Below are 72,089 nucleotides of genomic sequence, written 5' to 3'. Positions count from 1 at the left end.
GTATGGATGGTCCATGGTATGTTTATCAGTTCACATTTTCAAAACTTCTGGGTTTTCTGTTTTAGGCTGTTAGGGAGAAGGTACTAAAAGTACTTATTTATCTGGGTATTCATCTGACTTGTGGCATTCATCAGTAGTTCCTTCATTTTTGTTGTTGAGGATATTCCATAGTATGGATCTACCATATTTTGTGGATTGGTTCACTGTTGAAGAACATCATGAATTTTTAATCTTGCTTCAATTTTTTCATTTCGCACCATTGACCCAGTGATCCCACTTCTAGGAATATATCCCAAGAAACTAGAAGCACCCTTATTTTTTTTATATAAGATTCCGAGAAATTGTTTTCCAGTGTGGCTTTCCCACTTTCCTTTTCCATCCGCAACGTCTGAGTGGACCTGTGTCTCTGCGTCCATATTTGTTTTCTTTCATTTGTTCTTTGTCCTTCTTGATGCTCAAGAGTTTTATCTATGTTATCTTTTCTGTTGAAGATTTTCCTTTAGCCATTCTAAAACATGAATCAGTTAGTGACAAATACTTTCAGTTTTCTTTTGTCTGTAAATATATTTAATTTGGCTTTATTACTAAAGGATAGTGTCACTGGATATAGACTATGAGGTTGGGAGTCTTACAGCATTTGAAAAATATTTTTCTTATAGTAGGAGGCATGGCACAGACCAACCAGGAACAAAACACTCAGACGATGAATAGCCCACCGTTTTCGGGAAATAACCGTTGTGGTGTAAATATTCCACGTGTCCTCGTCCTTTCTGATGTTGGTGAGTTTGAAATGATACATATTACAAATATCACTGTTTAGTGTAGATTTATTAATACCCTTAATGTGAGCTAGAGGTAACTTTTCCTATTTAAAAATGAATTAAAATTAACTAATTATAAAGTAAAAGTTTTATTTTGAGTAAATTTTAACTGCACATACAATTTTAAGAAACAATACAGAGAGATCTTGTGTACAGTTGATCCAGTTTCCCCCAGTGACAACATCTTGCAAAACTATAGCACAATACCACAACTAGGATGTTGACATTGATGCAACCTACAAATTGTCTTCGGATTTCTCCATTTTAATTGGATTGATTTGTGTGTAGGTGTTGAGTTGTGTTTGATTTTGTCACATGAGTAGGTTTGATTTCCACTACCACAGTCAAGATACAGAACATTTCTATTCCCATGTGGATAACTACATGTTCCTTAACCTAAGTCCCTGGATGTTCATCTGACTTGTGGCATGCATCAGTAGTTCCCTGTTTTTAGTGCTGAGGACTATTCCATGGTATGGATGTACCACAGTTTGTGTGTTGTCTCACTGTTGAAAAACATCTGGATTGTTTCCAGTGTTCAGTATTACAACTAAAGCTGTGATGACCATTCCAGTAGAGGTTTTGTGTAGCCATAAGTTTTGATTTTTCATAGATAAATACTCAAGAGTACAGATGCTTGATGGTATGGTAATAACATGTTTAGTGTTATAAGAAACTGCTAACAGTTTGTTATCAAAACTGTGCCATGTTACATTCCTGCCAGTGATGGGTGACTCAAGCCAGTTTCTAGATATCCATGTTCCTCCTTTTCTTATTCTTTCTTAGTCTATGGTGTTCTAAGATTTGTTCTTTCATTATTCTTTTCGGTTAGGAAATATTTCTCTAGCCAGTCTCAAGTGTAAACTGCGTAGTGATATATATGTTTAGGTTTTCTTCATGTGAGAATGTCATTATTTTGCCTTTATTATTTTTAATAGTTTGAATGCTTATTTCTTTTTTAGCTTTATTAAGGTATAATCCTAGCTAATTAAAATTAAATGGTTTATTTTGGGGAATTTTAGTTGCACATGCAATTGTAAGACATGATACAAAGAGATCTTGTGTACAGTTGACCTATTTGCTCCAATGATAACATCTTGCAAAACTGTGGTATGCAAATTGACCGTCACTCCAAGACACAAGATGGCTGCCCTCATGTGGTCAAAGATGGCTGCCCCCATGTGGACACTAGATGGCCGCCACAAGATGGCCTGCAGGGGAGGGCAGTTGTGGGTAACCAGGCCAGCAGGGAGGGCAGTTAGGGGTGACTGAGCCAGCAGGGGAGGGCAGTTCGTGGGGAGGAACCCAGGCATGCAGGGGAGGGCCATTGGGGAGGGACCCAGGCATGCAAGGGAGGGCAGTTGTGGGGGACTAGGCCTGAAGGGGAGGGCAGTTGTGGGGGATCAGGCCTGCAGGGGAGGGCAGTTATTGGTGATCAATCCAGCAGGGAGTGCAGTTAGGGGTGACCAGGCCAGCAGAGGAGGGCAGTTGGGGGGGACCAGGCCTGCAGGGGAGGGCAGTTGAGGGGGGACCAGGCCTGCAAGGGAGGACAGTTGGGGGGACCAGGACAGCAGGGGAGGGAAATTGGGGGGCAGGTCCTGCAGGGGAGGGCAGTTGGGGCAGGGACCCAGGCCTGCAGGGGAGAACAATTAGGGGTGACCAGGCCAGCAGGGGAGGGCAGGTATGGGCAATCAGGCAGGCCGGGGAGAAGTTTTCCGTTGATCAGGCTGGCAGGAGAGTGGTTAGGGGGTGATCAGGCTGGCTAGGGGGTGATCAGGCTGGCAGGCAGAAGCAGTTCGGGGCAATCAGGCAGAGGCAGGTGAGCGGTTGGGAGCCAGCAGTCCTGGATTGTGAGAGGGATGTCCAACCGCCCGTTTAACGGGTGATTGGACATCCCTCAAGGGGTCTCAGATTGGAGAGGGTTCAGCCTGGGCTGAGGGACAACCCCCTGCCCCGGTGCAAATTTCATGCACCGGGCCTCTAGTTGACAAATAAAATTATAACATATTAATAGTGTACAATATGATAACTTGATACACACATACATTGTGAAAGAATTCTCACCATGGTGTTAATTAACACATCCATCATTTCCCCTATTTACTTCTTTATGTTTTGTGGTGAGAATTCTGAAGTTGTACATTCTTAGCAAATTTCCATTAAATAAGACAGCATTATCAACTATAATCATAATTTTATACATCCTCAGATGTTAGTTTTCATTTTAATTCATAGTTTGTACCCCGTTACCAGCCTTTCTCTATTTTTCTCATTTCCCAGCCCCTCACAGACACCATTCTACTCTGTGATTTTATGAGTGTGACTTTTTTCTTTTTAGAGTGTTCATATGTGATCCCACACAGTATTAGGATTTTTCCCTGTCTGCCTTATCTCACTTAGCATAAAACTCACAAGGTCTGTCCAGGTTGTCACAAATCTGCTTGGTCTTTGAAGGTTAGTTTCACCTGGTATGGAATTCATGGTTGAGATTTCTTGTGTTTTCATACTTGGAAATATGTTCTTTATAGAAATGTTGGTAAAAGCTGAAACCAGTTTGGAAAAGAGTCCTGGGACAACAATTGATCTACTTTTATTGGGAAACAACAATAGCTAAACCATTTCCTCAGTTTGTTGCTATATTCGTTCAAGTTTTTGTGGGTTTGAAATGAACCTTAATAAGAGGTAGCATGTTTAATGTAGATTTATCAATTTCCTTAGTGAAAAGATTGTGGCAACATTTTCAAATTAAATTTGTTATTTTCAGATATATTTAGCTGCATTTGCCATTGTAATGAACAATACAGAAAAGTTCTGTGTTCCCATTACCCAAATTTCCCCAATGTTGTGAACTTGCAAATTGGTAGAAATTTATCACCACTAAGATAAGTGACCTGACATCCTCCAGATATTATTGAGATGTCTCCAGTTTCATTTGTATTAACGTGTGTGTTTCCTTGTATATGGTTTTATCACATGTCCCCTACCACAGGCAAGCCCCAAACAGTTCTATCACCACCATGACCCCTCATATTGCTCATTTATAAACACAACCACCTCCCTCTAGTTAACATTTCCCCCATCCAACTCCCACCCCCTGCCTTGTCTATAGCTTCTGGTAACAACAAATCTGTTTCCCAGATTTATAATTTTTCCTGTCACCCTTGTTACATAAATGGAGTCCTGTGGTGTTTGAGAGGGGCTTCTTTCCCTCAGTGTAATTCCCTGGAAACTCATGTCCTTGTGTGTATCACTTGTTCCTTCTTTTTTATTGCTGAGTAGAATTTCATGGTATGGATGGTCCATGGTATGTTTATCAGTTCACATTTTCAAAACTTCTGGGTTTTCTGTTTTAGGCTGTTAGGGAGAAGGTACTAAAAGTACTTATTTATCTGGGTATTCATCTGACTTGTGGCATTCATCAGTAGTTCCTTCATTTTTGTTGTTGAGGATATTCCATAGTATGGATCTACCATATTTTGTGGATTGGTTCACTGTTGAAGAACATCATGAATTTTTAATCTTGCTTCAATTTTTTCATTTCGCACCATTGACCCAGTGATCCCACTTCTAGGAATATATCCCAAGAAACTAGAAGCACCCTTATTTTTTTTATATAAGATTCCGAGAAATTGTTTTCCAGTGTGGCTTTCCCACTTTCCTTTTCCATCCGCAACGTCTGAGTGGACCTGTGTCTCTGCGTCCATATTTGTTTTCTTTCATTTGTTCTTTGTCCTTCTTGATGCTCAAGAGTTTTATCTATGTTATCTTTTCTGTTGAAGATTTTCCTTTAGCCATTCTAAAACATGAATCAGTTAGTGACAAATACTTTCAATTTTCTTTTGTCTCTAAGTATATTTAATTTGGCTTTATTACTAAAGGATAGTGTCACTGGATATAGAATATGAGGTTGGGAGTCTTACAGCATTTGAAAAATATTTTTCTTATAGTAGGAGGCATGGCACAGACCAACCAGGAACAAAACACTCAGACGATGAATAGCCCACCGTTCTCGGGAAATAACCGTTGTGGTGTAAATATTCCACGTGTCCTCGTCCTTTCTGATGTTGGTGAGTTTGAAATGATACATATTACAAATATCACTGTTTAGTGTAGATTTATTAATACCCTTAATGTGAGCTAGAGGTAACTTTTCCTATTTAAAAATGAATTAAAATTAACTAATTATAAAGTAAAAGTTTTAATTTGAGTAAATTTTAACTGCACATACAATTTTAAGAAACAATACAGAGAGATCTTGTGTACAGTTGATCCAGTTTCCCCCAGTGACAACATCTTGCAAAACTATAGCACAATACCACAACTAGGATGTTGACATTGATGCAACCTACAAATTGTCTTCGGATTTCTCCATTTTAATTGGATTGATTTGTGTGTAGGTGTTGAGTTGTGTTTGATTTTGTCACATGAATAGGTTTGATTTCCACTACCACAGTCAAGATACAGAACATTTCTATTCCCATGTGGATAACTACATGTTCCTTAACCTAAGTCCCTGGATGTTCATCTGACTTGTGGCATGCATCAGTAGTTCCCTGTTTTTAGTGTTGAGGACTATTCCATGGTATGGATGTACCACAGTTTGTGTGTTGTCTCACTGTTGAAAAACATCTGGATTGTTTCCAGTGTTCAGTATTACAACTAAAGCTGTGATGACCATTCCAGTAGAGGTTTTGTGTAGCCATAAGTTTTGATTTTTCATAGATAAATACTCAAGAGTACAGATGCTTGATGGTATGGTAATAACATGTTTAGTGTTATAAGAAACTGCTAACAGTTTGTTATCAAAACTGTGCCATGTTACATTCCTGCCAGTGATGGGTGACTCAAGCCAGTTTCTAGATATCCATGTTCCTCCTTTTCTTATTCTTTCTTAGTCTATGGTGTTCTAAGATTTGTTCTTTCATTATTCTTTTCGGTTAGGAAATATTTCTCTAGCCACTCTCAAGTGTGAACTGCGTAGTGATATATATGTTTAGGTTTTCTTCATGTGAGAATGTCATTATTTTGCGTTTATTATTTTTAATAGTTTGAATGCTTATTTCTTTTTTAGCTTTATTAAGGTATAATCCTAGCTAATTAAAATTAAATGGTTTATTTTGGGGAATTTTAGTTGCACATGCAATTGTAAGACATGATACAAAGAGATCTTGTGTACAGTTGACCTATTTGCTCCAATGATAACATTTTGCAAAACTGTGGTATGCAAATTGACCGTCACTCCAAGACACAAGATGGCTGCCCTCATGTGGTCAAAGATGGCTGCCCCCATGTGGACACTAGATGGCCGCCACAAGATGGCCTGCAGGGGAGGGCAGTTGTGGGTAACCAGGCCAGCAGGGAGGGCAGTTAGGGGTGACTGAGCCAGCAGGGGAGGGCAGTTCGTGGGGAGGAACCCAGGCATGCAGGGGAGAGCCATTGGGGAGAGACCCAGGCATGCAAGGGAGGGCAGTTGTGGGGGACTAGGCCTGAAGGGGAGGGCAGTTGTGGGGGATCAGGCCTGCAGGGGAGGGCAATTATTGGTGATCAATCCAGCAGGGAGTGCAGTTAGGGGTGACCAGGCCAGCAGAGGAGGGCAGTTGGGGGGGACCAGGCCTGCAGGGGAGGGCAGTTGAGGGGGGACCAGGCCTGCAAGGGAGGACAGTTGGGGGGACCAGGACAGCAGGGGAGGGAAATTGGGGGGGCAGGTCCTGCAGGGGAGGGCAGTTGGGGCAGGGACCCAGGCCTGCAGGGGAGAGCAATTAGGGGTGACCAGGCCAGCAGGGGAGGGCAGTTATGGGCAATCAGGCCGGCCGGGGAGAAGTTAGCCGTTGATCAGGCTGGCAGGGGAGTGGTTAGGGGGTGATCATGCTGGCAGGCAGAAGCAATTAGGGGCAATCAGGCAGAGGCAGGTGAGCGGTTGGGAGCCAGCAGTCCTGGATTGTGAGAGGGATGTCCAACCGCCCGTTTAACGGGTGATTGGACATCCCTCAAGGGGTCTCAGATTGGAGAGGGTTCAGGCTGGGCTGAGGGACAACCCCCTGCCTCTGTGTGCAAATTTCATGCACCGGGCCTCTAGTTGACAAATAAAATTATAACCTATTAATAGTGTACAATATGATAATTTGATGCACACATACATTGTGAAAGAATTCTCACCATGGTGTTAATTAACACATCCATCATTTCCCCTATTTACTTCTTTATGTTTTGTGGTGAGAATGCTGAAGTTGTACTTTGTAAGCAAATTTCAGTTATACAATACAGCATTATCAACTATAATCATAATTTTATACATCCTCAGATGTTACTTTACATTTTAATTCATAGTTTGTACTTCGTTACCAGCCTTTCTCTATTTTTCTCATTTCCCAGCCCCTCACAGACACCATTCTACTCTGTGATTTTATGAGTGTGACTTTTTTCTTTTTAGAGTGTTCATATGTGATCCCACACAGTATTAGGATTTTTCCCTGTCTGCCTTATCTCACTTAGCATAAAACTCTCAAGGTCTGTCCAGGTTGTCACAAATCTGCTTGGTCTTTGAAGGTTAGTTTCACCTGGTATGGAATTCATGGTTGAGATTTCTTGTGTTTTCATACTTGGAAATATGTTCTTTATAGAAATGTTGGTAAAAGCTGAAACCAGTTTGGCAAAGAGTCCTGGGACAACAATTGATCCACTTTTATTGGGAAACAACAATAGCTAAACCATTTCCTCAGTTTGTTGCTGTATTCGTTCAAGTTTTTGTGGGTTTGAAATGAACCTTAATAAGAGGTAGCATGTTTAATGTAGATTTATCAATTTCCTTAGTGAAAAGATTGTGGCAACATTTTCAAATTAAATTTGTTATTTTCAGATATATTTAGCTGCATTTGCCATTGTAATAGATAATACAGAAAAGTTCTGTGTTCCCATTACCCAAATTTCCCCAATGTTGTGAACTTGCAAATTGGTAGAAATTTATCACCACTAAGATAAGTGACCTGACATCCTCCAGATATTATTGAGATGTCTCCAGTTTCATTTGTATTAACGTGTGTGTTTCCTTGTATATAGTTTTATCACATGTCCCTACCACAGGCAAGCCCCAAACAGTTCTATCACCACCATGACCCCTCATTTTGCTCATTTATAAACACAACCACCTCCCTCCCGTTAACATTACCCCATCCAACTCCCACCCCCTGCCTTGTCTATAGCTTCTGGTAACAACAAATCTGTTTCCCAGATTTATAATTTTTCCTGTCACCCTTGTTACATAAATGGAGTCCTGTGGTGTTTGAGAGGGGCTTCTTTCCCTCAGTGTAATTCCCTGGAAACTCATGTCATTGTGTGTATCACTTGTTCCTTCTTTTTTATTGCTGAGTAGAATTTCATGGTATGGATGGTCCATGGTATGTTTATCAGTTCACATTTTCAAAACTTCTGGGTTTTCTGTTTTAGGCTGTTAGGGAGAAGGTACTAATCGTACTTATTTATCTGGGTATTCATCTGACTTGTGGCATTCATCAGTAGTTCCTTCATTTTTGTTGTTGAGGATATTCCATAGTATGGATCTAGCATAGTTTGTGTATTGGTTCACTGTTGAAGAACATCATGAATTTTTAATCTTGCTTTAATTTTTTCATTTTGCACCATTGACCCAGTGATTCCACTTCTAGGAATATATCCCAAGAAACTAGAAGCAGCCTTTTTTTTTTTTTTATAAGAACCCGAGAAATTGCTTTCCAGTGTGGCTTTCCCACTTTCCTTTTCCATCCGCAACTTCTGAGTGGACCTGTGTCTCTGCGTCCATATTTGTTTTCTTTCATTTGTTCTTTGTCCTTCTTGATGCTCAAGAGTTTTATCTATCTTATCTTTTCTGTTGAAGATTTTCCTTTAGCCGTTCTAAAACATGAATCAGTTAGTGACAAATACTTTGTTTTCTTTTGTCTGTAAATATATTTATTTTGGCTTCATTACTGAAGGATAGTGGCATTGGATATAGAATATGAGGTTGGAAGTCTTTTCTTACAGCATTTGAAAAATATTTTCCTTATAGTAGGAGACATAGCACAGACCAACCAGGAACAAAACACTCAGATGATGAATAATCCACTGTTCTTGGGAAATAACCGTTTTGGTGAAAATATTCCTCGTGTCGTCATCCTTTCTGATGTTGGTAAGTTTGAAATGATACATATTACAAATATCACTATTTAATGTAGATTTATTAATACCCTTAATGTGAGCTAGAGGTAGCTTTTCCTATTTAAAAATAAATTAAAATTAACCAATTCAAAAGTAAAAGTTTTATTTTGAATATATTTTAGCTGCACATTCAATTTTATGAAACAACACAGAGAGATCTTGTGTACAGTTGATCCAGTTTCCCCTAGTGACAACATCTTGCAAAACTATAGCACAATACCACAACTAGGATGATGACATTGATGCAACCTACAAATTGTCTTCGGATTTCTCCATTTTAATTGGATTGATTTGTGTGTAGGTGTTGAGTTGTGTTTGATCTTGTCACATGAGTAGGTTTGATTTCCACTACCACAGTCAAGATACAGAACATTTCTATTCCCATGTGGATAACTACATGTTCCTTAGCCTAAGTCCCTGGATGTTCATCTGACTTGTGGCATGCATCAGTAGTTCCTTGTTTTTAGTGTTGAGGACTATTCCATGGTATGGATGTACCACATTTTGTGTGTTGTCTCACTGTTGAAAAACATCTGGATTGTTTCCAGTGTTCAGTATTACAACTAAAGCTGTGATGACCATTCCAGTAGAGGTTTTGTGTAGCCATAAGTTTTGATTTTTCATAGATAAATACTCAAGAGTACAGATGCTTGATGGTATGGTAATAACATGTTTAGTGTTATAAGAAACTGCTAACAGTTTGTTATCAAAACTGTGCCATGTTACATTCCTGCCAGTGATGGGTGACTCAAGCCAGTTTCTAGATATCCATGTTCCTTCTTTTCTTATTCTTTCTTAGTCTATGGAGCTCTAAGATTTGTTCTTTTATCATTCTTTTCTGATGGGAAATATTTCTCTAGCTATTCTCAAGTGTAAACAATATTGTCAACTATAGTCACCATGTATATATATCCTCAGATGTTAGTTCACTTTTTTACTGATAGTTTGTACCCATTTACCAGGCTTTCCCTATTTTTCTCACTTCCCAACCCCAGGTTGCTACCATTCTACTCTGCTTTGGTATGGGTTTGATTTTTTTTTCTTCATAGATTCCACATATGTGATATCATACAGTCTTTTTTTGTCTGGCTTATCTCCCTTAGCAAACACACTCCAGGTCCATCCATGTTGCCATGATCTGCTTGGCCTTGAATGTTAGTTTCACCTGGTATGGAATTCATGGTTGACATTTCTTGTCATTCCATACCTGAAAGTATTTTCTTTATAGAAATGTGGATAGAAGTTCAAACCAGCTTGGCAAAGAGCCCTGAGACAACAAATGATCCAGTTGTCTTGAAAAAGTGCACTAGCTAAACAATTCCTCAGTATGTTGGTGTATTCATACCAGTTTCGTAGGATTTGAAATGATGATAGGTAGCAGCTTTAATCTAGATTTATCAACATTCTTAGTGAAAAAGATAGTGGCAGCATTTTCTAATTAAGGTTTTCATTCTCAGATATATTTAGCAGCATCTGCAGTTGTAAGAAATGATACAAAAAAATTCTGTGTTTCCCATACACAAATTACCCCAATGGTATGAACTTAGTTAAATGACCTGATACCCTCCAAATATTATTGAGATACCCCCAGTTTCACATCTGTTAATGTGGGTGTTTACTTCTATACAATGTTATCACATATACTCTATCACTGGCAAGCCCTCAAACAGTTTGACCACCACTAAAAATGCTCTTTTATAAGCACACATACCTCCCTTAGGTTGACATTACCATTCCCAATTCCCATCCCCTGTCTGTCTTCAGCTGCTATTTTTTTTCTAGTTGCTCTAAACAATAAATCTATTCCCCAGATCTGTAATTTTTCCCTTCAGCATCCTCTCTAATAAAATCGTAATATGCAAATTAACCATCACTCTGCTACATAAGCCATGCCCACCAGCCAAGCCACACCCACCAGCCAATCAGGGCAAGTATGCAAATTAACCCCACCCAAGATGACTTAACAGAAGGGAAGCTTGGGTTTCCCTGGCAACAGAGGAAGCCAAGCTTTCCACACACTCTGGCTGGCCCAGGCCTCCACTCAAGGATACAATGTATCACTTCTAGAAGGTACATCAATCCCAAGAGAAATGGCTGCCAGCCACGGAGCGAGCAGGAGGCTTGGCTCCACTCCAGGATACCAAGTTTCAGTAGTAAAAGGTAAATAAATTCCAGATACCAGGGCCTCTGCTTGGGTCACCAGGGGCATGGCTGGCATGCAAACCATCCCAGGCCCCTCGCCCAGGCCTCTCCACACCCCAAGGGAACCCCACCCTGATCCAGGACACCCTTCAGGGCAAACCAGCTGGTCCCCACCCATGAATCAGGCCTCTGTCCTATCTAATAAAAGAGTAATATGCAGATTGACCATCACTCCAACACACAAGATCAAGATAGCTGCTCCTATGTGGTCAAAGATCCTGCCCCCATGTGGACACAAGATGGCCACCACAAGATGGCCAACAGGGGAGGGCAGTTGGGAGGGACCAGGCCTGCAAGAGAGGGCAGTTGGAGGCGATCAACCCTTCAGAGGACGGCAGTTAGGGGTGACCAGGCCAGCAGAGGAGGGAAGTTGGGGGCAAACAGGCTGGCAGGGGAGCAGTTAGACATCAACCAGGCTGGCATGGGAGTGGTTAGGGGGTGATCAGGCTGGCAGGCAGAAGCGGTTAGGGGAAATCAGGAAGGCAGGCAGGCGAGCAGTTGGGAGCCAGCAGTCCTGTATTGTGAGAGGGATGTCCGACTGCCCATTTAGGCCTGATCCCAGTGGTAATTTTGGGATCATGAGTAGGGATCATGATTTTGTCACATGAATAGGTTTGATAGTTTTATTGAATATAGAATATGAGTTTGGGAGCTTTTTATTACAGCATTTGAAATATGTTTCCCTTATAGGAAGGAACAAAGTGCTGACCAACCAGGGACAAAACACTCAGATGATGAATAACCCACCATTCTTGGGAAATAACCGTTGTGGTCAAAATATTTCACATGTCCTCATCCTTTCTGATGTTGGTGAGTTTGAAATGATACATATTACAAACACCACTGTTTAATGTAGATTCATTAATACCCTTAATATGAGTTGTACATAGCTTTTTCTAATTAAAAATCAATTAAAATTAAGTAAAAAGTAAAAGTTTTATTTTGAGTAAATTTTAACTACACGTGCAATTGTAAGAAACAATATAGAGACATCTTAAGTACAGTTGACCTAGTTTCCCCCAATGATAGCAACTTGCAAAACTATCACACCACCACAACTAGGATATTGATAGTGATGCAATCACAGACTTTTTGAGATTTCTCTGGTTTAATTATATTGATTTGTGTGTATGGTTTAGTTCTGTTTGATTTTGTCATATAAGTAGGTTTGATTTCCACCACCACAGTCAAGATACAGAACATTTCCATCCCCACTCGAATATGTTACTTTACCTTTTTACAACTATGCCTGCCTCAGCCTAAGTCTCGTGATATGCAGTTGACTTGTGTCATGCACTGGTTCTTCCTCCTTATTTGTTAATTGAGGACTTTTCCATGGTATATGGATGTACCACACTTTGTGTTGTGGTTCACTGTTGAAGAACATATGGAATGTTTCCAGTGTTCAGTATTGCAGGTACATTTTTGATGACCCTTCATGTGCCAGTTTTTGGGTAAACATAAGTTTGGTTTTCCCAAGAGTTCAGATGCTTAGTTGCATGGTAATGGCATGTTTAGAAACTGCAAACAGTTTTCCAGAGATTCTGTGCCCTTTTACTGTTCTGCTAGCAATCTGTGAGTTAGCCAGTTTCTAGACCTCCTCCATTTTCTTGATGTTTTCATTATTCTTTCTTCCTCTTTGATGCTCCAAGATTTCTTCTTTCATCATTCTTTTCTGATAGGAGGTATTTCCCTGTCCATTCTCAAGTGTAAACTGCCAATTGAGATATTTAGCTTTCCTTCATGTGAGATTGTATTTATTTCATCTTTATTCTTTTTTTAAGTGTTGGAACACTCATTTTTTAGCTTTATTGAGGTATAATTGAAAAATAAAATTGTAATATATTCATATTGAACAATGTGATGATTTGATACACACATACATTTGAAAGTATTCTTAATGGAGTTAATTAGCACATCCATCATTTACCTCTTTATGTTTTGTTGTGAGAACGCTGAAGTTGAACTTTCTAATCACATTGCAATTATATAATACAGCATTATCAACTATAGTCACCATATTATATATACCCTGACATTACTTCACCTTTTAACTGATAGTTTGTACCCCATTACCAGGCTCTCTCTATTTTTCTCACTTCCCAGTTCCTTGCAGACATGGTTCTACTCTGTGATTTTATGAGTTTGACTTTTTTTTTAGATTCCACATATGTGATACTATACAGTATTAGTCTTTTCCTGTATGGCTTATCTCACTTAGCATAACACCCTCAACATATGTCCATTTTGTTACAAATTTGCTTTGTGTTTGAATGACAGTTTCACCTCTTATGGAATTCATGGTTGAGATTTTTTGTCTTTCCATACCTGAAAGTACCTATATATATAAAAGTCTAAGTGACTGGCTGACAGGCTGACCAGCTGACCAGTCAGTAGCTATGATACATACTGACCACCAGGGGTCAGATGCTCAATACAGGGGCTGCTGAGCTGTGGGAACTTGGCAGCGGCAGTTCTCTGGTGATGCACCCGGAACCAGAGAGGAGGGAGCCTGATTCCGGTTTGTGTCACCCCAAAAATTCCCTCTCATAATCTGGGACCCCTCGGAGGGTGTCAGCTGGTTTCAGCCAGGCCGAGGGACCCCACCAGTGCATGAATCCATGCATTGGGCCTCGAGTTTTATTTATAGAAATGTTGGTAGGAGCTCAAACAAACTTGACAAAGAGACCTGAAACAACAAGTGATCTAGTTGCTTTGGAAAACTACACTAGCCAAACAATTCCTTAGTATGTTGCTGTATTTATACCAGTTTTGCAGGTTTTGAAATTATACTTATGAGGGGTAGCACCTTTAATATAGATTTATCAACATTCTTAGTGTAAAGATAGTGCCAGCATTTTCTAATTAAAGTTTTTATTTTCAGATATATTTATCTGAAACAGCACCTGCAGTTGTAAGAAATGATACAGATAATTTCTATATTCCCACTACCCACATTTCCCCAATGGAATCAATTTGCAAAATGATAGAAATGTATCACTATTAAGTTAAATGACCTGATATCCTCCAGATATTATTGAGATGTTCCTAGTTTCACTTCTGTTAATGTGATTGTTTATTTTTATCCAATTTTATCACTTATCCTCAACCACAGGCAAGCCCCCAAACAGTTTTATCACTACCATGACCCTTCATATTGCTCTTTTGTAAGCATACCCTGTTCTCTCCAGTTGACACTTCCCCCATTACCATCCCCTGCCCTGTCTCTATTGGCTGACAATAACAAACCTGTTTCCCAGATTTATAATTTTTCCCTTTTGCATTGTTATATAAATGGAACTCTGTAGTACTTGAGATTAACTTCATTCCCTCAGTATAATTTCCTAGAAACTCACTCATGTCCTTGTGTGTATCACTTACTCCTTTTTTTTAAATCACAGAGTAGTATTCCATAGTATATTTATCTATTCACCTTTTCAAGCTTATGGGTTTCCTGTTTGAATTATTAGGGTAAAGCTGCTAATAACACTTGTTCATATGGATATCCATCTGACTTGTGGTATGAATCCATAGTTCCTTCTTTTTTGTTGAGGATGTACTATCGTTTGGTTGCACCACTCTTTGTGTATTGGTTAATTATTAAAGAACATCTGGATTTTTAAATCTTGCATCATTTCATTAATTTCACTCTTTCACAAAGTTTTCATTTCTCTGAGTTGAATGCCCAAGATTGCAATTTCTGGTCCTTTGGGGATTGTGTCCTTAATTTTGGATAAGAAACTGACAAACTGCTTTCCAGTGTGTCTTTACCATTTCCCATTCCCATCTGCAATGTATGAGTGGACTAGTTTGTATCCATATTTGTTTTCTTTCCTTTGTTCTTTGTCCTTCTTGATGCTCGAGAGTTTTTTTATGATATCTTTTCTGTTTGGAGATTTCCCGTTAGCTATGCCAAAACAGGAATCAGTCAGTGACAAATACTTTTCCTTTTGTCTACAAATATATTTAATTTGGTTTCATTACTGAAGGATAGTGTCATTGGATATAGAATATGAGTTTGTGAGTCTTTTCTTACAACATTTGAAAAATATTTTCCTTATAGAAGGGGACAAAGCACGGAACAACCGGGAAGAAAATACTCAGACAACGAATAACACACATGTCTTGGGGAATAACAATGGTGTTGGAGATATTCCACGTGTTGGTGAGTTTGAAATGATACATATTACAAATATCACTGTTTAATGTAGATTTATTAACCCTTTGCACTCGCTTGCTTTTTTCTCGATTCCTTTATTCTAATGCTAACAGTGTCGAGTCACACTCGACATCCGAGTGCAAAAGGTTAATACCCTTAATGTGAGCTAGAGGTAGCTTTTCCTAATTAAAAAATCAGTTAAAATTAACTAATTAAAAAGTAAAAGTTTTATTTTGAGTAAATTTTAACTTCACATGCAATTTTAAGAAACAACACAGAGATCTTGTGTACAGTTGATCCAGTTTCCCCCAGTGATAACATCTTGCAAAACTATAGCACAATACCACAACCAAAATACTGACATTGATGCGATCTATAGTTTTTTTTTGAGATTTTTCTGGTTTAATTATATTGATTTGTGTGTATGTGTTGAGTTGTGTTTGATTTTGTCATATGAGTAGGTTTGATTTCCACCACCACAGTCAAGATACAGAACATTTTCATCCCCATATGTATGTGTCATGTTACCCTTTTATAACCATGCCCACCTCAGCATAAGGCCCTGGATATCATCTGACTTGTGGCATGCATCAATAATTTCTTGTTTTTTTAGTGTTGAGGACTATTTCATGGTAAGGATGTACCACAGTTTGTATATTGGTTCACTGTTGAAGAACATCTGGATTTTTTCCAGTGTTCAGTATTACACGTAAAGTTGTTATGACCATTCTCTTACTGATTTTTGTGTAAACATAAGTTTTGATTTCTCTTAGATCATAACCAAGAGTACAGATGCTTGGTTGTATAGTAATAGCATGTTTAGTGTCACAGGAAACTGCCAAAAGTTTTCCAGGGCGGCTGTGCCTTTTACTCTCCTGCCAGAGATGTATGACAGCCAGTTTCTTAACCTCCATGTTTCTGCTGCTTTTACTGTATTTCTTCCTCTTGATGCTCCAAGGTTTGTTCTTTCATAATTTTCTGATATGAGATATCCCTCTAGCAATTCTCTGGTGTAAACTGCTTAGTGAAATATACTGTTAGCTTTCCTTCGTTTGACAATGTCTTTATTTCATCTCTATTCTTTTTAAGAGTTTGAATGCTCATTTTTTTCAGCTTCATTGGGGTATAATTGACAAATAAAATTGTAATATATTTACAGTGTACAATGTAATGATTTGATATACACATACACTGTGAAAGGAGTCTCACCATTGAGTTAATTAACACACCTGTCATTTACCCCATTTACATCTTGATACTTAGTGGTGAAAACACTGAGTTTGTACTTTCTAAACAAATTGCAGTTATACAATACAGCATTATCAACTGTAGTCACCGCGTTATATATCCTTAGATGTTAGTTCACTTTTTATTGGATAGTTTGTGCCCCTTACCAGCTTTTCCTTATTTTTCTCACTTCACAGCTCCTGACAGCCACCATTCTACACTGTGTTTCTATGAGTTTGACTTTTTTTTTTTCCTTTTCAGATTCTATATATGTGATAACATACAGTATTTGTCTTTCTATCTCTGGCTTATTTCATTTAGCATAATGCCCCCCAGGACTATCCAGGTTGTCACAAATCAGCTTGGTCTTTGAAGGATAGTTTCACCTCTTATGGAATTCATGGTTGAGATTTCTTGTCTTTACATACCTGAAAATATGTTACATATGGAAATATTGGTAGGAGCTCAAACCAACATGACCAAGAGCACCTAAGCAACAAATGATCCACTTTTCTTGGAAAACAACAGTAGCCAAAACAATTCCTCAGTGTGTTGCTATATTTGTCTCAGTTTTGGTGAGTTTGAAATGATACTTAGACAGGTAGCATATTCAATATTGATTTATCAACATCCTTACTAAAAAGATAGTTATAGCTTTTTGTAATTGAAGTTTTTATTTTCAGAAAAATTTAGTTGCACCTGCAGTTGTAAAAATGAAACAGAGAAATTTTTGTTTCAATACCTATATTTCCCCAATGGTAAGAACTAACAAAATGGTAGAAATTTATCACCACTAAAATAAATGACATGACATCATCCTTATAGATTAAAATATAGTTTCACTTGTTCTAATCTGTGTCTTTAGTTCTGTACCATTTTATCACATGGACTCTACCACAGGCAAGCCCCTAAACAGTTCCATCATATTTCTATTTTGTAAGTACACCCACTACCCTTCAGGTGACATGCCCCTGATCTAAACCCCTGTTCAGACTAAAGCTGCTAGTAGCAACACATCTGTTACCCAGATCTATAATATGTCCCTTTAAAATCCTGTCTAATAAAAGAGTGATATGCAAATTGACCATGACTCCAAGACACAAGATGGCTGCCCCCATGTGGACACAAGATGGCCTCCACAAGATGGCTGGTAGGGGAGGGCAGTTGTGGGCAGTTGGAGTTGGGGGTGACCAGGCCAGGAGAGGAGGGCAGTTGGGGGAGACCAGGCCAGCAGAGGACGGCAGGTGCGGGGGGGACCCATGCCTGCAGGGGGGGCAGTTGGGGGGACTAGGCCTGTAAGGGAGGGCAGTTGAGGGGGACCAGGCCTTCAAGGGAGGGTAGTTGGGGGAGGACCAGACCTGAGCGGAGGGTAGTTGTGGGCGATCAGGCAAGCAGGAAGGGCAATTAGGGGTGACTGGGCTGGCAGAGGAGAACAGTTGGGGGAGATCAGGCCAGCAAGGGAGGGCATTTGGGGGTGGGGACCCAGGCCTGCAGAGGATGACAGTTGGGAGGATCAGGCCTGTAGGTGAGGGCACTTGAGGGGCACCAGGCCTTCAGGGGAGGGTATTTTGTGGGGACCAGGCCTTCAGCAGAGGGCAGTTGGGGGCGATCAGGCAAACAGGGAGGTCAGTTAGGGGTGACTGGGCTGGAAGAGGAGGACAGTTGGGGGAGGGGACCCAGTCCGGCAGAAAAGTGCAGTTGCAGGGAACCAGGTCTGCAGGGGAGGGCAGATGCAGGAGACCAGACCTGCAGTGGAGGACAGTTGGGGTGCCCAGGCCTGCAGTGGAGGACAGTTGAGATGGACCCAAGCCTGCAGGGGAGGGAAGTTGGGGGGTCAGGTTGGCAGTAGAGGACATGTTGGGGGGACACAGGCCTGCAGGGGAGGGCAGTTGGGGATGACAAGGCCTGCAGGGGAGGGCAGTTGTGGGGGACCAGGCCTGTAGGGGATGACAATGGGGGGCATCAGGCCTTCAGGGGAGGGCAGTTGGGGGGAACAGGCTTGCAGGGTAGGGCAGTTTAGGGGGACAAGGCCTGCAGGGTAGGGCAGATGGGGGGGGACCAAGCCATCAAGGGAGGGCAGTTATGGGTGACCAAGCCTGAAGGGGAGTGCAGTTGTGGGCGATCAGGCCAGCAGGGAGGGCAGTTAGGGGTGACTGGGCCAGCAGAGGAGGACAGTTGGGGGAGACCAGGCCTGCAAGGGAGAGCATTTTGGCGGGGGGGCATCAGGCCTGTAGGGGAGGGCAGGTGAGGGGGACCAGGCCTGCAGGGGAGGGATGTGGGGGGGGGGACCAGGCCTTCAGTGAAGGGCAGTTGGGGGAACCAGGCTTGCAGTGGAGGACAATTGGGAGGGACCCAGGCCTTCAGGAAAGTGCAGTTGTGGGGGACCAGGCCTGCAGGGGAGGGCAGTTGGGGGGCCAGGCTTGCAGTAGAGGACATGTTGGGGGGACACAGGCCTGTAGAGGAGGGCAGTTGGGGGGAACAGGCTTGCAGGGGAGGGCAGTTTAGGGGGACCAGGCCAGCAGCGGAGGGCAGTTGGGGGCAATCAGGCTAGCAGGGAGAGCAGTTAGGGGTGACCGGGCCAGAAAAGGAGGACAGTTGAGGGGGACCCAGGCCTGCAGGAAAGTGCAGTTGCAGGGGAGGACAACTGGGAGGGACCAGGCCTGCAGGGGAGGACAATTGGGAGGGACCCAGGCCTTTAGGAAAGTGCAGTTGTGGGGGACCAGGCCTGCAGGGGAGGACAGTTGGGGGAGGACCAGGCCTTCAGGGGAGGGCAGTTTAGGGGGATCAGGCCTGAAGGGGAGGGCAGTTGGGGGCGACCCAGGCCAGCAGGAAAGTGCAGTTGGAGGGAACCAGGCCTGCAGTAGAGGACAGTTGGTGGGGTACCCAGGCCTGTAGGGGAGGGCAGTTGGGGGGACCAGACTTGCAGGGGAGGGCAGTTGTGGGGAGACCACGCTTGCATGTGAGGGCAGTTGGGGTGGACAAGGCCTGCAAGTGAGGGCAGTTGGAGGCGACCAGGCCTGCAGGGGAGGACAGTTGGGGGTGACAAGGCCTGCAGGGGAGGGCAGTTGTGGGGGCACCAGGCCTACAGGGGAGGGCAGTTGGGGGGGGCAGGTCTGCAGGGGAGTACAGTTGTGGGCAATCAGGCAAGCAGGGAGGGAAGTTAGGGGTGACTGGGGTGGCAGAGGAGGATGTTTGGGGGAGACCAGGCCAACAGGGAAAGCATTTGGGGGTGGGGGACCCAGGCCTGCAGAGGAGGACAGTTGGGGGCATCAAGCCTGTAGGGGAGGGCAGTTGAGGGGGACCAGGCCTGCACTAGAGAACAGTTGGGGGAGACCCAGGCCTGTAGGGGAAGGCAGTTGGGGGGACCAAGCTTGCATGGGAGGGCAGTTGAGGGGGACTGGGGCTGCAAGGGAGGGCAGTTGTGGGGTTACCAGGCCAGCAGGGGAGGGCAGTTTTGGGGAGACCAAGCTTGCAGGGGAGGGCAGTTGGGGGGGGCAGGCCTGCAGATGAGGGCTATTGAAGGGGACCAGGACTTCAGTGGAGGGTAGTTGGGGGGGACCAGGCCAGCAGCGGAGGGCAGTTGGGGGCAATCAGGCTAGCAGGGAGAGCAGTTAGGGGTGACCGGGCCAGAAAAGGAGGACAGTTGAGGGGGACCCAGGCCTGCAGGTAAGTGCAGTTGCAGGGAACCAGGCCTGCAGGAGAGGGCAGTTTGGGGGGACCAGGCCTACAGTGGAGGACAGTTGTGGTAGACCCAAGCCTGCAGGGGAGGGCAGTTGGGGGGACCAAGCCTGCATGGGAGGGCAGTTGTGGGTGATCACGCTAGCAGGGAGGGTAGTTAGGGGTGACTGGGCCTGCAGGGGAGGGCAGTTGGGGGAGACCAGGCCAGCAAGGGAAAGCTTTTGGAGGGGGACCCAGTCCTGCAGGGGATGACAATGGGGGGCATCAGGCCTTCAGGGGAGGACAGTTGGGGGGAACAGGCTTGCAGGGGAGGGCAGTTTGGGGGGACCAGGCCTGCAGGGTAGGGCAGATGGGGGGGACCAGGCCATCAAGGAAGGGCAGTTATGGGTGACCAAGCCTGCAGGGGAGGGCAGTTGGGGAAGACCAGGTCAGCAAGGGAAAGCATTTGGAGGGGGACCCAGGCCTGCAGGGTATGACAGTGGAGGGCATAAGGCCTGTAGGGGAGGACAGGTGAGGGAGACCAGGCCTGCAAGGGAGGGCTGTGGCGGGAGGGACCAGGCCTATAGTGAAGGGCAGTTGGGGGGGATCAGGCTTGCAGTGGAGGACAATTGGGAGGGAACCAGGCCTTCAGGAAAGTGCAGTTGTGGGGGACCAGGCCTGCAGGGAAGGGCAGTTGAGAGGTACCAGGCCTTTAGGGGAGGGCAGTTGTGGGGGGACCAGGCCAGCAGGGGAGGGCAGTTGTGGGGAGACCACGCTTGCAGGGGAGGGCAGTTGGTGGCCTTCATCAAGGCCTGCAGATGAAGGCAGTTGAAGGGGACCAGGCCTTCAGTGGAGGGTAGTTGGGGGGAACCAGGCCAGCAGGGGAGGGCAGTTGTGGGCAATCAGGCTAGCAGGGAGGGCAGTTAGGGGTGACTGGGCCTGCAGGGGAGGGCAGTTGGGGGGGACCAGGCCAGCAAGGGAAAGCATTTGGAGGGGGACCCAGGCCTGCAGGTTATGGCAGTGGGGCGCATAAGGACTGTTGGGGAGGACAGATGAGGGGACCAGGCCTGCAGTGAAGGGCAGTTGTGGGGGACCAGGCTTGCAGTGGAGGACAATTGGGAGGGACCCAGGCCTTCAGGAAAGTGCAGTTGTGGGGCATCAGGCCTGCAGGGGAGGGCAGTTGGGGGGGACCAGGCCTTCAGTGGAGGGTAGTTGTGGGGGACCAGGCCTGCAGCAGAGGGCAGTTGGGGGCAATCAGGCTAGTAGGGAGAGCAGTTAGGGGTGACCAGTCCTGAAGAGGAGGACAGTTGGGGGGGGGGGACCCAGGTCTGCAGGAAAATGCAGTTGCAGGGGACCAGGCCTGCAGGAGAGCACAGTTTGGGGGAACCAGCACTACAGTGGAGGACAGTTAGGGTGGACCCAAGACTGAAGGGGAGGGAAGTTGGGGGAACCTAGCCTGCAGGGGAGGACAGTTGGGGGCATCAGGCCTGTAGGGGAGGGCAGTTGAGGGTGATCACGCAAGCAGGGAGAGTAGTTAGGGGTGACTGGGCTGGCAGAGGAGGGCAGTGTGGGCAATCAGGCTAGCAGAGAGAGCAGGTAGGGGTGACCAGGCTGGAAGAGGAGGACAGTTGCGGGGGACCAAGGCCTGCAGGGGAGGGCAGTTGCAGGGGACCAGGCCTGCAGGAGAGCACAGTTTGGGGGAACCAGCACTACAGTGGAGGACAGTTAGGGTGGACCCAGGACTGAAGGGGAGGGCAGTTGGGGGAACCTAGCCTGCAGGGGAGGACAGTTGGGGGCATCAGGCCTGTAGGGGAGGGCAGTTGAGGGTGATCACACAAGCAGGGAGAGTAGTTAGGGGTGACTGGGCCGGCAGAGGAGGACAGTTGGGGGAGACCAGGCCAGCAAGGGAGGGTATTTGGTGTGGGACCCAGGCCTACAGGGGAGGACAGTTGGGGGCATCAGGCCTGTAGGGGAGGGCAGTTGAGGGGGACCAGGCCTGCAGCGGAGGGCAGTTGGGGGCAATCAGGCTAGCAGGGAGAGCAGTTAGGGGTGACCGGGCCGGCAGAGGAGGAGAGTTCAGGAGACCAGGCCTGCAAGGGAGGGCATTTGTAGTGGGACCCAGGCCTGCAGGGAGGACAGTTGGGGGCATCAGGCCTGTAGGGGAGGGCAGTTGTGGTAGACCCAAGCCTGCAGGGGAGGGCAGTAGGGGGGATCAGACCTGCAGTAGAGGACAGGTGGAGGGGACCCAGGCTTGTAGGGGAGGGCAGTTGGTGGAACCAAGCCTGCAGGGGAGGGCAGTTGTGGGTGATCACGCAAGCAGGGAGGATAGTTAGGGGTGACTGGGCCGGCAGAGGAGGATAGTTGGGGGAGACCAGGCAAGCAAGGGAGGGCATTTGGGGTTGGACCCAGGCCTGCAGGAGAGGACATTTGGGGGGGCATCAGGCCTGTAGGGGAGGGCAGTTGAGGGGGACCAGGCCTTCAGTGGAGGGTAGTTGTGGGGGACCAGGCCTGCAGCGGAGGGCAGTTGGGGGCAATCAGGCTAGCAGGGAGAGCAGTTAGGGGTGACCGGGCAGGAAGTGGAGGACAGTTTGGGGATCCAGGTCTGCAGGAAAGTGCAGTTGTGGGGGACCAAGCCTGCATGGGAGGGCTCTGTGGGGGGACCAGGACTGCAGGGGAGGGCAGTGGGTGGGAAACCCAGCCTGAGGGGAGTGCAGTTGTGGGCGATCTGGCAAGCAGGGCGGGTAGGTAGGGGTGACTGGGCCGGCAGAGGAGGGCAGTTGGGGGAGACCAGGCCAGCAAGGGAGGGCATTTGGGGGCAATCAGGCAAGAAGGGAGAGCAGTTAGGGGTGACCGGGCCGGAAGAGGAGGACAGTTGAGGGGGACCCAGTCCTGCATGAAAGTGTAGTTGCAGGGGACCAGGCCTGCAGGAGAGGGCAGTTGTGGGGGCACAAGGCCTACAGTGGAGGACAGTTGGGGTGGACCCAAGACTGCAGGGTAGGGCCGTTGGGGGGACCAGGCCTGCAGTAGAGGACAGTTGGGGGGGACCTAGGCCTGTAAGGGAGGGCAGTTGGGGGAACCAAGCCTGCAGGGGAGGGCAGTTGTGGGTGATCACACAAGTAGGGAGGGTAATTAGGGATGACTGGGCCGGCAGAGGAGGACAGTTGTGGGAGACCAGGTCAGCATGGGAGGGCATTTGGGGTGGGACCCAGGCCTGCAGGGGAGGTGAGTTGGGGGGCATCAGGCCTGTAGGGGAGGGCAGTTGAGGGGGACCAGGCCTTCAGTGGAGGGTAGTTGTGGGTGACCAGGCCTGCAGCGGAGGGCAGTTGGGGGCAATCAGGCTAGCAGGGAGAGCAGTTAGGGGTGACCGGGCCGGAAGAGGAGGACAGTTGAGGGGGACCCAGGCCTGCAGGAAAGTGCAGTTGTGGGGGCACCAAGCCTGCAGGTGAGGGCATTTGTGGGGGGACCAGCCTTGCAGTGGAGGGCAGTTGTGGGGGACCAGGTTTGCAGTAGAGGACAGTATGGAGCAACCCAGTCCTGCAGGAAAGTGCAGTTGCGGGGGACCAGGAGTACAGGAAAGTGCAGTTTCTAGGGACCAGGCCTGCTGGGAGGGCAGTTGTGGGGGACCAGACCTGTCGGGGAGGGCAGTTTTGGGGGGACCAGGCCTGCAGGGGAGGGTAGAAGGGGGGGACTATACATGAAGTGTGCGGAAGTTGGGGGGAACCAGGCTTGCAGTGGAGGACAGTTGGGGGGACCCAAGCCTGCAGTGGAGTGAAGTTTGCAGGGGCCAGGCTTGCAGTAGAGGACAGTTTGGGGCGGCCAGATCTGCAGGGAGGGCAGTTGTGGGGGACCAGACCTGTCGGGGAGGGCAGTTGTGGGGGGACCAGCTCGGCAGGGGAGGGCAGTAGGGGGGGGCAGCCCTGCAGTGTGGAGAAGTTGGGGGGATCAGGCTTGCATTGGAGGACAGTTGTGGAGGACCCAGGCCTGCAGGGGAGGGCAGTTGTGGGGGGACCAGGCATTCAGTGGAGGGCAGTTGTAAGGGACCAAGCCTTCACGGGAGGTCAGTTGTACGGGACCAGGCCTGCAGAAGAGAGCAGTTGTGGGAGATCAGGCAAGCAGGGAGGGCAGTTAGGGGTGACCGGGCCGGCAGAGGAGGACAGTTGGGGTGACCCAGGCCTGCAGGGGAGTGTAGTTGGGGGGACTAGGCCTGCAGGGGAGGGCAGTTGTGGTGTGACCTGGCCTGCATGGGAGGGCAGTTGCGGGGGGGACCAGGCCTGCAGGGGAGGGCAGTGGGCGGGGAACCCAGCCTGAGGGGAGTGCAGTTGTGGGTGATCTGGCAAGCAGGGAGGGTAGTTAGGGGTGACTGGGCCGGCAGAGGAGGACAGTTGGGGTGACCAGGCCAGCAAGGGAGGGCATTTGGGGGCAATCAGGCAAGAAGGGAGAGCAGTTAGGGGTGACTCGACCGGAAGAGGAGGACAGTTGAGGGGGACCCAGTCCTGCAGGAAAGTGCAGTTGCGGGGGAGCAGGCCTGCAGTGGTGGACAGTTGTGGGGGGATCAGGCCTGCAGGGTAGGTCAGTAGGGGGGGACCAGGCCTACAGGGGAGGGAAGTTGGGGGGATCAGGCTTGCAGTGGAGGACAGTTGGGGGGCCCCAGGCCTGCAGGGGAGGGCAGTTGTGGGAGATCAGGTAAGCTGGAGGGCAGGTAGGGGTTACCAGGCCAGCAGAGGAGGACAGTTGGGGTGACCCAGGCCTGCAGGGGAGGACTGTTGCGGGGGACCAGGCCTGCAGGGGAGGGTAGTTGGGACTATGCCTGCAGGGGCGGGCAGTTGTGTGTGACCAGGCCTGCAGAGTGGGGCTGTTGGGGGGACGAGGCCTGCAGGGGAGGGTTGTTTGGGGGGACCAGGCCTGCAGGGGAGGGCAGTTGTGGGAGATCAGGCAATCAGGAGGGCAGTAAGGAATGACTGGGCTGGCAAAAGAGGGCATTTTGGGGGGATCCTGGCCTGCAGGGGAGGGAAGTTGGGGGGCCCGGGCCTGCAAGGGAGTGCTTTTGGGGGAGACCAGGCCAGCAGGGGAGGGCTGTTGTCAGGGGACCTGGCCTGCAGTGGAGGACAGTTGGGGAGGATTCATGCCTGCAGGGGAAGGCAGTTGGCGGGGAGGAACCGGATCTGCAGGGGAGGTCTTTTAGGGGTGACTGGGCCAGCAGGGGAGGGCAGTTGGGGGCGACCAGTCCTGCATGGGAGGACAGTTAGGGGTGACCAGATTGCCAGGGGAGGGCAGTTAGGGGCAATCGGGCTGGCTGGGGAGAAGTTAGGCATTGATCAGGCTGGCAGGGGAGTGGTGAGGGGGTGATCAGGCTGGCAGGCAGAAGCAGTTAGGGGCAATCAGGGAGAGGCAGGTGAGCGGTTGGGAGCCAGCAGTCCTGGATTGTGAGAGGGATGTCCGACTGCTGGTTTAGGCTCTATCCTGGCCTAAACGGGCAGTCGGACATCCCTCAAGGGGTCTCAGATTGGAGAGGGTGCAGGCTGGGCTGAGGGATACCCCACTTTCCCCATGCACGAATTTTGTGCACCGGGCCTCTAGTTGTTATATAAATTGATTCCTTGCTCTTTGATTGGCTTCTTTCCCTCAGTGTAATTCTGTGGAGACTCACTCATAGCTTTTTTAAAAATTATTACTTGTTTTTTTCTTTTTTTCTTATAGAGTAGTATTTCATGGTATTGATTTTCCATGTTATACTTATCTGTTCACCTGTTCAAAATCTCTTAGTTTCCTGTTTTGGATTGTTAGGGTTAAAGCAACTGTGAATACTTTTTCATAGTTTTTAATCTTGCTTTATTTCATTCATGTCACTTTTTCAGAGTGTCCATTTCTGGTCCTTGGGCGATTGCTTCCTCAGTGCTTTTTTTCTTTGTTATTGATGAGAGAGGGAGGGAGGAAGGGAGGGAAAGAGAGAGAGAGAGAGAGAGAGAGAGAGAGAGAGAGAGAGAGAGAGAGAGAGAGAGACATACAAGAGAGAAACATGGATCGGTTGTCTCCCTCACAAGTCCCCACCAGGGATAGAACCCATAACTCAGGAATATGCCTTGACCTTGAATCAAATGTGCACACTTTTCTTGCACTGGTCAATGCTCCACCCAACCAAACCACTCCAGCCAGGGCACATTCTTGTTTTTTTTTTTTTTTTTTTTTTTTTTATCAGAAATTGACAAACTGCTTTCCATTGTGGCTGTGCCATTTTCCATTACCACCAGCAATATATGAGTGGACCAGTTTCTCTGCATCAATATTTGTGCTCCTTTCTTTGTCCTTGTTGATGCTCCAGAATTTTTTCTATTATATCTCTTCTGTTTTGAAGATTTTTCTGTAGCCATTTTTCATCATGAATCAGTTCAAACACTTTTGGTTTCCTTTTGTCTAAATGTATCTTTATTTTGGCTTCACTCCTGTAGAATAGTTTCAGTGGATTTAGCATATGAGGTTGGGAATTTTGCTTACAACATTTGAAAAATGTTTTTTTTTTTTTTATAGAAAGGGACAATGCACAAACCAACCATAAAGAAAATTCTCAGATGATGAATAACCCACAATTCTTGGGAAATAACAAGGGTGGTCAAAATATGCCACGTGTCATCATCCTTTCTAATGGTGAGTTTGAAATGATGCATAGAAATGTTTAATGTAGATTCATTAACAGTGTTAATGTGAGTTAATGGTAGCTTTTCCTAAATAAAAATTAATTAAATATAATTAATATAAAGTTTTATTTTAAGTAATTTTAGCTGCACATGCAGTTGTAAGCAACAATACAAAAAGATCTTGTGTACAGATTACTCAGTTTCCCCAATGATAACATCTTACAAAACTATAGCACAAGACCACAACCAGAATATTGATATTGATGCAAGCCACAGGTTTTATTGAGATGTTTCCATTTTAATTGTATTGATTTGTGTGTTTGTGTTTAGAACTGTTTGATTTTTTCACATAAGTAGGTATGATGTCCACCACCTGTTCAAAATCTCTGAGTTTCCTGTTTTGGGTTGTTAGGGTTAAAGCAACTGTGAATACTTTTTCATAGTTTTTAATCTTGCTTTATTTCATTCATGTCGCTTTTTCAGAGTGTCTATTTCTGGTCCTTGGGTGATTGCTTCCTCGGTGCTTTTTTTCTTTGTTATTGATGAGAGAAGGAGGGAGGGAGGGAGAGAGAGAGAGAGAGAGAGAGAGAGAGAAAAGATGCAGAATGCTTCCATCCCCATACGGGTATGCCACTTTGACCTTTTATAACTACGTCCCTGGATATGCATGTGACTTGTGGCATGAATCAGTAGCTCCTTCCCTTTTTTTTTATTATTGAGGACTATTCTATGGTATGGATGTACCACAGTTTGTGTATTGGTTCATTGTTGAAGGACATCTAGATTTTAAAATTTTGCTTCATTAATTCATTTTAGTCTTTCACATAGTTTTTATTTCTCTGGGGTGAATGCCCAAGAGTGCAATTTTGGTCCTTTTGTGATGGTGTACCTAGTTTTGGATAAGAAACTGTCTAGCTTTCCAGTGTGACATTACCATTTTTCATTTCCGCTTGCAGTGTATGAGTGGACCAGTTTCTCTGCATCCATATTTGTGCTCTTACCATTGTTCTTTGTTCTTGATACTCCAAATTTTTTTCCATAATATATTTTCTGTTTGAAAATTTTCCTTTAGCCATGCTAAAACATGAATCAGTAGTAACAAACAGTTTTGGTTTTCTTTTCTCTGAAAGTATCTCTATTTTGGCCTCATTACTGAAAGATAGTTTCCTTGCACATAGAATATGAGGTTGGGAGTGTTTTTTTACAGCATTTGAAAAATGTTTTTCTTATAGAAGGATACAATGCACGGAACAACATGGAAGTAAACACTCAGATAACGAGTAACAGACATGTCTTGGGGAATAACAGTGGTGCTCGAGATATTCCACGTGTCCTCATCTTTTGTGATGACGGTGAGTTTGAAATTATACATATTGCAAATAGCACTGTTTAATGTAGATTTATTAACACTCTTAATGGAACTAGTGCTAGTTTTCCCTAATAAAAATTCAGTTAAATTAATTAATTTAAAAACGAAAAGATTTATTTTGAATAAGTTGTAACTGCATATGCAATGGTAAGAAACAATACAGATCTTGGTACAGTTGACCCAGTTCCCCCAATGAACTGGAAAACTATAGCACAATACCACAACCAGGATATTGACATTGAAACAATCTTCAGATTTCATTGAGATTTCTTCAATTTAATTGTATTGATTTGTGTGTATGTGTTTAGTTGTGTTTGATTTTGTCACATGAATAAGTTTGATTTCTACCACTTTGCTCAAGATACAGAACATTTCCCTCCCATAAGGATGTGTCACCTGGCCCTCTTATAACTACACCTACCTCAGCCTAAGTCCCTGTATATCCATCAGACTTGTGGCATGTAGCTTCCTTCATTTTTATTGTTGAGGAACATTCCATGGTATGGATGTACCACAGTTTGTATTTTGGTTCACTGTTGAAGAACATTTGGATTTAAATATCTATCTATCTATCTATCTATCTATCTATCTATCTATCTATCTCTATCTATCTATCTATCTATCTATCTATCTATCTATCTATCTATCTAATTTATTTCAGAGAGGAAGGAAGAGGGTAGAGAGATAGAAACATTCATGATGAGAGAGAATCATGGATCGGCTGCTTCCTGCAAGTCCCCCACTGGGGATTGAGCCCAAAACCTGGGCATATGTCCTTGATTGGAATCGAACCTGGGACCTTTCAGTTCACAGGCCGATGCTCTATCCACTGAGCAAAACCGGCTAGGGCTGGATTTTTAATCTTGCTTCATTTCATTCACTTTACTCTTTCACACATTTTTTATTTCTTTGGGATGAATGCCCAAGAGTGCAATTTCTGGTCCTTTGGTAATGGTGCCCTCCATTTTTCGTAAGAAACCAAGAATCTGCTTTCCAATGTGGCTTTACCATTTTCCATTCCCACAGGCAATGTATAAATGGACCAATTTCTCTGCATCTATATTTGTTCTCTTTCCTTTGTTCTTTGTTCTTCTTGATCCTTGAGAGTTCTTTCCTATGATAGCTTTTCTGTTTGGAGATTTTCCTTTAGCATTTTAAAACATGAATCAGTCAGAGACAAGTACTTTTGGTTTCCTTTTGTATGTAAATACCTTTATTTTGGCTACATTCTGAAAGATATTTTCATTGGATATAGAATATAAGGTTGGTAGTCTTTTCTTACAGCATTTGAAAATTGCTTTTCTTATAGAAGGAGGCAAAGCACAGAACAATTGGGAAAAGAACACTCAGACGACGAATAACAGACAGATGTTGGGGAATAACAGTGGTGGTCGAGATACACGTGTCCTCACCCTTTGTAATGATGGTGAGTTTGAAAGGATACATATTACAAATAGCACTGTTTAATGTAATTCTTTAATATCCTTAATGTGAGCTAGTGGTAGCTTTTCCTAATGAAAATTCAAAATTCAATTAAAATTAACCAATTAAATATTAAAGTGTTATTTTGAGTAAAATTTAACTGCACATACAATTGTAAGAAACAATATAGAGAGATCTTGTGTACTGTTGATACAGTTTTCTCCAATGATAACATCTTGCAAAACTATAGCACAATACCACAACTAGGATGTTGACATTGATACAATCCACAGATTTTTCTACCTCTGGTTTAATTGTATTGATTTGTATGTGTGGTTTAGTTCCGTTTGATTTTGTCATATAAGTAGGTTTGATTTCGATCACTTCGGTCAAGATAATAGGACATTTTCATCCTCATTCTGATGTGTCCCTTTACCCTTTTCAACTACACCTGCCTCAGCCTAAGTCCCATGCTATGCAGTTGACTTGTGGCATGCATGTGTTCTTCCTTCTTATTTGTTATTGAGGACTTTTCCATGGTATATGGATGTACCACACTTTGTATTGTGGTTCACTGTTGAAGAACATCTGGATTTTTCCCCTGTTCAGTATTGCAGGTACATTTTTGATGACCCTTCATGTACCAGTTTTTGTGTAAACATAAGTTTGGTTTTCCCAAGAGTTCAGATGCTTAGTTGCATGGTAATGGCATGTTTAGTGTTATAAGAAACTGCCAAGAGTTTTCCAGAAAGCCCGTGCCCTTTTACTGTTCTCCTAGCAATATATGATTTACCAAGTTTATAGACCTCTTTCATTATTCTTTCTTCCTCTTTGATGCTCCAAGATTTCTTCTTTCCTCATTCTTTTTGATGAGATATTCCTCTAGCCATTCTCAAGTGTAAACTGCCTATCGAGATATGTTTTTAGCTTTCTTTTGTGTGATAATGTCTTTATTTCATCTTTATTCTTTTAAAAATGTCTGAATGGTTGTTTCTTTTTTTTCAGCTTTCTTGATGTATAATTGACAAATGAAATAATAATATGTTTATATTGTACAATGTGATGATTTGATACACACCTACATTGTGAAAGGATTCTCACCATCAAGTTAATTAACACATCCATCATCTTCCCTATGTACCTTGTTATATTTTGTTGTGAGAACTCTGAACTTCTACTTTCTAAGAAAATTTCAATTATACAATACAGCATTATCAACTATAGTCACTATGTTTATTATACATACTCAGACATTGGTTCACTTTTTTACTGATAGTTTATACCCCATTACCAGCCTCTCCCTATTTTTATCATGTCCCAGCCCCTGACAGCTACCATTCTACTCTGTGTTTCTGTGAGTTTGACTTCTCTCTTTTTAGATTCCACATATGTGATACCACACAGTATTAGTCCTTTTCTATCCGGCTTATCTCACTTAGCATAACACCCTCCAGGTCCATCCATGTTGCCACGATCTGCTTGGTCTTTGAATGTTAGTTTCACCTGGTATGGAATTCATGATTGATATTTCTTATCTTTTCATTCTTAAAAGTATTTTATTTATAGAAATATTGATAGAAGCTCAGACTAGCTTGGCAAAGAGCCCTGAGACTACAAATGATCCATGTTGCTTGGAAAACCACACTAACCAAACAATTTCTCTGTATGTGGTTGAATTCGTCCCAGTTTTGGTGAGTTTGAAAAGAAATCTGACAGGTAGAATATTTAATCTAGATTTATCAACACCCTTAGCGAAAAGATACTGGCAGCATTTTCTAATTAAAGTTTATATGTTCAGAAAAATTGTGTTGCACCTGCATTTGTAATACATGTTACAGTGAAATTATGTGTTGCCACTACCCAAATTTCACTAGCAGTATGAACTTGCAAAATGGCAGAAATTTATCACCACTAAGATTTTGGTTTCTTCTGTCTTGTCCTGTTCTTATCCTTGGCTACCTGCTTTTTTTCTTTATCATTTTGTCTTTCCTGAGGTTTATGTAAATGGACAGACATAGTATGTAACCTTTTTGGTTTGCCTTTTTTCACTCAGCATTATTTTGACATCCTCCAGATATTACTGAGATGTCCTCAGTTTAATTTGTGCTAATGTGTGTGTTTAGTTCTATATGATTTTATCACATATCCTCTACAAAAGGCATGCCCCAAGTAGTTCCATCATCAGCATGATTTCTCATATTGCTCTTTTATAAGCACACCGACCAACCTTCGGTTGACATTCCCCCCTGCCATCTTCCATCTCCTGCCCTGTCTTTAGCTGCTGGTAACAACAAATCTGTTTCTCTGATTCATAATTTTTCCCTTTGTTATATAAATAGAATCCTGGGGTGTTTGAGATTGGCTTCTTTTCCTCAGTGTAGTTCCCTGAAGACTAACTCACATCATCGTGTGTATCACCTGTTCCTTCTTTTTTATTGCTGAATAGTATTTCATGGTATGGATTTTCCATGGTATATTTGTCTGTGCACCTTTTAAAAACTTCTGGGATCCTGTTCTGGGCTGTTAACATTAAACCTGTTAATAATACTTGTTCATATTTTTAAATCTGTATTCATTTCATTGATTTCACACTTTCATAGTTTTCATTTCTCTGGGATGAGTGTCCAAGAGTGCAATTTATGGTCCTCCAGTGTTTGCTTTCTTAGTTTTTGATAAGAAGTTGACAAACTGCTAGCCAGTGTGGCTTTATCATTTTCCATTCCCATCAGCAATTGTATGAGTGGACCAATTTTTCTGCATCCATATCTGTGCACTTTCCTTTGTTCCTTGTCCTTCTTGTTGTTTCAGATTTTTTTCTATCACACTGTGTATCTTTTCCATTTGAAGATTTTCCTTTAGCATTTTTTCAACATGAATCAGTGAAAAATTATTTTGATTTATTTTTGTCTGTAAATATCTTTATTTTTGCTTCATTACTGAAGGGTAATTTGGTTTGATATAGTTTAGAGGTTTGGAAGTCTTTTCTTACAGCATTTGAAAAATGTTTTCCTTATAGAAATGAACAAAACACAGTTCAAACAGGAAGAGAACAGTCAGATGATGAATAAACCAGCAGTCTTGGGAAATAACAACGGTGGTCAAGATACTCCAAGGGTCCTCATCCATTCTCATGGTAGTGAGTTTGAAATGATACACATTACAAATAGCACTGTTTAATGTAGATTCATTAACATCCTTCACGTAAGCTAGTGTTAGCTTTTCCTAATTAAAATTAATTAAAACTAATTAATTAAAAATTAAGTTTTATTTTGAGTAAATTTTAACTGCACATGTAATTGTAAGAAACAATACATAAAGAGTTTGTGTACACTTTAGCCATTGTACAATGTCAAATTCAAGACATAGTCATTGATGGAATCAACATATTTTATTAAGATGTACTTATTTTTATGTGTGTTTATGTTTGTGTGTTTAGTTATATTTGATTTTATATAATTTCATGTCAGGAATAGGTTTTATGTCATTCATCACAGTCCACATTCAGAACATTTCCATCACCACAAGGATTTCTTCTGCTGCCCACGTGCCTTTCTCCCTTTACTTGCCTACTTCTGTCTCGTCCTGTTCTTACCCTTGGCTATCTGCTTTTTTTCTTTTATCGTTTTGTCTTTCCAGAGGTTTATGTCAATGGACAGACATAGTATGTAACTTTTTTGGTTTGCCTTTTTTTCACTCAGCATTATTTTGTGCTGAGTTATCTAAGTTGCTTTTTGTATTAGTAGTTCATTCTTTTTTATTGCTGAGTATTATTTCATGGTACGGGTGTATGATGGTTTGTTTATCTACTCACTGGTTGAAGGACACCTGGTTGTTGCCAGTTTGGCTACAAGGAATAAAGCTGCTGTGAACACTCGTGTACAGCTTTCTGTGTGAACATCAGTTTTTCATTGCTCTGGGATAATGCCCAGGGGCACAGTTACTGGGTCATTTGGCAATGGTAAGTAGTGTTTTGTAAAATTTTGGCAAACAGTTTTCCAGGGTGGCTGTAATGTTTTATATTCTCATCAGTCAAGTGTGAGTAATCAAGTTTCTGTGCTCTTTGTATTGTTCTTTCTTCCTCCTGGTCCAAGATTTCTTCCTTCATCATACTGCTGGAAGATTTTCCATGAGCCATTTTTAAGGGTACATCAGCTGGTGACAATTTTTTAAATTTTTCTTTTGTATGTTGATGTCTTTATTTCTCCTTCATTCCTGAAGGATAGTTCTGCCTGATAGAAAAATTACTGTTGAAATCTCTCATCTTCCAGCACTTTAAAATGTTTTACTTAACAAAATGTTGTTCAAACAGATTCCAGCACAGAAATAAAATCTGAGACAACGAGTTACCCAATTTCAATGAAAAATGAGATTAAAGAAGAAGATATTGACTCAGGATCTTACTTCATCACTCCTGGTTATGGTGAGCTTGAAATAATATATAAGTAGCACTCTTTAATCTACATTCATCAATATTTTTAATATTAATTCTTAATAATTGCTTTTTAAAAATTAAACTTTTTACTTTGAGGTATTTCAGAACACATGTAAGTACAAGAAATAATACAGACAGATCTTATATACCCTTTACTCAATTTATCCCAATAGTAATATTTTGTAAAAATATAGTAAAATATCACAATTAGGATGTTGACATTAATACAATGCACAGATCTATGCATATGTCCCAGTTTTACTTGTATTTATTTGTTGTATGCGTATTTAGTTCTCTGCACTTTAGTAACCTGTTTAGGTTCAGGTTTTCACCACTACAGTGATGATACAGAACTGGTCCACCATTTCCAAGAACCCTGTTGTTGCCTTTTTATAACCACACCTACCTTCTTCATGTCATTTCTTCCCTGACTTCATCCTTAACCCATCCAAGTACTAACGTGTTCTCCCTCTTTATAATTTTACTAGAGCCCAGTGCACAGAATCTGTGCATTAGGAGGGGGACAGGGTACCTCAGCCTAGCCTGTGACCTCTTGCAGTCTGGGAGCCCTCGGGGGATGTTTGACTGATGACTTATGTTGGCAGTCAGACATCCTTAGCACTGCCATGGAGGCGTGAGAAGCTCCCACCACCGCCGCTGCACTCACCAGCCATGAGCCCGGCTTCTGGCTGAGCAGCACTCCCCCTATGGGAGCATACTGACCACCAGGGGGCAGCTCCTGTGTTAAGTGTCTGCCCCCTGGTGATCAGTGAGTGTCATAGCAACCGGTTGTGCCACCATTCAGTCGATTTGCATATTAGCCTTTGATTATATAGGATCATTGCAAGAATTTTATATTAATGGACTCATATAGTATGTATCCTTTTGGGGTCCCTTTTATTTCATTGAGCATAATTCCCTGGAGATTCAGCTAAATTGCTCCATGTGTCAGTAGTTCCTTCCTTTTGATTTCTGAGTAGTATTCTATGGTATGGCTGTACCATAAATTGTTTATCTGTTCACCCATTGTAGGATATGGTTTTTCCAGTTTTTTACTATTAGGAGTAAAACTGATATGAATGCTCATATACAGGTTTTTTTTTTTTTTTGTACAGGTTTTTGTGTGAACATAAATTTTCATTTCTTTATAATAAACTACTATCATCACCAACCAATTACCTAATAATGTTGAAATATTTTATTTTAGTAGCTATGTAATTTCCATTTTCTAATTACAGGCCTGGAATATAATTTTAACATTGGTAGATAATAAAATTTTGGAAGAAAAAAAATAAACTAGAGGCCTGGTGTACGACATTCATGAACTGAGCAGGGGGGTCCCCTCATCCTAACCTGTGCCCTCTCACAGTCCAGGACCCCTCGGGGGATGTCCGCCTGCTGGTTTAGGGGATTGGGCCTAAGCTGGCAGTTAGACATCCTTCTGGCATTCTGGGGCTCTCACAGTCTGGGACCCCTCGCTCCTTAACTCCTGCCTTCAGTGGAGGCAGGAGAGGCTCCCGTCACTGCCACTGCACTTGCCAGCTGTGGGCCTGGCTTCTGGTTGAGTGGCGTTCCCCCTGTGGTAGCGCATTGACCACCAGGGGGCAGCTCCTGAGTTGATTGTCTGCCCCATGGTGGTCAGTGTGCATTATAGCTACTGGTTGTTCTGATTTACATATTAGGGTTTTATTATATAGGATGCCCAAGAGCACAATTGCTGGTTGGTATGCTAATTTATGTTTAGTTTATAAAAAACTGGCAAACATTTTCTAGAATGACTCTACCATTTTTTATTCCTACCAGCAGTGTATAAATGATTCAGCTTCCCTGCATCCTCATCAGCATTTGATGTTTTTACTATTTTAAAATTTTAGCTATTCTGATAGGTGTGTAGTAAGATTTTCTTGTGGATTTAATATGCATTTGCCTTTGGTTAATGAAGTACAGCATATTTCCATGTGCTAATTTTCCATCTGTTTGGTCTTTTCTCTGAAACATTTTTTCTGTTGTCTTAAAGTAATGTCTATGTTTTTACTGCTAAGTTTTTAGAGTTGCTTAGATATTTGTAGATACTAGTCTTTTGTTGGATGTGTGGTTTGCAAATATTTTCTTCTTGTCTGCAACTTGTCTTTTCATCCTCTACAGATTATTTTTGGAGAAAGTTTTTAATATTCATGAGGTTTAATTTATCTTTTTCTTTTGTATATAGTACTTTTAGTCTCAAGTCTATGAACTGTTTGCTTATTCCTCTAGCCCAGTGGTCGGCAAACTCATTAGTCAACAGAGCAGCAAACCGTGGTTCGTGAGCCGCATGTGGCTCACAAGCCGCAGTTTGCCAACCACTGCTCTAGCCAAAATTTTTTCTTCTTTTATTTTTATATTTTACACTTATCATATACATTTGTGACCCATTTAGAGATAATTTCATATAAGGTTTGAGAGAGGTCGAGATTCCTTTTTTTTTTGCCTATGAATATACAATTGCTGCAGCACTATTATTTGAATTGCTTTCATTCCTCCATTGAATTGCTTTTGTACCTTAATAAAAAATTGATTAGGCATATACATGTAGATCTATTTCTGGGCTCTCTATTGGGTTCCAGTGATCTATGTTTCTATTCCCCTGCCAAACCATAATGTTGTGATTACTGTTGTTATGCAGTAAATGTTACCATCAGGTAAAACGATTTCTCCCACTTTGTTCTTTTTCAAAATTGTTTTTAGCTATTCTATATCTGTGACTTTCCATCCTAATTTTAGAATAAACTTTATTATGTTTCTAAAACACTTGCTAGAATTTTGATAGGAATTTCATTAAACTTACAGATCAACTTGAGAAAAAATGACATCTTTAGAATGTTGAATCTTCTCATCTATGAGCATTGTATGTCTGTATTTATAAGGTTTTCTTTGATTTATTTTCTTTAAATATGTTTTTATTGATTTCAGAGAGAGGAAAGGAGAGGGAAAGAGAGGTAGAAACATCAATGATGAGAGAACATCATCCATCGGCTGCGTCCTGCACTCCCCCTACTGGGGATCAAGCTCGCAACCCATGTTCCCTTATTGGGAATAAAACCATGACCTCCTGGTTCATAGCTCAAAGCTCAAGCTAAGACATATCAGCTGGGCTCTTTGGTTTGTTTTATCATTTTGTAATTTTCATGATACATATTCTGTATATTTAAAAAAAATAAGTCTTATCTAAGTATTTTTTGAAGATGCTATAAATGGTATTATATTTTAATTTTTGGTTTATACATTTTTATTGTTAGTATATAGAAATGAACTTAAATTTTGAGTGTTGATCTTGTATCCTGTGGCCTTTCTGAACATAAGAGTCTTTTTTTATATAATTATTTGGGACTTTCTACATAACCATCATTCTTGTATTATGCCATGCACAATTAGGGGCCATTTTATTCCTGTAATATCTGTATACATCTTATTCCTTTTACTTGCATTATTGTAGTGGCTAGAAATTACAGTGTTTTGTTGAGTAAGAGTGGTGAGAATGTATATACTTGCCTTGTCTCTGATCTTAGGGGGAAAGTACTTAGTATTTCACCATTGAGTATGATAATCTTTATTAGCTTGAGGTAGAATCTGTTTTCCTAATTTGCTGAGAGTTATTTAAAAATAATGAATGATTATAAATAAGTAATATTATAATGGATACTAGTAGCCTGGTGCACAAAACTCGTGAACATTAAAAGAGGATTAATTAGAGGAAATAATTTAATATTGCTATTTGCCCTTTCTCTATAATAGAAGTGTCAGAGATGAAAGAAAATTAGTAAAATGTATATGAAAACCTTCCTCCTGTCAGAGTCTGGAGCTCACCATGGGACCCAGAGTCAAGTCCCGACCCACCCACATGCGCCTCAAAATTGCATGATACCCAGACCTGGCCGGTGCCACCCCATTGGGATAGATCCAGACCCGGCCAGTCCCACCCTTGTCAAGCCCTGCCAGGCAGGGGGCGTGCCCTGAGGTCCCCCAGCCCAGACCGGGGCAGGGGGCATGCCTTGAGGTCTCTCGTCAAGCCCTGCTGGGTGGGGGGTATGGCCTGAGGTCCCCCATCAAGCCTCCCCAGGTGTGGGGGGGAATAGCCTCAGGTCCCCTGGCCCAGCACCAGGAGGGGGGTGCAGCCTCAAGTCCCCCATCAAGCCCTGATGATCTGGGGGTGTGGCTTGAGTTCCCCAGACCAAGCACTGGGGGTGCACCTTGAGGTCCCCTCTCAAGCCCCATAGGGTGGGAGGCATAGCCTGAGGTTCCCTGTCAAACCCTGCTGGAGGGGGGGCATGGCCTGAGGTCCCCTGTCAAGCCCAACCAGGCAGGGGGCGCAGCCTTAGGTCCCCTGGCCCAGTGCTGGGGCAGGGGGCACAGCCTGAGGTCCCCCGTCAAGCCCTGCTGGGCGGGGGGCGCGGTCTGAGGTCCCCCCGCCTGGTGCCAGGGTGGGGGATGCAGCCTTAAGTCCCCTGTCAAGCCCGACCTGGTGGGGGGCATGGCCTGAGATCCCCCGACCCAGCACTGGGGGTGCACATTGAGGTCCCCTGTCAAGCCCCACTGGGTGGGGGGTGTGGGCTGAAGTCCCTTGTCAAGCCCCACGGGGGAGTGGGAGGGCGTAGCCTCAGGTCCCTGCTGATTGTTCATTAAGGCTCCTTATAGGAACTTGGCCTCAGCTGTGGGTGCAGCCATCTTTATGATGGAGTGATGGTCAATTAGCATATTCCCTCTTTATTAGATAGTATATTATTAGGTTGGTTTACAAAAAGTTGATTAAGAATTTTTGTGTCCAAGTTCATAAAAAATATTGGTTCTGTATTTTTCTTTTTCTTGTACAGTCTCTGTCTGGTTTTGGTATCAGGGCATACTAGTCTCATAAAATGAGTAAAGGTTTCCTTCTCTTCTATTTTGTGGATGAGTATATGAAACATTAGTGTTAGCTCTTTAAATGTTTGCTAAAAATCTCCAGTAAAATTATCTTGGCTTGTAGACTTCTTTTGGGGAGATTTACAATTGCAAATTTAATTTCCTTGATGATTATGGGACTGTTTTGATTATCTACATCATCTTGGTTGAGTTTTGACCTTTGTAATTTTGGGATAATTATTTAATTTCTTCTAAGGTATCAAATTTGTATGTGTAAAGTGATTTGTAGTACTTTCTGTTATCCTTTTAATGGTGGCTGGATCTTTCATTTCTTTTTATTTTTGTGTGTCTTTCTAGAGGTTTATTTGCTTTATTAATCTTTTTAAGGCACCAATTTTTGCTTCATTGATTTCTTATTGTTTTCATATTTTCAGTTTCATTGATTTCTGCTTTTTATTGTTTTATCCTTTTGCTTATTTTGGGTTTATTTTACTCTTCTTAGTTTTGGATGTAGGAACTTAAATTATAGATTTGAGACCTCCCTTTTCTTATGTGAGCATTTAGTCCTGTAAGTTTCACTTTCGTTATTGCTTTAGTTGCATTCCATATATTTTAACATGTTCTATTGTCATTAAGTCATGTATTTTATTTCCTACAAACATTCTCTTCAATACATATATTATTAAGAAGTGTGCTGTTAAATTTTCAAGTGTTTAAATATTTTCTTGTCTTTCTATTATTGATTTCTAGTTTGATTCCAATGTATATGATTTCATGTCTTTTAAATGTTGAGACTTTTTTTTTGCTGGCACAGGATATGGTCTATCTTGGTGAATAATCCACAGGCATTGGAAAAGATATGTATTTTGCTTTTTTTTGGTGGGCTGTTCTATAATGAGGATTTTGTTGATTGATTATGTTCTTCATGTCTTCGATATCTTTATTGATTTTTTGGACTGGTTGATCCATCAGTTGCTGAATGGAGGGTACTGAGGTCCTCCACTGTAATTATGGATTTGGTTATTTCTCCTTTAAGCTCTTTCTGTTTTTGCTTTATGTGTTTTGAGACTCTGTTGTTTGATATGTTAAGGATCATATGTCTTTCTGGGAGGTGATCCTTTAATCCTTATTTATTTTTAGTAATTTTCTTTATTCTGAAATCTACTGTATCTGATATCATAGCTAGTCTATCTGCTCTTCTTTGGTTAATGAATGCATGGTACATATTTTTCTATCCTTTTACTTTTAGTCTCTCTATGTCATTGAATTTGTAGTTTCCTTTAAACAGCATATAGTTGACTTGTTTTTTTATCTACTTTATCAATTTTCTGTCATTTAATTGATATGGTTAGGTCATTTACTAGTACATTTAAGGTAATTATTGAAATCCTAGGGCAGGAGTCTGCCATTTTATTATTTTTTGCTTTGTTTTCTGACATTCCTCTCTTTCTCTTTCTTGCTTTCCTGTGGATTACCTGAACATTTTCTAGTATTTCATCTTGATTTATTTATGCTACTGAGTATATTGCTTTGTACAGTTTTCCTAGTGGTCAGTGTGGATGTTATATATACATTTTACAATGTTGACACCATTAAATCTACCTAATAAAAGAGTAACATGCTAATTGACCATACCTTTGTGATGCTCACCAACCAATCAGGAGTGAGTATGCAAATTAACCCAACAAAAATGGTGGGTTAATTTGCATACACAGGTGCTGAGTGGCTGGGGGCGGGGTGGGACACTTGGGTCATCGCCATGGCAATGACGCAGGCATCCGCACCCTGCCAGCCGCTCCAGGCCTCCAGGCAGCGTGGGAAGGTGGAAAGGCAGCTCCAGGCCAGAGTGGAACGGCGCTTCCAGCCAGAGAGAAGGCGGTGCCGGCAGCCAGGGGAAGGAAGGCCCATTCTTGCACGAATCTTCATGCATCTGGCCTCTAGTGTATATATAACATTTAAGTGCTGAAACTTTGATTCCAATCAGATTCCTTTGCCATTCTCACTTTTAACTATTTTTAAAAATACTTTTTAAAATTTATTTCAGAGAGGAAGGGAGAAATAGAAACATCAATGATGAGAGACAATCATTGATAGGCTGACTCCTGCACAGGCCCTACTTGGGAGCAAGCCCACAGCCTGGGCATGTGCCCTGACTGGGAATCAAGCTGTGACCTCCTGGTTCATAGGTCATCGCTCAACCAATGAGCCACACTGGGCAGGCTCACTTTTAACTATTATTGTTTAGGTGCCAGATGGTGTTTTCATTTTTGTTTCAGTTATCACATATGATTTACAAAAATCGTGCTAGTATTGTATTTACCCATATTTCTTCTCTTTCTGGTCTTTATTCCTTTTTATTATCGAATAATATTCCACGGCATTGGATTTACCACAGTTTGTTTAAACCATTCACCTGTTGAAGGACATCTGTGTTGTTTACAGGTTTTGGCTATCAAGAATAAAGCTGCTAAGAGCACTCATGTCTTAACATGATACTTGGGTGTTTGTGGCATCATGGGCTTTTATTTTTCTGGCATAAATTTTTCCAAAAGAAAACTGTTGTGTCATGTAGTAATTGCAGATTTAGTTTTATAAGAAATTTCCAAACTGTTTTCTAGTGTGGCTGTTCTATTTTACATTTATCCCATCTATGTAGGAATGACTGAGTTTCTCTGCATGCATGTTTCTCTTTCTATTGTTTTCCCTTCCTTCCTGATGCCCCAAGATTCCTTCTGTCATCATTACATTTCTGTTTGAAGATCTTCCTTTAGCCATTCTTTAAGAATAGGTATGCTACAAACACATTTAGTATTCTTTTGTCTGAGGATATGTTATTTCCCCTGCATACCTGAAGGATAGTTTGCTAGATATAGAATTTACAGTTGAGAGATTCTTTTCTTTCAGCACTTTTACCTTTAGATATAATTGTAAAAGCAGACACCGTGGAAAACAGCCATGGAACAATGTTTTCCCCAATTGTATTGGAAAGTGACAATAGCCATGAGTCTTCCTCATCATCTGAATCCATCCCTTTGGATATGGGTGAGTGTGAAGTGACACATATTACAAGTAGCATTATTTAACCTATATTCTTCAACATTCTTGATACAAGCAAATGGAAGCTTTTCATTTTCTATTTTGAGGGCTGGTTTTTGGTGATACAGTGATTACTAACATTTATTGAGTGTGTATTATGTGCAAGCCACTGTGCTAATCAACTGACATGCCTCCTCTCCGTTAATATTCCTCATGATGTAGGTACTTTCATTACCCACATTCCCAAAGTCACATAGCTGATGATTGGCATTTCTGGAACTCTAACCCAGTTCTGTCTGGCTTTAGAGTTTGTGTTCCTTAATAGTTTCTTATATTGCCTGCCAAGCCACAGAGACAGAGATGATGAGACCTCAAGTTTCAAGGCCTTTAAAGGCAAGCCTCCCTAAACAATTTATAGTTTGTTTGTGTCTCTATTTCTAAGTAGCTAATCTCTTATTAATATCTTAGTGCAGGGCTTAGAAAACTTTTTCTGTAAAGGGCTAGATAATAACTATTTTAGGCTTTGTGGGCCCTCTGGTGTCTGTCACAGTACTCAATTTGCCACTATAGCATGAAAGTAGCCACAGATGTAGGCAAATGAATGGGTGTGATTGTGTGCTAATATGACTTTATTTACAAAAACTGATGGTGGGATTAGCCTGTGGACTATAGTTTTCTGACTCCTGTCCTAGAGACACTTTCTTTTAAATTATTTTGTTACCCAAATTAGAAGAAACTTTAAAAATTTATACTAAATGGACACTTTGATATACCATTGTTAGAAATATAAATTGGTGAAACTTTCTGAAGGGGTAATTTGTATAAAAACCCATAGACGTATTTATGCCCGTTGACTCAGTAATCCCATTTCTATCCAAATGTATAATTAGAAAAAGATTTGTATTAACATTTTGGTACAAGAATGTTCTTTACAGAATCATGAAAAATTGGAGACAGACAAATAAGCAACCATAAGGAATTAGTTAAGTGACTCCTGGTATATTCATGGTATGTGAGGAAGTAAAACATGGGCTCCTGAGTCAGGCTACTTTATGTCTTCCTAACCATGTGAACTTCAGCTACTTCTTTAATCTAAATATTAGTTTCTTCATCTGTGAAGTGACAAAAACTATAGTACCTACTTCATAGAATTGTGAGGCTCAAATGAGATAATTCATTTAAAGTTTCTAACACAATTCCCAGGGCATAAGTGCAAAACAAATATCACCTGTCACAAAAATCATGACAGGAATGCAGAGTTGGAAAAAAGTCACAAAAGAAAATGAAGAAATGCTCAAAATATAATGTTGAGAGAAAAATCAGGATTCAAACTATGTATAAAGTATGATTTCAGTTTTGTGTTTAAAAAAGAAATAAAAAATAATGGAAGACATTAGCAGGAGCTTAATGGTTCAGAGCACCTGACTTATAGACAGACAGACTTAGATTTTAAAGCTGGTTCTATAACCAGCAGTGTGATCTTGTTCAAATATCTTACCTTTTCTTGGCTTCAATTTCCTCATCTGTTAAGTGGGATTAAGTTGTTAGGGTGATGAAACCAAGCTTATAGATGTAAAATATTTAGCACAGTGCTGGGTACTCAATAAATGCTAGCTATTTTAAAATTTTCTCAGTTATACTTACATACACTTTCCAAATTGTCTTCAGGGAACATATATTCAGTGAGTAATACAGCTCTGAGTCTACTTTTATAGCGTCAAAAAGAGCACTGTGATCTCAGAGCAACATCTGTGCACTGAGTGGCCAGATTATGATGATCTCTGAATGCATAATAATCTGGCCACTCAGTGTATATCCTCCTATATGATAAAAGGCTAATATGCAAATTGTCCCCTCTACCAGGAGTTCAACCAGCAGGCAGGCTGGCCAACCACCCATGTCCCCTCCCCTTGGCCCAGACCCCACCTGTGCATGAATTCATGCACTGGGCCTCTAGTGTTTACATATACACTTGAATTAAATTTATTTAACAAAAGGAACAGAATAGTTCAAGTATAGCAAATTCAAGACTAGCAAAAGTGAAAAATGCTAACAATAATGCAGATGACATCAAAGAAAGTCATTTAAGGAAAAGAAGAAATAAGTCTAAAACAAAATTCACCCAAGTAGAAATTTGTGAATTAGAATTTAACTAGGTAAGTTTTCTTGGGCACTTTCATTGTAGCTTTGACTGAAAAAACAAAGATTTTGTTTGTTCCCTGTATTTTTAAAGGATATCTTGGTGATCCAAAAAGAAAAGTCACGATTCCTAGAATGCATTTGGTGACCGCACAAAGGAAGCCTGAACCTAAGCATGCAGCCCGCTACTTGGCTCGCAATTTGTTCTCCAGGGAAGTCCTGCTTTGCAGCACCGCAAGTACCAATCTCAACCTACCAAGCTCTAGTGGCCGCCAACCCCTAGATCCAAATATAATGGCTGCATTAAGAGGTATGTAAAGGCATGGAATCTTGTTTTATCATCATTTGGTAGATATTATTGGCAGTAGGAGAAATAATGATGAAGTGTTGTTAAATCTTAGAACTGTTCACTTTTTCACCTGTCTGACCCAGATTTTACAATTTAATAGTGTGTAATGGGTAGCAACTTCTGGAGAATAAAATTTGTTCAAAGACTGGTGGAATAAGACAAGCTTTATTGATTATAGTTCCTTATAGTTAGTACTAAGTCAGTTCTTCAGTGCTGAAACTTAGTATTAAAACGTAAAAAAGTGGGAAAATAAAACACATTTCAGTGCTAATAACTGGCAACACAGAAGTAGACTCTCATGATTAATCCACTTTAGCATCCTGCCTCCCAGAAATGTCTATGGTGGTCCTAGAACTTATAGGCACTGAAGATATAAGGGTAAGTATTTATGTTTGAAAGGAGTTCACAGTCTAGAAATGGATATATTGAGGGAAACAATAAATTACAACCCAATGTAGTAATGCTGTGAAACCTCAGAGAGCAGAGCAACTACTTTGAGGGCATTAGGGAAGGATTACTAAGGACAAAACAATTAAGCTGGGTTTGGAAGGATTCCTTAAGGAGGTAAAGAAAATAGGAAGGGTATTCTAGGCAGAGGGAATAGTTTATGGGGAAGATAAACATGTTATGTGTACAAATAAACCATGGTATATAATAATATTTGCAATAATACCATTTTCTCTTTAAAGATTTCCTTTTATTTTTAGTTCTAAATTATCCATAGCGTTATTAAATGGCATTAGCACCCTGAAATATTTGACTTTCTTACATTTTAAAGCACCAAAACCTGATTACTAGTCCTTTGGTCAGTGTTTTAGGGAACCTCACATTAGAAGAAATGAGATAGTCAGCAAAGCATCATTTTTGGGTAGAATTTCTAAACTCTCAGAAAAAGTTAGAGAAATGAATGACAATTAAAGATAGGAAATTTCAGTATTTTAAATACAGAATTTCTTTGCTATTTTTTTTCTAATTTTCATGAATCCTTTATTGCTATTTGCAGAGTATCTGATAACTATCTTTCCCAACCATGATTTGCGTGAATGTGGAAAAGACTGGAGAGCCTGTATTTCCTATGTCAATGCTCTGATCCGTTATTTGTCTTCTGCATCCAAAAAATACCAAGTAAGTTATTTTTCATCTAAATATGGTCACTGCAATACAAATGCATTCCGTATACAACTCCAGAACAGAAAGCACAACACACAGGATCTTTAGGCGTGTGGTCAAAATCTTGTCTATTTACTTTAGGGGCAGTATATATTCTCTCAAAAACATACTGCCTATTTATTTCACTCTTTGGTATTTATACTCCAGAAAAATATCCAGATATAGCGTTATAATTAGTATGTGTAAGCCAAAGGGTATACTAGAAAAAAGTTTCAACTACAAAGATATTTGGTAAATCTTTTTCAGTATCCTACTGAGTAACACAGAAAAGAGCAGATTGTGGGGCTGCTTAGCTGTTCTAGTGATAGTTCAGGATGGCACAGGAGAAAAGAAAGGCACTTTTTTTTTTTTTTTTTTTTTACCATTTCACTTTTGTGATGGCAAAACCTGGTGAAAATAATGCATCTCAGGTTAAGCTATTGCAGATATTTTATATTCTGTATGGTTACATGATAAATAGGAACCTGGCTTCTCTATCATCCATTCTATCTTCAAAATCCATTAGAGATTTTTTTTTTTAACATGAATGGGACAGTAGGGAAGAGTATCATGTCTACTGCCTTCTCTTGACAAACTTAATGACAATTCATAATTTCCACCCACCTCTTGAAAAACCTCATTTTATTACTAGAGGCCCAGTGTACCTTAGCCCAGCCTGCACCCTCTTCAATCTGAGACCCCTCAGGGGATATCCACAGGGATGGGGCCTAAACCGGCAGTTGGACATCTTTCTCACAATCCGGGACTGCTGGCTCCTAACCACTTGCCTGCCTGCCAGCCTGATCACCCCCTTACCACTCCTCTGCCAGCTGATCGACGCCTAACTGCTCCCCTGCTGGCCTGGTCACCCCCAACTCCCCTCTCTTGCCAGCCTGGTCGCACCCAACTGTCCTCCCCTGCTGGCCTGGTTGCCCCCAACTGCCCTCCCCTGCTGGCAATCTTGTGGTGGCCATCTTGTGATGACATGGGGTGGCCATCTTGTGACCACATGGGGGCGGCCATCTTGTGTGTGAGGGCTGATAATCAATTTGCATATTACCTCTTTATTATATAGGATTACCATGTTTAGTCACTCCTGTAAGTTTATGGAAACTGTTTGCCAAGAATATTTGTAGCTGAGCTTATGTTTTTTTGGTGAGTGACTTGAATTTAGTGATAGCTCAAGTACCATCTGTCTGAAACCAAATTTGCTTATTTTTCACATTCCCTTTTATAGCTTACAAAAATTGCACCCTAAACATTTGAATGTAAGATTAAGATGCTGCATGGAAAATGGTAATTTGCACATTTTCTTAGACATCAGAAGAGAAACAGCATCTGCCAAGTGTCTGCTGTGTACTTGACTAGGAGTTGGGCAGGTCCTTGCTCCTCAAAGTGGATCTGTGTACCAGCAGCAGCAGCACTGGAAAGCTTGTGAGAAATGAAGTCTTGAGTTCCATACCAGACTTACTGAGGCAGAATTTGCATTTTAACAACAGCCCCAGGTGATTCATGTGCACACTGGAGTTTGAGAAGCCCTGACCTAGAGCAGTGGTTGTCAATCCCGGGTATATATTAAATCATGTGAGACACTTTTAAAATAAGATATTAATCCCTGAGCTCCCTCACTCCTTGCACTAGAGTTTCTGATTGAATTTGCTTAGAGTGGGGCCCAAGTAGAGCTTTCTTTTTTTAAAAAAGATCCCTAGGGTAATTCAAATGTTCAAATGTGTAGCCAGATTTGAATCCCACTGGGGAAAGAAAACAAACAAAAAACATTTAAAAACAAACAAACAAAAAGTTGTGATCTTCAAGAAACTCATTTATTCATGAAATGTTTATTTTCTGCCAGCTATTATCTTCAGTTCATTAGATAGAGCTATGAAGTCCACCAGGAAGTAGCAGTTACAGCATCTTGAGGAAGAATTTGTACCTATACTTCTTTGATCACAGCACATAATATCTTAAGTCTTTAGCCCATCTTATTAGAGACAGTTGCTTTCCCACCAGCCTGGGGTGCTTGGATCAATGATGGAGCATGTCCATTCTTTCTCACTATGGAACATTGTTAACAGATACAATTTTGTGTTTCAGCAGAAACCTGTTGTCCTCACCAAACGCAGTATACCAGCATCTGTAGATTTGGATGATAAAAAGGATGCTGATGGCGGTGAAGGCAGTTCCCTGTTATATAGGCAAGCAGCTGCCTCAGAAACAAGTGCAAGTGGGAATTCTCAGCCAAAAAGAAGTGCTATCTCTGAAGGATTTGAAAATCCTTCCACTAGTGCTTCAATGTTGCCTTACAGAGCATTGTGTGAGTTTTAAAATAACTTCTCTTGATGTTGTATCTGGTTGATGCTCTTATGGTGTTTATTATATTATCTTTCTACTTTTATGTATGCTTGAAAATGTTCATAATAAGAACTATAAACAACATAATCACTTATATTAGTGAATTATTGAAATATAGATATTTGTTTCTGAGACTGATAATTTTAACATTAAGCAAAATCTATTATTTTTCTTTTTTTAAATATTTTATTAAGGTATTATATGTGTACATATCTTACCATTGCCCTCCCACCCCACTCCCATTTATGCCCTCACCCCCCAGAGTTTTGCGTCCATTGGTTATGCTTATATGCATGCATACAAGTCCTTCGGTTGATCTCTTATTTTCCCCACCTCTCCCTAACTTTCCTGCTGTAATTTGACAGACTGTTTGATGCTTTACTGCCTCTGTATCTATCTTTTTGTTCAACAGTTTATAATGTTCTTTATTATCCATAAATGAGTGAGATCATGTGGTATTTTTCTTTCATTGACTGGCTTATTTCACTTAGCATAATGTTCTCCAATTCTATCCAGGTTGCTGCAAATGGTAAGAATTCTTTCTTTTTTATGGCAGCATAGTATTCCATTGTGTAGATGTACCATAGTTTTCTAATCTAGTCATCAGCTGATGGGCACCTAGGCTGTTTCCAGATCTTAGCTATTGTAAATTGTGCTGCCATGAACATAGGGGTGCATATATCCTTTCTGATTGGTGTTCCCAGTTTCTTAGGATATATTCCTAGGAGTGGGATTATTGGGTCAAATGGGAGTTCCATTTTCAGTTTTTTGAGGAAACTCCATACTGTTCTCCACAGTGGCTGCACCAGTCTGCATTCCCACTAGCAGTGCACGAGGGTTACTTTTTCTCCGCATCCTCGCCAACATTTGTCGTTTGTTGATTTGTTGATGATAGCCATTCTGACAGGTGTGAGATGGTACCTCATTGTTGTTTTGATTTGCATCTCTCGGATAATTAGTGACGTTGAGCATGTTTTCATGTGTCTCTTGGCCTTCCTTCTGTCTTCTTTCGAAAAGATTCTATTTAGGTCCGTTGCCCATTTTTTTATTGGATCATTTATCTTCCTTTTATTAGGTTGTATAAGCTGCCTGTAGATGTTGGAGATTAAACCTTTATCAGTGATAGCATTTGCAAATATGTTCTCCCATACAGTGGGCTTTCTTGTTGTTTTGTTGATAGTTTCTTTTGCTGTGAAAAAGCTTTTTATTTTGATGTAGTCCCATTTGTTTATTTTCTCTTTAGCTTCCATTGCCCTAGGGGCAGTATCGGTGAAGAAGTTCTTTTGGCATATGTCTGAGATTTTGCTGCCTGTGGATTCCTCTAGTATTTTTGTGGTTTCCTGTCTTATGTTTAAGTCCTGTATCCATTTTGAGTTTATTTTTGTGTATGGTGTAAGTTGGTGATCTAGCTTCATTTTTTTTGCATGTATCTGTCCAATTTTCCCAACACCATTTATTGAAGAGACTGTCTTGATTCCATTGTATGTTCATGCCTCCTTTGTCAAATATTAATTGAGCATAGTGGCTTGGGTCAATATCTGGATTCTCTATTCTGTTCCATTGATCTATATGTCTGTTCTTGTGCCAGTACCAGGCTGTTTTGAGAACAGTGGCTTTGTAATACAGCTTGAAATCTGGTATTGAGATCCCTCCTACTTTATTCTTCTTTCTCAGGATTGCTGTGGCTATATGGGATCTTTTTTATTCCAGATGAATTTTTTGGAGAGTTCTTTCAAGGTCTGTGAAATATGCCATTGGTATTTTAATGGGGAGTGCATTGAATCTATAGATTGCTTTGGGTAGTATGGACATTTTAATGATGTTGATTCTATCAATCCATGAACATGGTATGTTCTTCCATCTGTTTACTTCTTCCTCTATCTCTTTTTTCAGTGTCCTGTAGTTTTCCACTATAGGTCTTTTACCTCCTTAGTTAGGTTTATTCCTAGGTATCTTAATTTTTTTTGGTGTGATGGTAAATGGGATTGCCTTTTTAGTCTCTCTTTCTGTAAGTTCACTATTGGTGTATAGAAAGGCCACAGATTTCTTGGCGTTAATTTTGTATCCTGCTACATTGTCAAATTCATTTATTAAGTCTATGAGTTTTTTTACGGAGTCTTTCGGATTTTTTATGTACAATATCATGTCGTCTGCAAATAAAGACAGCTTTACTGAATGGTTCTTGGTAGCCAACTCCTTTGACGGGTGTGAACTCTCAGGTTAGGCATGCTGCTCTGCAAGTACAGATGAAGGAGCTAAAGCTGGCTGAATAGAAGCAATTCAGTGGTCTTGCTCTGTGTGCCAGGCACACTGCAGTGTTCTATAAAGAGTTTTTGTGTGAATTAATGAATCCCATTCTTTAGAACATTGTACCCTTATGCTAGCTGTCTGCTGGAGATGCATCCTCCTTCATTAGTGTCACATGGCAATAGATTCTGCAGGTGACTTATGCTTCCCAATGACCCCTCCCTAGAATTTTGGAGTTTGGGAACACCTGAAGTAGCAAAACTATCTTCTGTCTCTCACTGCCTCTATATCAACCCTAAGTAGAACATTACCTGTGAACCTATTCATATGAAATTATTTTTTCTCTCTCCAATTTTATTTCATTTTTATTAAATTTATTGGGGTGACATTGGTAAATAAAATTATATAGGTTTCAGGTGTATAATTCTATAATACATCATCTCTACATTGTATTATGTGTTTACTACCCCAAGTCAATCCTCCTTCCATCACCATTTATTCCCACTATACTATCTTCTGGCTCCTCCTACCACTTCCCCTCTGATAATCACCATACAGTTGCCTGTGTCTGTGACTTCGTTTTTTGCTTAATCCGTTCACCTTTTTTAATCAGCCCTACAACCCCCCTCCACTCTGACAGCTGTCAGTCTGTTCTCTATCTATGAGTCTGTTTCTATTTTGTTTGTTCATTAATTTTGTTCATTATACTCCACATAAGAGTAAAATCATATGGTACTTGTCTTCCTCTGACTGGCTTGTTTCATTTAGCATAGTGCTCCTCAGGTCCATCCATGTGTTGCAAAAGCTAAGATTTCCTTCTTTTTTATGGGTAAGTAGTATTCCATTGTGTAAATTTACCACATTTTTTTTTTTAAATCCACTTATCTACTGATGGGCACTTGGGCTGTTTTCAGATCTTGGCTATTGTAAATAGCACTGCAATGAACACAGGGGTGCATATATACTTTCAAATTAGTCTTTCGGGTTTCTTTGGATATTTTCCCAGAAGTGGAATATCTGGGTCATAAAGCAGTTTCATTTTTCATTTGAAATAACTCTAAACTGCTTTCCACAGTGGTTGCATCAGTCTGTATTCCCACCAACAGTGCATGAGAGTTCCCTTTTCTCCACATCCTGGCAAATACTTGTATAAATGATACATCTTTAGAGTATTTTTCTCATTATAAAAGTAATATAACTACTGTAATTTGTTAAGGTTGTACACGGTAGAAACAGACTTTGGCCAAATTAAACCACCACAACAAAAATCACAGGATGAATAGCTCCTATTTTAAAGATGCAGATAACAAACTGAGCCACAGGCAGGAGCCAGAATGGGTCTCCATGTCTGCAGCTCCCATGATATCTAGGTTATAGGTTTCTCTTGTCACTGTTCAGAATCTTTGGAGAAATAATCTGATTTGGGGAGATTGGGTCAAAGGTCTCTGACTCTGACTCAGCTTGAATGAAGGGACAGGGCAACTAAGTACATTGTGAGCCAGGAAGCCTCCCCAGTTTGTTGTGTAGTCTATTATACCATTTTATTTAAAAAACTAGAGGCCTGGTGCACGAATTCATGTATGGGTGAGGTCCCTTGGCTTGGCAGGCAATAGGGGCCAATTGGGGCCATCTGGCCCAGTCCTGATTGGGGCCGATCAGGGCTGGCCAGCTCGGGGGAGGGACCGCAGGAGGTTGGCGGGTCACAGGAGGTTGGCTGTGGGAGCTCACTGACCACCAGGGGGCATCTACTGCATTGAGCATCTGCACCCTGGTGGTCAGTGCGCGTCATAGTGACCAGTTGATCAGTTCTTTGGTCATTCAGTCACTTAAGCTTTTGTATATATACTAGAGCCCTGGTGCATGAAATTCATGCATGGGAGGGGTCCCCTCAGCCCAGTCTGCACCCTCTCCAATCCGGGACCCCTTGGGGGAATGTCTGACTCCAAGTTTAGGCCTGATCCTGGGGATCAGACCTAAACCAGCAGTCGGACATCCCTCTCACAATCCGGCACTGTTGGCTCCTAACTGCTCACCTGCCTGCCAGCCTGATCACCCCTAATCGCTTCTGCCTGCTGGCCTGATTGCCCCTAACTGCCCCCTGCCAGCTTGATTGCCCCCAGCTGTGTCCCTCTGCCAGCCTGGTCACCTCCAACTGCCCCCCTTCCAGCCTGGTCACCTCCAACTGACCCCCCCCAGCCTGGTTGCCCCCAACTGGCCCCCCTGCTGCTGGTCTGGTCGCCCCACGCAGCCTGCTGTTCAGTCGTTTGATCATCCCTCACTAACCCCCCTGCTGGCCTTGTTGCCCCAGGCTGCCTGTTGGTCATTACTGTTAATGTGATGGAATCCTGGACAATTTGCATATTCCTCTAGTATTAGTACAGATATAGATGGAAAAGATTTAGGAGGGAAGGAAAGCTCTCACAATCAAGATACTTTAAAAAAATGATTGTGGATACTTTAACTTTATTCCAGTTTTTTAATGAGTCTTTTAAAACATTATGGTCTCCATATAATTAATTACTATTCATTTTAAACATGATATGTTTTTCCTCAAGAATCTCCAATCTTTTAACAGGTATATAATATTCCATTGAGTAAGTATACCCTAATTTATGTAACAACCTCTCTCTTTATGTTGTTGCATTTTTTAGGACAGGATTATCAATCATGCAAATCATGCTGCCAAAAACCCCAAATTAATTCCTATAGCTTTTTACATATTTTTGATTCTTTTCTTAATTGAGGCTTCAGAATTTGAATTACCAGGTTAAAGAGCATTAACTTTTTCTGACCCCTCATTAATATTGCCAGGTTAATTTTCTAGAGTTACATCTTTGGACCCACTGAGTGAATTTTTAAGTAATTTAATCTCTCTTGGTAAATGTTGGATCTGGGGGATTAAACAATTTATATTGCCACCCATTAAATGATGGATATTCCAAGATGGATACTATACTTGACTTGTAAGAATCACATTGTATTTCTCTAATATTTTTTCTTTAACAAATATTTATTATATGTAACATAAATTTTTCAAGTATGGTTAATTTGAATCACTATGGATTGAAGAGAGATGATAATGATTAAATCATAGAATTGATAAATGAAAATAGACTTAAAATTAATTTTTCAGTTTAAATAAGTTACCTAAAATATGATATCTAAACTGAGTTTGTTGATTTTTAAATAAGTTTAATACCCAATAGAAAACTTACATTTTTATTTATTTATTTTTTGTGTTCATTTTTTTAGAAAAATTTATTGTTGATACTATTACAGATGTCACCCATTTTTCTCCCCTTTACCCACCTCCACTTAGCCCCGCTCCCTCTGGCTCTGGCCATCACTACACTGTTGTCTGTGTCCATGGGCTATGCATATATGTTCTTTGGCTAATCTCTTCACATTCTTTCATCCAGTTTCCCCCATTCCCCTCCCCTCTGACAGCTGTCAGTCTGTACCATGTATCCAAGACTCTGGTTCTATTTTGTTCATTAGTTTATTTTGTTTATTAGATTCCACATATAAGGCATATAATATGGTATTTGTTTTTGTCTGGCTTATTTCACTTAGCATAATAATTTCCAGATCCATCCATAGAGACACAAAAGATGAGTTCCTTCTTTTTTTTATACTCATGTAATATTCCATTGTGTACCACAGCTTTTTTATCCACTCAGCTACTCATGGTCACTTGGTCTGTTTCCAGATCTTGGCTATTGTAAATGACACTGCTATGAACACAGGGGTGCATATATTCTTTTGAATTGGTGTTTTGGGATTCTTGGGATATATTCCCAGGAGTGGGATCACTGGGTCAAAAGGCAGTTCCATTTTTTATTTATTTTTTTTGTGTGAAACTTCATACTATTTTTTCCACAGTGGCTGTACCATTCTGCATTCTCAGCAACATTGCCTGAGGGTTCCCTTTTCTCCAAATTCTTGCCAGTAGTTGTTGTTTGTTGATTTATTGATGATAGGCATCTGACAGGTGTGGCTTTAATTTGCACCTCTGTGATGATTAGTGACTTTGAGCATTTTTTTTCATGTCTATTGGTCACCTGTATGTTCTCTTAGGAGAAGTGTCTACTCAGGTCCTTTGCCCAATTTTAAATTGGATTATTTGTTTCCTGGTGTTGAGTTGTATAAGTTCTTTATAAATTTTGGAAATTAACCTCTTATCAGATGTATCATTGGCAAATATGTTCTTCCATTCAGTGGGTTTTCTTTTCAATTTGTTGATTGTTCCCCTTGCTGTGCAGAAGCTTTTTAGTTTGGTGTAGTCCCATTTGTGTATTTTTGTTTCTTTTGCCCTAGTGGATGAATATATCAGCCAAAAATATTGCTCCAAGAGATGTCTGAGATTTTACTGCCTATGTTTTCTTTTAGAATTTGTATGGGTTCACGACTTACATTTAAGCCTTTTATCTGTTTTGAGGTTATTCTTGTATGTGGTGTAAGTTGGTGGTATGGTTTCTTTCTCTCTCTCTCTCTTTTTTTTTTTTTAATGAACCTGTCAAAAATTTCTAACACAATTTATTGAAGAGACTGTCTTTAGTACATTGCATGCTCTTTCCTCCATTGTCAAATATTAATTGAGCATAATGGCTAGGGTTGATTTCTGGGGTCTCTGTTCTGTTCCATTGATTTATATGCCTGTTCTTGCACCAGTAACCAGGCTGTTTTGAATACCATGGTCTTGTAGTATAGTTTGATATCCAGTATTGTGATACCTGCAACTTTGTTCTTTCTCAAGATTTCTGAGGCCATTCAGGGTCTTTTTTAGTTCCATATAAAATTTAAGAATATTTGTTATAGATCTGTGAAATATGCCATTGGTATTTTAAAAATTATAAATATTTCAGTAAGAATCCTGGTGCTTATTTTTGAAAAGGCCTTTTTTTATAAGTAGGAAAAAATGCATTAAAATGACTTATAATTTGTTACTAAATTTAATATTATGACCTAAAAGGTAGTTATACATGGGCTTGTCCTCAAAGAAACAGAGCACATGTAATCACACCAGCAGTGATTCCTGTCTCATTTCTCATGCTGTCTCATGATACACTAAAATGTTAAAAGCTTTAATTTTTTAATCTTTCAAATTCTTGAACCTAAAATTCCAGAAAAATCAACCTTTCTATTATAGCCTTTAAAAAAAAAACAAAAACTTGAGCTTAGCCCTAGCCTGTTTGGCTTAGTGGATGGAGCGTTGGCCTGCAGAATGTTGGGGGGTCCCGGGGTCCATTCTAATCAGGGGCATGTACCTGATTTGTGGGCTCGATCCCCAGTAGGGGGTGTGCAGGGGCTGCCGATTGGTGATTCTCTCTCATCATTGATGTTTCCTTCTCTCTTTCCCTTTCCCTTCCTCTCTGAAATCAATAAAAATATATTTTAAAAAAGTGAGCTTAATATCTGCCATAAAAATTGACATCTTTCTCTTTTGCTTCTAGGCTATATTGGAAATCCAACTAGAAATGTACAGGTGTCATATTTAGTACTGACTATAGCAAAAAAGAAGGCTTGCCCACAGATGGCAGCCAGCTATCTTATTGGCCAACTGTTTCCAGAGGATGTCCTGCTAAACAGTAGCGTCTATGGCAATCTGTGGCATGGCGTATGTGCCCTTAATTACAGCAGGATTAGTGCTATCCGAGGTTGGTACATGTCAAGTATGTGAAAATAAATAAATGTCAATTGTGTTAGAGAAGGGCAAAAGAAAATCCATTCAGTCTGTGTGTGTTCTGAGGAGACCTCTTACATAACCCTTCTTAGGGCATAACAAAGAGCGGGTTCATGGATTGTTGATTTCTGCATTTGGGTTCTCAGGCTAATTGCTCTGTCTTGAATGGCATTATTAGAACAGGAAAGGCATAATTGACTCTGGGTCCTTGGTATGGACTGCCAGGAGTTTGAAAACTCCAACACCTTCATTTACTGAGGATCAAGCTCAAAGCTGCTGGGCTTTGTCAATTTGCAGAAGTGTCAACAATAGCACAGCAGGCTCATTTGCCAGTTTTCTCTTGTGCACATGAGCATGGTATAGTTTTTATCTGTGACATATATAGTTGAAGAAATAAAACTTCCAAAAGTAATTCTATGTAATCTTAGATTTGGTCAAAGCAAGAAGCAGAATATGTGTTACTTGTGTCACTGGTACCTAGCACACATAGTTCTGAGCCCCAGCCTCATCTCAATTGATTCCCACCATCATATTATATGTTTCTCATCCAACAAATTTGAACAGCACTCATCTTTCAGGCTAAACAAAAGAAACCTGGCTTATAGCACCTTTCATAAGCACTTGCTAACATCTAATCCAATTGTTTTATAACATTTCACTGCAATCCATAGTAAAAAATACATTTTAAATTGTGACTCCATATGTATGTGTAATTTTTTAAAAAAAGGAAGAAAAATTTTCACAATACTTACACTTTCTATGCGAGTTACATTCTATTCTATTACATTTTTTGAAAGTGTTGCTATAGCCTATTTCATGACCTAGTAATTGGTAAAAAAAAAAAAACAACCCCACAAAACCCAATTCCTCTTAACTTATGGTAAAAAAAAAAAAAAAGAACACACTGTTTTTAACCGGTTTTGAAATAAAAGTGTTTATAGAAGAAATAGTGTCTTTCTAATTAAAATTTTTTAAATGAGGAGGAAAAGATGACTCTCATATTTCTTGAAATATCTGGACTAGATTAATTTCTTAAAAGTGGACTAAAATATTATTCTATGCATTTCATTTTGTTTTATCTCTTATCAAATTATATTACAAATCAAGATGTCTTTTGTAGTAAAAATATTCAACATGAGTTTGACATACTATCCACATAAGGCATATTTAACAAATTTCTCATGAGACTCAAAAGTTCTACTCCTTTGAAGAAAGATAGCCATGTGAGTTATTTCAACAGATAGAATACAGTAGAATCATTGTCCTGGGGGCCAGAGCCATGCCCCAAGGAGGAGAAGCTGACAAGAAAGAATATTTTACTTTAAGGACAAAATGAACTTGGAGAATGAAAGGAGTTAGAGCAAAAGCTGAGTGACCAGACATGAGAGGAGATTTCTTCACTAATAGGAGGATGGAGCTTTATGGCCTCTAACATTTCTTTAGAAGTATCAGTTCACTATAAACTATTTAAAATATACATAAATGTACAGAAAATAATATAGTAAAATAATAAACACCTATCTACCCAGTACATATATAGACATTTTACCTCTTATGCTCCAGGTTTTTTTAAATAATAATAAAGACTTACTGATATCATTAAAACTCCTTAAGTGAGGTTCTCAGAATTTGAATTACCCATCATTTCTTTTCCCTGTCTTTCTCCCAGAAATAATCAGTCTTGGAGTTGGACCTATCATTCCCATCTATATTTCACACTTTTGCTACCTATGTTGATAGACCCATAAATAATATGTGATATTATTTCACAGTTGTTTTAATGTACATAAATGGAATGTACAGTGCATACCCTTTTGCAATTTTTTTCACTTGACACGACATTATTTTTTAGAGATCTACTTCATGCATTTTAACTGCTGATTGGGGTCCCATTGAATGAATGAAGTAGATTATTCTATTAATATAATTTCTTTTATTAAAAATGTTTTTTTATTGATTTCAGAGAAGAAAGGAGAGGGAGAGAGAGAGATAGAAACATAAATAACTAGAGGCCCAGTGCATGAAATTCATGCACTCAGGGGGGCGTGTCCCCCAGCCTGGCCTGTGCCCTCTTAGTGTGGGAGCCCCGCGATTGATGGCCCCAAAGAGGTAGGCCCTGCCCACCCATCAGGGCTCCTCGATGGATTGCCCCAAAGAGGTAGGCAAGGGGCCATGGGAACCCAGCAGAAGCCGCAGGGAGCAGCAGGAACCCAGTGGAAGCTGAGCTGAGAGGCCACCGGGACCCTGCCCCTGCAGCACATGCGTGGGGCCATGAGAACCCCATCTCCGCTGTGCGTGCAGCCATCTTGTGATGGCATGAGGGAATCACGGCGTGAGGACCACCTAGGCTTTTATTAGTAAGATGAGAGAGAATCATCAATCAGTTGCCTTCTGCATGTTCCCTGCTGGGGATTGAGCCCACAACCTAGGTATGTGCCCTGACTGGGAATTGAATCATGACCTCCTGGTTTGAAGCTCAACCTCTCAGCTACACTGGCAGGGCCTATTAATATAATAGTCTTATCCTAAGGTTTTATTTTGGGGGAACCACTTTTTTTTCACATATCTTGAAGTATTTTAATAGAACATTAAAGTGTTCTTTCTGAACTTTTTTCAGTGTATGCTTTACTCCATTATTTTAGTTTTCCTCAAATCGAAATAATTCCGATTATTCATATTTTGGATCATTTTTGCCTATCTCTTTTGTCTTTCATACTCTGTGTCTTTTTTATTGTCTAAAGTTTTACATATGTCTCCTTTTTCTCCACTTGACCCTCCCCCTCCAGCCATTCCCACCCCAGGCAAGCCCCTACCGCCCCAGTGTCTGTGTCCATTGGTTATGCTAATATGCATGCATACAAGTCCTTTGGTTGCTCTCTAACCCCCCTCCCCTGCTGTTTATCTCTGGACCTATTCTTATTCATCAAATTATGTTGATCATTATATCTGACATATGAGTGAGATCATGTGATATTTATCTTTCTCAGACTGGCTTATTTCGCTTAGCATAATGCTCTCCAGGTCTACCCATGCTGTTGCAAATGGTAAAAGTTCCTTCTTTTTTATAGCTGTGTAGTATTCCATTCTGTAGATATACCAGTTTTATAATCCACTCATTTGCTGATGGGCACTTAGGTTGTTTCCAAATCTTAGCTATTATAATGTGTGCTGCTATGAACATAGGGGTGCATATATCCTTTCTGATTGGTGTTTCTGGTTTCTTGGGAAGTGGGAGGGGACCACTTCTAGAAGTCCTAGAAGTGGGAGGGGATCACTTCTCATAGTTAGTAGTCAAGGGTTAGTATGTCCAGTAGCCAAAGGTATTGATTTCATATAAGAAACTTATTCAATGCTTTCTGATAAGAGCTCAGTATCATTTAAAGGCTCTTTAGAGAATGGTTTAGATGGAGAAAGTTAGTAGGCTAGAGATTTTCAATCAGCAAATATCTTTTACTCCTATACCTTCCCCATCCATTGTTGCACATTATAGAACTGTAAAATCTTTGCAATAGGAAGTACATTACAAGTCCTCTAATACTCATCCAAGCAGGAATTCCCATCTCAGCTTTGACACATAGTCACCTTTCCTTGGCTTGAACAATTCCATTGATGGCAGTCCAATAAATTTTATTTATTTATTTATTTATTTATTTATTTATTTATTTATTTAATCCACTACATTTTAAAAGGTCTTTAATTCACGAGAAAGTTCTTCTTTCAAGTGACTAATAATTTACCTCCCTTCAAGAGACACATTTGTTCTTCTTATCCCTTCCAGAGCTAATTAGGGTAGATCCAATCACTTTTCATGTGATAGGTCTTCAAGTATGTAAATACAACTATTGCTTCCTGCTGGATCATCAGGAAGTAATAAATACAGCCTCTACCCTTACTTTAAAGTTCAAAACCAAGTGATATCCATTAGTATATGGCAGGTCAAGATAAAAATAGCTTTATTGTTGTTCACACATGCCATTTTTCCCCAAACTTTATAATTTAGGGATCCCACCACCTGGAAATATGAGGATTGGAGAATAAGTGTTATTCCCAATTTCCTCCCACTAAGTCTTATACTTTTATAGTTAAATATTTCCATTTTCTTAGTAATTCCTCATATAAATGTTTTCCTAATCTTTCACAATCTGATTCAGTGACTAAATTCAGATGTACTAAAATTAGCCCAGATTTTCAGTGGGGACTAACTCTGAAGCGTAGCTTTTCCCATTTGCACAACTGGAAGCAAACCTCAAGAAACTTTTTCTGACTCGTGTTGTAGTTCCTCTTAGATGAAAATATTTACTAAATTAATTTAATAATAGTTATAGTCCATACATTTTAAACTCTTAATGACCCTTTTATAGATACAGCAACAGAACTAAGGTTGAATAAATTAATTTCTCTGAAAAGTGATTATTTAATAACTTATGTTTTGTGACTTTACCACCAGAGTTTCTCCAAGACATCTACCCGGCTTGTGATCTATCAGAAGGTGGACGTGACTGGAAGATGTGTGTGAACTCTATGAATCACTATATCCGTACACTTAAACCTGGATACAGGAATTTCACATTTGAATCATCATCTTCAGAAATAAGCTCTTCATCAAAATCAGAATCATCTGATACTGACTTAAGTGATTAAAATACTTGAATATCTGCTACCCTACTTTTTTTTTTACTGTTGTATTATTCCATAAGTTTCTCAAGTTATAATTCCCAAATTAGCCTGTTATAGTAGCAATGTAATTCTGCATTCAGACCCAAAGAAATAGCCAATATTCTTTTTCTGCCCACATACAAAGGAGAATTGCATGAGGAAGATTTGTAATGTTTCTCTCATGAGCAAAGTGATGGGCAGGATATGTAACCCAAACATCCATGCTGGTTTTCTTCTACATCCATCAGTAAGGGATTTATAGAATTGACTTCATATTGTTTGACCTAAGCTTTCCGGAGATGAGACCTATGTTCTTTAGATTTTTTCCTGTTAAGAAAAGCATTCTTTAAATTACCTCCTGATAATATTTTATCACAAATGTTTACTAAGATTCAACTCAGAAAATCATATCAGGAGGCTTTTTGAATATATAAAAGTAATTTGAATTTAAGAATACATCACTATGAATAAAAAGAATCTGACCAGATTTAGATACTAACTTTTTTGATTTCTGAAATGTTTGGATGAATGTTTAATATGTTTACTGTGCTTTTCTGATAGATTCTCCTCATCAAAATTAATACATATTTTAATTTTACAATGTTTAAATGAAAAAAACCCACCAGAAATTCAATTAGAAAAAATGATCTTAAAACATATTGGCAGGATTAATGTAGAATTACAATATAATTCTATTTTGCTCATGAATAGATATTTTTTAAAAAGTGTTTGAATGTTTATTGTATTTTATTTTAAGCACGTTGAAGTTCTTGAATATTTCAACCATAGGAAATACTGCAGAATTTCATTGTTTGATCGTTTGTGTTTAAGAAGCCTTTTGCTAGTTATAATACCATCTTTCAGTTTTCAACTTATTGATCAGTCCTCAGTTACAGTCATTTTATAGCATTCTTAGTTATTCAAAAAGCAATTTTTTTTCCTTTTGAGAGTTCAATCTTCATTTATGGCCATGTGCTTGTAATCCATGGCTTTGTCACAGACAATTGACTTCAGCTTTTTTATAAGGCAAAGAAATTCAATAGAAAGTAATAAGTAGGCAGTCAAACAATATAAGTTGTGTGAAAGTTGACAAGTCTTTTTATCGTTGTGACTTGTGAGATAGATTAAGATGATTTTATAGAATCAACTTATAGAATTGATACATATTTTCATATATACTTTTTGTTAATCCACATAGATCGAACTTGCAACTCAGGTACATGCCCTTGAGCAAGAATCAAACCTGTGAGCCTTTGGTGCACAGGACAATGTTCTAATCACTTAGATACACTGTCCAGGGCAAATATGTTTTCAAGATTCAATTTTTCTAGTATTCTAGTAAAATATAGTAGAATTAGCTTTATAAAGCTAAAAGATTTAATTTTAAGACTATTCGGCAAATAATTTGTTGTTAGTTGCATTTAGCTTAGTGAAACTCTAACATTTCTATGCATATCTTTATATGTTGAGGCTATGCCTACAATATTCTTAAAGAGTAGACAATTTAAGCCCAAAAATCTTCCTTTAAGGGTAGTTATTCATATTACTTCATGTAAGGTAGTCTTTGGTTTCACCCTCAAGTTTTACAAATAATTTTACAAACTGCTGGTAATACACCTAAGGTGGAAAAATAAAATTATAACCTAGGCAAAATTTTAAATTGTTTATGCAGATTTCAAATTTTATTTGTATTTTATGGTATCTGAAATATTCCTTGGATTAGAAGCAAAATTACAAAACAAAAAAACTTCATATTTAGAAAAAGTTTTAAGATTTATACAGTTAACTTTTATTATGCTGGTTGCTTATATAAGTTATGAGACCAGTCCTGTGCAACTGAACTTTCTATTATGTTGTTAATGTGTCGTAATTTTAGGTTGTCCAATAGTTGCTAGCCACATATGGCTCTTGAGCACTTGAGATGTAGTTAATTAGACAAAGAAACTAAATTTTATCTCATTTTAGCTGATGAAAATTTAAACAGTTACATGTGGATAGTAGCTACTGTTTGGATAGCACAGTTTAGAATGCCCTCTATTTTTTAAGTGCTTATAATGGTCCCCATGGTTTGAATCATAATAATATACACATAACTTCATTAAAACCACACTGATTGAGCAAAACAAATTTCATAAAGGTGTTTCATATTTTATTTTATATCAATTTATTTTTATTAAATTTATCAGGGTAAAGTTGCTTAACAAAATTATATACGCTTCAAGTGTATAATTATATCATACACCATCTGTATACTGCATTTGACCACCCAAAGTCAAATCTCCTTCGGTCACCATAATATTTTCTTTCTATATTTCATACTAAATTAGACCTTTCCTGTTTTCAAAATTTCACATACTTCTTCTTTTATTGTATTAGTCCAATGTTAAACATTTTAAATGCCTGTTTATGAGATTTGTTTTTGATAAATTTATCTTTAGTACATTGTTTTGTTTTCTAAATAAATAAAATAAGTTAAAATTTAAAATGTCCTTACTACAGATGATTGGCTTTTTCAAAATGTAATAACTTTATAGAACTTTTACTAATGCCATTTGCAGTGTTATTTTAAATGACTGATAACATATTTTTCAGCCAGATCTGTAAGTGTGGCACAGTTAGAATGTTTTCTTACTTGATAAGCAAAAGGATAGTTTAACCCAGTAACAACAGTTTACTATTGTGGGTGTAATTGTAGGTTATTGAGAATTTTGGAAGTTTTTTGTCCTTCCTGAGTAAAATATGTGTTACTAAAGCATACTAAATTCAATCTTTATTTAAGTGTAGGATAATATTTTCATTTTGGCCAGCAAGGCTCAGGTTTTTAGCTCTGGTTTTCATTTTCTCTATAGTCCACACCCACATTTAGTACAGTACAGTAGTCCCTCCTTATCCTCAGGGGTATGTTCCAAGACCCCCAATGTTTGCCTGAAACTGCAGATAGTACCCAGCAAACAGCGCGCGCGTGCGTGCGTATGTGTGTGTGTGTGTGTGTGTGTGTGTGTGTGTGTGTGTGTATGTCCTAAATACATACCTATGATAAACTTTAAATTACTCTTGCACTTTGGGACCATTATTAAGTAACATAAGGGTTAAACACAAGCACTGGGATACCGCTGCAGCCTATCTAATAACTGATAACCAATAACTGACTAATGGGTGGGTCGAGTATACAGCATGAAGATGCTGCACAAAGAGGACGATTCATGTTCAGGCATACAGATTTTTATCAAGATACTCAGACCTCAGGTAGCTGAAGCCATGGAAAGGGAAACCCAGGCCCTGCTGGTGTGGCCCATTGGTTAAGTATAGACCCATGAACCAGGAGATCACAGTTTGATTCTGAGATCAGGACACATTCCTGGTTTGTGGGCTCGATCCCCAGTGTGAGGCATGCAGGAGGCAGCGATTAATGATTCTCTCTCATCACTGATGTTTCTATCTCTCTTCCTCTCCCTTCCTTTCTGAAATAACTAAAAATATATTTTTCAAAAAGAAAGGGAAATCCAAGTTAAGGCCGGGGTGGGGGGAGGGGCGCTGTAATATTTCTGCAGCATTCTGCAACAGTGGTAATCTGTAGTTATATTCACTCTTATGTAGGAGTAAAGCACTTGTCACCTCTTCCTTCACCCTAATGTATTTCAACTCACAATACATTACATTTGCAGTGACTTTTTTCATTATGATAAAAAATCTTCACATTCACTTTGAGACATAATAATTGCTAATTGTAAATAATTAGTAAAATTAATTTGAAAGATTAATGGGTTATAGGTACAAATTTCAGTACATCAACACAGGTGGGCAAGAAATATTATTTTTCTGTAACATAATTTCTATTTTGATTACACAGCTTCCAGGTGTTCTCACCAGCCCTTCTGGTCAGATGAGGCTGGGAGTCCCAGTTGAGGGAGCTATGCTTCAGCCCACTTCCTTGTGTGAGACAGTGTTGGGATATTGCAGGCAATTGCCAAATTTTTCAAGCTGGTTTTCTGGCTTGGAGGGGCCGAGACCTATGCTTACTCTTGCCTAAGTTGATCCCCATGCCTAGATGAAGCAGAGGAACCCTCCACTTGCTTTGCTCTTGGGCGAGCAACTCTGCCGACTCATCTCCATCCAGGTTTCCTGCAACCCCTCAGTTCATTTCCTGGGTGTGGGCAAACCAGGCCCTAAGACTGGTAAAATTCCTCATTTGAGGATCTGAACCAGACAGATCTGCGCCCCAATGAGTTCCCTAATCAAAGTGTGCATTGATATAGTTCTGCAGATGAGCAAAGGGGCTGGTTGGGATTACTACTCTGGGGCTGCAGGCAGAAACCAATTTGGCAGTTGTACCAGTTGTTGCTGGCCCTTCCCCTTCTATGTTTTCGTTAGAGCCCCAGGGATTGAGCCCCCATAGTCCCCTATAGTCCCCCTTGGGTGAGACCAGAGTAGGGGGTACTACGTAGCACCCACAGTGCATGGGCTCTGGTTGTCTCCCAGGCTTTCTTCCCACTGGAAGAACTGGAGGCTCTGGGGAGAGATCTCCACATGGTGCTGTGATGGCCTAAGGTCAGGCAATGCAGTCATCCTGTAGCTGCTTCTCCTACACTCCTAAAATGATCTGTCTTGGTCTCTAAGAGCAGGGTGCTTCAGCTTTACCCTGTGATGTAGGACTGACTCTCCCTGTGGTGTCTCCTTCATAAGTTCTAGTTGTTCTTTTGAGGGGTGCAAGTCTGGAAGGAGCTATGTTGCCATTTGGCAATGTCACTGAATTTCTATTTTGAGTCTCCATGTACTGGGAGAAGAGTCTTTGCAGTAGCCATTCTAGGCTTTTGATTTTCCCAGGCATGCAAGGAAAGAACCCAGGACGTGAACAGACATAGGTTTGGGAGACTATCAAAAGGTGAGATTCTCGTCCTTTTTTTTTTTTAATCCAACTGCTTCTAAGTTTAGGGGCTTTGCACAATGCCAAGACTGGGGAGAGGGCTTCAGAACCAGGTTATTGTCATTTTTCTTAGCCATCAACAGTTGAGATGTCTGTCTCATCTGGTCTTTAGTCATTGGTTTAGAGCCATTCTTATTCCTGTCCACAAGGCTTGTTCATATGGAGTGACTCCTTTCTTTGCTTCTTCCAGGTCCCCCTCAAGCTCATGGGAATAGTTTTGTTTCAGCGTCATTATTTTGTGTCATAGGAAACGAGTTTTATCTAGCTCTCCATATACTTCCATGCAGGGCTGGCTACATAATTTGCAGGGCTCTGTGCAAAATGATGAATTCAATTTTGATACTATTTAAATACAAGTTTTATTTTAAAATATGTTTTTATTGATTTTAGAGAGAGAATAAGGGAGGGGGAGAGAGAGGGAAACATTGATCAGCTGCCTCCTGCACACTCTGTACTAGGGATTAGGCCTGAAACCCAGGCATGTGCCCTGAATTGAACTGGCGGCCTTTTGGTCAGAGGATGACGCTCAGCCAACTGAGCCACACCAGCAAGGGCAGCAGTTTTATTTATTTTTTAACATTTTATTTTGGGATACTTTTGGACTTAGAGAAGAGTTGCAAAATTAGTACAGAAAATTCTCATATATCCTTCACTCAACTTACCCTAAAGGTAATAGCTTTCATAACCATGGTACAATTATCAAAACTCAGAAGTTAATACTGGTGCAATACTGTAAACTCCAGACTTTATTTGTATATCACCAGGTTTTCCACTGAAGCTCTTTTTCACTTCCAAGATTCAAGATCCCCGTGTTGCATTTAATTCTCCTGTCTCCTTAGTCTCCTCCAATCTGTGGCAGTTCTCGGTCTTTCCTGTTTTTCATGACCTTGATACTTTCAAAAGGTGCTGATAAGTCATTTTGTAGAATGTCCCTCAATCTGGGTTTGTCTGATGTGTTCTCTTGATTAGACTGAAGAACATCCCATAGATGATGTGCTGTTCTCAGTATCACAGCCTTTTGAATTTTTCTGTAAAACAGTTTCAAGAAAGTTAAGTGGTTTGCCCAAAACCATAGAGCTGCTAGCACCAAAGTCAGGACTAGACCACAAGTCTCACTTTTTTAGCTAGAGTTGTTAACCCAAACCTATAAATCCTTTCATATATTTTTCAATACTACTGAATGATTCATCAGTTGAGTTCTAGGATTGTGCCTACAGGATGGGTGATGGGTAGAAGTCTTAAGAGAGAAATAATACTTTCAAACACCATGAAGTTGAGCTCTTGCTCAGTGTCCCTGCTGCATCATGGATGGCAGTAAGGATGAGCACTACTTAGTGCCAGGTCTCAACTCAGCATAACCACCTTCCTCTTCTAGAATCTCTGCAGAAGAGAAGCTGAGAACCACATTTCCTAGAACCCCTGTCTCAGTCTGGTTCCAGTTTAGAGTTTGTTGATGAGAGGAACTTGCATGAAACTTAAAGGCAGGAGAAAAAGAGAAGACATTTTTTTTCACAACCAGGACACATGGTTGGGTATGAGATTTACAGAAGCTTCCTGAAGAACTCATTAGAATCACATACTTCTCTGCTGAAGATGGGTGGGGGAAGAGTGAGAGAATCTTCAGAAATTCTTCAGCAGCTTCCCAGTAATCTTTCCAGAATTTTCTGTCTTGGTGCTTCAAGTTGAGGTCTGCCTTCTTTGATCTTTGGTGGCACCTTCTTTGACCTTGATTTTACTCTTTTTTAAAAATCCTCAGCTGAAGATATGTTTTTTTCCCCACTGATTTTAGAGAGAGGGAAAGAGGGAAAGGAAGAAAGAGAGAGAGAGATAGAAGAGAGAGAGAGAGAGAGAGAGAGAGATCCATTGCACCCCCATACATTGCCCCCCATATATACTCTGACTAGGGATTAAACCTGAACTAGCACAGGGCCACACTCCAACCAACTGAGCCACACTAGTCAGAGCTCCCACCTCTGCTAATAGCCTTGTAAACCACTAATTCCTATGTTAAAACTCTTTATACCTGATATACAGAGCATAGTTCTGCTTTTCTAACCTACCCTAAATAGTACAAGAAGTATTAATACATTTAATCCCCTCACCACCGCAGGAGTCAGGTGCCGTTAGAAATGAGGGACCTCACAAGTAGATTGCAATTTAATGAATATTTTAGATATTTCTTAGTAACAAACCCGAACATCATTGTTATCAGAATGGGTGTTTTTACGTGAAAAGAATGAAGATCAAGACTTTTTCTTTTATCTTTCAAGTATAAAAAAGGCTTTTTCCAAATAAAATCATTTCCAGGTGCTCTGAAAACTTTCAAAGACCATAACCAGAGACCATAAAAATCCCTTTCCTCCAGTGGAAGCATTAAAGCACACAGAGCCTGTCTTCACATCAGTTAATTACTCAACTATTCATCTCCCCCTCTAGACTGAGTTTCCTGAGGCAAAGATTATGCCTTCAGTGCCTAACATAGAGGTTTGGGAGTAGTAGGTGCCCAATAAATGAGGCATTTCTCATTCATTCTTCCTTGCCATGCCTGATATTCCATCATTAATTTGATTTCATTGGTTTGAGCCTAATTTGATCTTTTCCCCTGTTAAAATATAAATTCTATCTTTATTCATCCTCTGTGCTTTCATGTAGCTGAATTTGTTAAATCTATTTTTCAAAGTTGGTTTGATTGGAGTGTGCGAGAGCATGAGGACTTCTTAGTTTTCAGAGACTTACACACAAAGAAAATAAATGTGCTATAAGGGTTTCAGTAGCCTTTGTAATAGGATAAAAATGGAAATAATGTGTTAAAGAATAATTTTTAAAAAGGTAAGATTAGGCTCTCTTACATATATAAAATGAGCATATTAGAAATTTTATTGAATGCATTATTTTAAAAATATATTTTTTATTATTGGTAATATTACAGATGTCTGTCATTTCTCCCCCTTATCTCCCTCCTCCCAGTCCCTACCGCCCCCCCCCCCCCAGGTGTTCATGGAGTCATGGAATAGACTGACATACCTCAGTATGAGGATTGGGGCGGGGGATGAGAAGAGATAAACCAAAGAACTTATATACTTATATGTGTAGCCCATGGACATGGATAATATGGGGGGGGGGCGGGGGGAGCCGTGAAGACCTGAATGCATTATTAATGAGGGAACTGGTAAGACTTCACAACCATTTCAAAGGACAATCCAAGAACACACATTTATGGATTAGGAATATTAAAATGAAAGTGCAAATAGAGGCAAATTTGTCTTCTTCCACAGTTAGGGAGGGAAGTCAATGGAATTGCCACCAGACAGTTTATTTGTATGTCTATAGATAAGAATTATTTTGCATTGCTATCAGTTATTTACAATTTACAGAGTGGAAAATCAGCATCAGATAAGCAAGAACAATGTGCTCTAAACTATATACAGTTTTCCACCGAAGTACAATTTTTTCCCTATGAGTGTAAATATCCATTAATAGAAAACTAGTAACATAAATTCAACTGCTCTGACAATAGGAAAATATGCATTCATTAAGAAGAATATGGCAGATATTATCTGCCAGAATGGCTAACATTTTTAAGACTGACAATACAGCCCTAGCTGGTTTGGCTCAGTGGATAGAGCATCGGCCTGTGGACTAAAGGGTCCCAGGTTCAATTCTGGTCAAGGGCATATGCCTGGGTTGCAGGCTTGATCTTCAATAGGGGGCATGCAGGAGGCAGCCAATCAATGATTTTCTCTCTTCATTGATGTTTCTATCTCTCTCTTCCTCTCTGAAATCAATAAAAAATATATTTTTAAATACTGACAATACAAAGTACTGACGGGAATTGGAACAACTGGAACAGCATACATGGCTGATAGGAGTGTAAAATTGCATAGTCACTGTGGTAAATGTTTGGTAGTCTGTAATAAAATTAAACATACACTACCTATGACTCAACAATTATAAGCTTATTCTCAAGAGAAATAAGTGCATATGTCTACAGAAAGATTTCTAAAAAAATGTTCACAGTAGCTTTATAATAAAGAGCTCCAACCTGAAAACAACCCAAATTGTGGTGGGAATATCACTCAGCAACAAAAACAAAGCAATCAATACATTAAAAAGTATGGATGAATCTCAAAAACATTATGTTGCATGAAAGAATCCAGTCACAGAAGAATAGCTACTATATGAGTCTAGGAATGTGAAGTTTAACAGACAATACAAATGCATGGTGTCAGAAGTCCAAGTAATGGTTACTTCTGTGGATATATATACTGGAAGGGGCAGGAGGGAGCCTTTATGGAGTGATGGAAATGTTCTACATATTGATTTGGATGGAGATCACACAGAGGTACACACATATAAAAGGGCCCTAAGTTGTACTGAAGTTATGTGCAGTTACTGTCTATAAATTATACCTCAACAAAGTACTATGTCCTGACTCACAAAGGCTTATCTCTTAAGTTCAAACAGCATATCACAGAACAGTAAATGGAATACAATTTCATTTACATTATTTAAAATGTGTGGTTGTGTGTAATATGTGAATGCATCACAAAAGATGGAAGATATTTGTCTGGATTTACATTGGCTATTCTGGACAGTGAATAGGAATAAGTGTGGAGAGGCATTATTGTTTGAATCATTTACAATGAATGTGTAATTCTAAAAGGCCAAGTTTAACTCAAGTAAAATTAATAGAAAATGCAATTCCTGATGTAGAAGAAAGGGACAGTTACATAGTTGGACCAGGATGGCCCTGAGATGTCAACTGGACTGTCTTATGAGAAAAGGTTTCTCCAGTTAAATAGTGGCCGGCTAGCCCCGCCCTCTGGTCAAACTCCTCATGGAACTCTCGATCAAGGGGACAATTTGCATATTAGCTTTTTATTATATAGGATTTATTTTAAAACTATTAAATATCCTTAAAACACATTTATCAAGTTTTGTTTGTCAAAGAAATAAAAGTCAATTAATTAAATATGTAACATTCTCACTTGTGAGAGTTTAGCTCTCTCACAATATTACTAATTTAGAACAATGATGAAAATCAAGAAAAACCTGAACTCTGCCCACCTGAAATTTTTGGTTTGGTTACTTCTCTCCATATAGCAAGCACTCATTTAATGTAATTTGAGAATGTAGCTTCTGGTGGTTGTTACAGTTTTTGGTGGATGATAGTTCTGGAAAAGACACATAAATAGGAATGACAAGTATATTTTCTTATGGAAATAAAGTTTGTAAAGGGTCTGCTTGGGTCTGTCTTTCAACTTTTTCTAGAAATGATTTCAAATGATTACAAAACCTCTATTTCAAGTTCTTATGGAAATGAGCATAAAACTACATTTAACCAAATGGCCTTAGCTCTTTGCAATGTCATTTTATTTTTATTTTATTTTTTTCAATCTCAAGTAATTTCCCTCTTAAATTGTATTCTCTTGTTTTCTGATATTTTTCTTTAGAATAATACATTATTGTAGTTCATTTGCTTTCTCCCCATGTTCTTATCCATATTATTTTTCTTTTTTTGGATTTAATTTATATATATATATATACATATACATACATATACATATATATATTAAAGAATTTATATATTTATTTATTTAATTTATATATATATATATATATATATATATATATATATATATATATATATTTAAATTCTTTATTGTTTAAAGTATTACATATGTCTCCTCCCCCTCCCCTCCATTGACCTCTCCCCGGCCACTTTCATCCCCCAGCACATGCCCTCACATCACTGCTGTCTGTGTCTATTGGTTATGCTTATATGCATGCATATAAGTCCTTTGTTTGCTCTCTTACCCAGTCCCCCCACCTTCCCTCTGAGGATGACAGTCTGTTAGATGCTTTTATATCTCTGGATCTATTTTTGTTCATCAGTTTATGTTGTTCATTATATTTCACAAATGAATGGATTGCTTTTCTCTTGCTGCTTTTAAGATTCTCTCTTTGTCTTTTGCCCTTGGCATTTTAATTGTGATGTGTCTTGGTGTGGTCCTCTTTGGGTTCCTCCTGTTTGGGACTCTCTGTACTTCCTGAACTTGTAAGTCTACTTCTTTCACCACATTTATCAAGTTTTGTTTGTCAAAGTCAATTAATTAAATATGTAACATTCTCACTTGTGAGAGTTTAGCTCTCTCACAATATTACTAATTTAGAACAATGATGAAAATCAAGAAAAACCTGAACTCTGTCATTTCTGTCATTATTTCTTCAAACCATTTCTGTCATTATTTCTTCAAATAGGTTTTCTATATCTTACTCTCTCTCTTCTTCTGGCACCCCCATAATGCAAATGATGGTATGCTTGAAATTTTCCCAGAGACTCTTTACGCTACCTTCATATTTTTAATTTTTTTTTTCTTTTTGCTCTTCTGGTTAGGTATTTTTGCTTCCTCATATTTTAAATTGTTGATTTGATTCACGGAATCCTCTTCTCTACTGTTGAATCCCTGTATAATATTCTTTATTTCAATCAGAGTATGCTTAATTTCTGACTGATCCTTTTCCATTTATTTGGAGGTTTCTAGAAGATTGTGGAGTAACCTTATAA

At 40.4% G+C, this 72,089-nt stretch overlaps 1 protein-coding gene across 1 annotated transcript; it reads left to right on the top strand.

The window, feature by feature from the left end:
- The first annotated feature begins 11,996 nt into the window (after nt 1–11,996).
- Nucleotides 11,997–60,592, top strand: BEND2 (BEN domain containing 2). Its single transcript, XM_054715575.1, has 12 exons — nt 11,997–12,023; nt 15,277–15,378; nt 26,782–26,898; nt 28,121–28,240; nt 29,567–29,683; nt 32,696–32,812; nt 33,989–34,099; nt 44,256–44,471; nt 45,514–45,635; nt 47,754–47,973; nt 55,712–55,915; nt 60,389–60,592. Exons 3-12 carry the CDS (start codon nt 26,823–26,825, stop codon nt 60,580–60,582), a joined length of 1,497 nt encoding a protein of 498 aa, XP_054571550.1. The 5' UTR covers nt 11,997–12,023; nt 15,277–15,378; nt 26,782–26,822; the 3' UTR covers nt 60,583–60,592.
- Nucleotides 60,593–72,089: the final 11,497 nt, after the last annotated feature.

This window comes from Eptesicus fuscus, chromosome 1 (genome assembly GCF_027574615.1).
Source record: "Eptesicus fuscus isolate TK198812 chromosome 1, DD_ASM_mEF_20220401, whole genome shotgun sequence".
Classification (NCBI taxonomy): domain Eukaryota; kingdom Metazoa; phylum Chordata; class Mammalia; order Chiroptera; family Vespertilionidae; genus Eptesicus; species Eptesicus fuscus.
Note: the sequence above shows the minus strand (reverse complement) of the source record. Positions and strands in the feature narration are given on the sequence as shown.

What these genes read in the sequence shown, in the direction of transcription:
- BEND2 (XM_054715575.1), top strand. Translation starts at nt 26,823, where the DNA reads ATGATGAATAACCCACAATTCTTGGGAAATAACAAGGGTGGTCAAAAT. An exon ending in GGTCCTCATCCATTCTCATG is followed by an intron (nt 32,813 to 33,988) that starts GTAGTGAGTTTG and finishes TTGTTCAAACAG; the next exon opens with ATTCCAGCACAGAAATAAAA. An exon ending in GTTGCCTTACAGAGCATTGT is followed by an intron (nt 47,974 to 55,711) that starts GTGAGTTTTAAA and finishes TTTTGCTTCTAG; the next exon opens with GCTATATTGGAAATCCAACT.